The following is a 72,089-nucleotide window of genomic DNA, read 5'->3' on the forward strand; positions in this document are numbered from 1 at the left end:
GGGAAGGCGTTTCGGGGCCTGGGACAATCCAAATCTTTGTTACACATTTAATTTCTCGTCAACCAGCCATGTTCCTTTCGGGGTAAAACAATGTCAAGGTCTGGTCAATCTTTATGCGACAAAAGCTGGTACAAGTTCCAAGTTGGAGGGGAATGTGAATGAGGTTCCCCTTTCAGTGGCTTCTGGGGAACACAGAAGGAATGAGATTTCGTATGCTTATGTGGTAAATATGATGCTGCTGCTTTTGTTCATGGCCTCTTCCAAGTAAACTAAGGTATAGTAATATAGTTTAGAGTTTAGACCAGAAAATTTGATGTTTGGAAGTGAAAGCTTAACTTCTTCAAATGTAAACTAATTATAGTGTAGTTTCTTTTATATGTCTTAATCTCCTAGTTTATCAACCTGTAACTGCCTATGCAATACGTGAGTTTAGCCTTGTACTTTATACGCAACATATAAACTTGCTTCAGAGCTACTTGAATCTGAGATTCAAGAATATATTAGCAATTAAAGTTGCTAAGTTGGGTTAGGTAGACTCGGGCTCAAACTCTGCCAAAAATTTTTTTTGAAAAAAGGATTTCTAATTTTAAATTTTTTTTGAGTGGCCTGAGAAACAATGTTGTCTCCCTACCACTGAATGCGGGGTAGATCAGAAATCTGTCATGATCCCTTGAGCAGAATGAACCAGTAAGATAATATTTGCCCCGGAAATGAATCGTTAAAAAGATGTAAGAAACTATCATTTGAACTACTTTTAGTTACTGAGTTGCTTGAATTGAGTTTGGTTCCAGTTCTGTAATGGTCTGAAATTGAGTATTCTGTGGATACTTTACTCTTGCTTTTAACAAGTTGAAACCTAACAATGACAGTGGCGATATGGATTCGTTACTGGAGTCCGTAGCTTTTGGAGGCCCGAACTAGATTTGAATTGATATTCTCTGTATAGTAAAAAATTTCACCAGTATCTCGTATACACAGTTCTATCTTCTATGATCAAATCATTATTCACGAAGAAACAAAGAAGAAGCCAACTAAATAACCTCCTTTCCCCGAAAGTTCAGCATCTCCAAAGAAAAAAGAGCTGCGCTAAGATATATAACAAAAAAAAAAATTAGCTTAAAAGTCTCATTTAACCCCATAAATAAAAGAAGGATGTTGATATATGCACACTCTAAATTTGTTGATACACATCTGAGATCCTATTTTATATCAAATTATCGTTGTACTATCAACAATCTTTTCCTGGTTGTATCCTTTATTTTTGAATTGATTTATATATGCTATTAATATTAGACTATATTGTAAAGATCGTCCTAAAAAAGGTTTTATTGAATATACTAAAAAAAATTTTACTGATTATCATATACATAGTCCTTGCGGTAGTTTTATCCCCGGTTGTCAATGAGAACCGAGTTTGATTCTAACTCATCCCATAAAACTATAAGAACATATATTAATTTGTCAGATATATAAATTTAAATTATTTAAAGGAATCAAAATCAACAATAAAGTTTTCATCCTCCTTTCTTCAACGGAATTCAATAATAAAACCAGCTAATAAAATACCTCGATAATTTATATTACAATTATATACGTCGGACCAATATATTATATACACAATATTGTTTTTCAAGATTTGAATCATGACTTGAGGGAAAGCAAAATAATCAACTGTCTGAGCGTAAGATCAAACAAATTTTTTCTGTTGTAATCTATACTCCCTCCGTCCCACTCAATTGTTTACATTGAAGGGGGACACGGAGACCAAGACAATGTATGAAAAATGAGTAAAGTTTGATGAAAAATGGGTAAAGTGGCGGGATCTATCAATATTTAATAATAGATTTGAGATAGTGGAGGAAAGTAGTGGGTGTAATAGTAGTTTCTATTGTTAAATACTCCCTCCGTCCCTAAATACTTTTCCTGTTTGTACTTTTCACGTTTGCCAACACACACTTTTGATCGTTAATATCTTTCATTTCGTAGTAGCATTAAATATAAAAATTTCACCGTATTAAAGTACTCGTGAATACGAATCTAACAAGATCACTCATGACTATATTTAGTTTTATAGATTAGATGTAAATTAGCAATTTGTCTCATGTTATGAACAGTACCGACATTACAAATAGGAAAAGAAAAAAGATACGGAGAGAGTATGAGATAGTAGGGGAAGATAATGAGTGTAATGATGGGAAAAACTTACTATTTATGGTAATGTAAAGAAATGAGAGGGACATCTCAAAATAGTAACTGTAAAGAGATGAGAGAGACAGAGGGAGTACTATACTATAATAAGTCAACATATGTATAATTTGTAGTCCAAGGTCTTAGTTATATTTTTTGGTTTGATACTCTCCTTTTGGTACTACAAGTCTACAAATGTGGATTGTATTAGTATTATATTGTTAAACAGTTTCAAATACTAAAAACACTCATAACAATACATTATCATATAATATTTCATTAAAAAAATTATAATGATGTTCTAAATAAAATTATAAATATACAATTTTGAATATCTTTTTTTAACAAGAAACCTCATATAACTCTTTTTAACATAAACACAAACCATTACATAACTCTTTCTAACTTTAATCTTAAAAGTTATTGTTGTCAAAAAAATCAAGATAACAATATTACGTTTGAAATTTGATTGATTAGATTACTGAATCTTTCAAAGGTATTACACGATCGGCTATGTTTCGAAAATATTTGAATTTTCTGATTTTTTTTTTTATTTTTAAATCTACGGGTACTAAATTCTGATTAAATGCATATATATAATTTAATTAAAATTCAATCCATTAATACTAAAATACTAATAAAATGATGTTAAAATTTAAATTATAAATAATAAATTACGAACTATATACCCGCTCATGGTTCGCACGGATTAAAGGGCTAGTTATATTTAAAACAAAGAGATTGTGTTTGCACATGCTTGGTTAAATAATATGCAACCTATTTCGTTTACATGCTAAGCAATCGTAATAAGATTGGATACTCTTGTTACAGGCTGTATTAGAATTACATATTTTATTTAATTTTATACCTGATTATCGTGCTGATTTAGGTCTGTTTGAGAGTGCTGTTAAAAATTGCTGTGCTGTGCAGTTTTTCAGCTAAAAGCTGCTGTTCGAAAAAGCTGCTTTTAAATTTACCAAACAGTTTTTCACGTGCTTTTCAGTAAAAAGCTGTTGTTACTATCTGCAACAGTAATCCCAAACAATACCCTATTGCCAAGATTAGCAATCGGCCGGATCGGACCGTCCATTACTAATCAAGTTACAAGATTGTACAGGCAGCTCCATGGGAAAAAACAAACACCTACAATGCATGTAGACTTTGAATTATATATTCAAAGTCTGGTCATGCCTGTGATTAGATTCAGCGCCACTGATTTGCATTCGGGACCAAAATAATTGATGAAAGTAAAATACAAAAGAATATAATTACGTTTTATTAATTATTTAAGATTAATAAGACTCAAATAAAATAAGCTAATATTTTTTGAGTTAATTATGAATGAAAATCTAAAATTTATTTAACTTCCTCCCGTTCCATCTCCAGCTATTATATATCAATCATAGATGTACGTAAAACTAAAATGAAAATTACATCTATTTTTAAACAAATTCAGATTCGGATACGACTTTTGCCTTTTATATATATCCTTGATGGAATGGTGTTGCATTTAGGGGTGTAAATGAGTCGAGCCGAGCCGAACTCTAGAGTGCTCGTGTATCGTTTGTTACTCCCTCCGTCCCAATTTAAGTGACTTGGTTTGACTTTCACGGAGATTAAGAAAAAGGTAGTAAATGTAGTTGAAAAGTGGGTAAAGTGGTGGGACCCATCAATATTTAATAATAGATTTGAGATAATGGAGGAAGGTAGTGGGTGTAATAGTGTTTATTTAATAAAAAAAGAGTATAAAATAGAGAGGTAGTGGGTGTAATAGTGAAAAGTAGTGTTCAAAAATAGTAAGTATTGTAGGTTCATTCTTTTTGGGACGTCCCAAAAAGGAAATGAGGTCACATAAAATGGGACGGAGGGAGTATAAAATTAGCGAACTCGAGCTCGAGCTTGGATCGAGCCAAAAATATTGTTTGAGTATCGACTCATTAAGGAATAACTCTATTCACGAACGGCTCATTAATTTTGTTCACGAGCTTGTTTAATAAACTTTGCTAACGATCTAGCTTATACTCATAAATTTATTTGCGAGCTTTTTTTATTTAATTTAATTAAAAAAGATAAATTAAAATTCTAACAATATTTTAACTTATGTTCTAAGAAATCATAAACTCATAATAAATTCATAATAACTACGCTCACGAGTAATGTTCACGAGGCACGCTCACGAGTCATGTTCACGAGGCACGCTCACGGGTCGAGTTCATGAACCATGTTCACGAGCTAGTTCACGAACTACACTCCCGAGCCAAGTGCACGTAATCATAATTCCAACTTGTTTGCGAACTATCGAGTCGAACTCTACTGTGCTCAAGTTCAGCTCGTTTATAAAACGAACCTTAAAATTGTGTTCAAAATCAACTCGTTTATGAATCGAACCGAGTTCGAACTGAGTTTTTTTTTAACCGAACACCGAACGGTTATCGAGCGTATCAACTCATTTACGGCCCTAGTTGCATTCTTTGTTGAGTCAACCAATAATTAACAATTTTGTTTATCAAGTTGACCGTGACTCTGCCCAACCAGTATGCCCAGGCACTAATATAGGAACATGATTTCTCAACAAGTAACCACCGCAACACGGGACATGCTCTCCACGCGTCTCCGTTGAACATTTCCGTATTGTGAATTTACAACTTGCCTAGGGACCCTGGTGGTCAGCTAACGAACAATATCAATAACCAATTTATACAAAAATTACGGAATCAGCCTGAACCGTTATTTAAATTAAAGAAATTTCCGAATCCTAATACAATCATTTACTTAAATGTGTATACCTCGTGCTTAGATCAACAGGAATAAAGGTACGATACAGTTAGAATAAGTTTTGTAAAAAAATGTTGTTTAAAAATCAGATAATTGTTTAATAATATTTTGATATTCGTTTATTTTGAATTATAATATAAAAACAGAGATGTTTTTAGTAGGATTTGATAGTATTATTTTGATATTTGTTAATCTTTAGATATAATATAAAGAAATGATGTTTTGGTTAAGGTTTGATAGTTAAATCTGCAACAGTTTTATGCAAAAACTGAAAAGTAACTTTTCGAAAAAATATGAAACGATTTATTTTTTCTAAATGCAGCTTTTCAGTTAAAAATTATTCGAATTTTTTTTTTTAATTTTACTAAACAACCGATTTTCATAAAAAAAACTGTTGTTACCGTCTGCAACAGCATACCAAACATTACCTAAATCAATGAAGAGTTTGTGAAATAAAAATAAGATTTAATAAAATTTGATCATATCACCATATATTGATCGATATATCCTTCCGATACAAATCACAATCTCGCAGGACTGCGATAGTTGTAATTTCCACTGTTAAGCTAAACGTACAAGCAAATATATTTCACAAATTGGCTGTTTATATATTTGACCTTGTGTATTAAAATATTAATACATGGATTGCCGCCACAAATGGTACAGTAACATTCTCATCATTTTCTAATCCGGTGCTTATCTCTTTGACAATTCGAAAATCATATCTCATTTGCGTGAGAATCACTTCTTCTGCCCTTCCTCGACTTTTACTCGCTCCATGCACTTTCCTATTCTTTTCTGCCTCCTCATGCACAAACACTACTAGTCTCCTGCTCTCCTCCATATAAATTCCCCTTCATTCCTTAACTAAAATTTTCACACACAATCTCTCTCTCTCTCTCCCCCTCTCCCTCTCTCTCCCTCTCCTTCTCTCTCTCTCTCTCTCCATGACTAACCCGAAAAGCTACATTTCATGGAAACTCTTGAGTATTTTTTGCATTCTTATTCTTTCAACGAGTCCTTGCACAGCAACCAGACCGGGAAGAATGATGATGACGACGACGAAGGAAGTTCTGCCGGAGATAATCCCGGAGAACATGAAGCATTACCAGCCCAGATACCAAGGATTGGTTTCCAGCAAGTTACCCAAAGGAGACAATCATCCTCGTCCTGGTCCATCTAAGCGCCACCACTGATTAATTACTACTCGATGAGCATAAATTTGTATAGACTAGAGATTGCCGATTACTAGTTGTTAAATATAATCTACACATCTTGTATATGTTCATTCTTCAATCAGGTTGAATAGGTATTATTAATACAAGCTCCATTTAGTTGAGCTTTAGCTTGATGATCAGATCGAATGAGCGTTATTTTCTTGCTTTCGTCTACTCGAAAATTACTGTATACTAGGATTATTTTATTTGTAAGATTGTTTATATAATTAAAGAGTAGTGCTAGGTGCACATAATTGTGTACAGAAAATTTGTACATAATGATGTGGCAGGTGATGTGGTGGGTTTTAATTGGAGTGGTTGGTGTAAATGCAGGGGGGCATCCAATTAGAATCCACCACATGTCATTATGTACATGTTTTTGTACACAATTATGTGCATCAAGCATTTTTCATAATTAAATATACATTTTTGTTCCATTCTTATCCAACAGGTCATTTATATTTGTTCGAATCTTATATAACACTGTTTCTGCATTAATATTCAAGATGTAGATGCAAATATATTTCTTTCTTTCTTATGAATGTTAGAGAAATGCAATATATATTCTATACAAAAATAACTATTAGAAAGTCAAACATAAAATAAAAATCGTTATTGGCGAATTGGTGGTGACTCGTGAGTCAGCGACGCGGTCTCGAGCGATTTTCGCGAGTCGGTGCTTCGTATCTCTTGAAGGAGTCATTAGTCAACATGAAAAACATACGAGTAGTACTTAAAATACTAGCGGGGGGTGGCAGTTGGTTAGGTAAAGACGTGCATCAGAAGGTTTGACATTAGTTCAACCTTTCTGATTTCTCACAGACAAATCCAATAATAACCTAAATATCCAAATTCACATTGGTTCAGTCTTAAATTTTTCAAATAATATCTAAATCTGGGTCTAAATTTAGGCCGGTACTAATCACCGATCTAAATTAACAGAATAAAATTTTAACATTCTATTTTTATATATTTAATTAATTAATTATACTAGCTTATATCACGTGCCATGCACGGTGATTTGTAGCATGTGTAATTTTATTGTCTATATTTTAGTTTTAATTGAAATACAAACTAATCATAGTGACCAAATTTTAAATATTTTGACTTAATTGATAATAAAAAGATTTATTAGAACACATTATATGTTAAGTAGACCCGTAGAATAATATCGAACGGCTGATAAAACTCGATCAACCATTAAAATTATTAATATTTTTTTAATAGAAGAATAATTTTGCTTTAAATAATTCCCTTCTTCTTTTTTTGACGAAATGCAAAGAATTTAATAAATAACCGAAACTCAGCTGAGACAAACCCTCGAACTGTCAATTACAACCTGATTAAGAAACAAAAAACGAGCTAAATATATAGCCGCTTTGTTTTCAGATCGCTTAACAAATAAAATATTTAAATTCTTTGAACCAAAAAGTATTACAATCAAATCTCGAACAATCCAACCTACATCAGTTGTGAACATAGTAGCATCACAATTGACCTTCACATAAGCAGCAGCATCTGTCACAACAAGAAAAAAGCTAATAGACATCAGTTTCTGGCCGATGTCTTTCATTTTTTTGACCGATGTTGATGTCGGTGATGTCTATTCTAGACATCGTCCACAAACTGATGTCTTAACCTTCATTACACATCATTTATAACTGAAATTCAGATGTCTATGTCACCTTTTTTTTATAAAATATATTACTTATAATTAGGTTCATATTAAAATTACTTGCATTTTAAGCCATTAAACATATAATTACACTAAGTAGTTAAAGTCTTAGACATCAACTTTTACACAAAAAAGTGATTTCTATTTTGTTTTAAACAGCACCTAATACTAATGTCTATTTTTCTTTGCACATTAGTTTCATCAAAAACCCTGATGTCTATTTTTTTTTTGCACATCAGTTTCCTAAAAACACCTGATTTATATGTTAGTCTTAGACATCGATTTTTATATGATAAAAGTGATGTAGATTTTAGTTTTAGACATCAGTTTTGCAACAATAAATCGATGTATACCTTAGTTTTAGACATCCATATTTGGTAAAAATAATCCGATGTACTTGTTACAATTAGACATTACTTTCTAAAGTTATATTGAGAAACTAATGTACTTTCATGCAAAAAAAGAATTTAAAAACTAGCATTTGTAATTATCCAGCCATATATTAATATTACACCATTCGTAACATATATCCAACTAATTGTCAATATAATGCGAAGGAATTATCTAAAGTCCGGTTAGAAGGAGTTATTAAGATGTTTATTTGTTAAACCACCGCAGATGTGAAGAGTGAGTTTAGTTATATTATAAAATAGTTTCATTGTAGAAAGACGACAGAGAAACGCAGCAAGTGGGAGTTTTCAGAACCAGGAACTGTAAATATGTGCATTTAACATTCCACGTCACTAGCACAATGTTCATATACAATCTTAAGCCAAATTCTGTAGAGGCATTTGTATAATCACCTGAATCACATCAAAGTAAATGCAGGTAAGACACATTGCAGTTAATATACATCAATAATTCTTCAAATGACCTCAACTACATCTAAATATGTCTGGTTTGCAAAGTACTATCATGACACAATGTCCTCACTGTAGCATAGAAAATGCAAGTTTTGACCTCTGAACCAGCGAGGCACTATAATTATCTACAAATATAAAAACAACCGCAACCTTAATCCACCAAAATCAGCTCAATCGAATTGTATGTATCAGATTTACAAGGTGCACATAAAACAGCACAAAATCAAATAATTGTAACAGCTTAATTCGAATCCAAGCTGATTATGCTTAAAAATTGTCTATCTTAACCTAAACTAGGTTTTCAGACAAAATAAATAAATTCAAAAAATAAATAACAATTAGCTTAAATAAAGCCACAGCCAGAACCCAGTAACAATTAACAAAATAAATAACAAAATTAGGGTTTCAATTTCATAAAACCCCCAATTTTAAGAACTCGGATTTTGATTTACAAAACTATGGTCTCGATTTATAAGCAAAAGAGAAGAGACAAACCTAACTGAAACAGAGAGAGAGCTGAGTGGAGAAAGCAAAGAGAGCGGCGGAGAAAGCTGAGCGGAGCTGTTAGACGAGGAGAGAGCTGAGAGTGGTGGTGGTGAGTAGCGAGAGAGAGCTGAGAGCCGAGGTGGAGAGAGACGGCGGTGTTCGATCTTGAGAGAGTCGAGAGAGTCGAGAGAGAGTGATAGTAGTTTTTAGTTTTGCGGTGTTTAGTTTTTTTGTCTAAATGTATCTCAGATGGAAACAAAAAACATTAAGGAGGGAGTAATATTTTGATACTAAGGAAAGAATATTTGACTAAGGGGGGAAAATAATTGGGGGGCCACGGGCTTAATTTTAATAATGAACTTTAGACATCAGTTTTAAAATCCGCAATGTCTTAAAACTATAAGGACATCGAATAAAAATGAGATAATGTCTATTATGCTTTAGACATCAGTCGCCAAAGTGATCGATGTCTAATGTGTGATGTTTATTAATAGTTTTCTTATAGTGTGTAGCCCAATTTTCAGAATTATCAGTTACATCCACTGATATTGGATCAAAAATGACCCCAAAACATGAACAATATTATGTCGTGAAAGGTGAGCTCTTGCAATATTTACCACCGTGCCATATTTGATACAAGCCATACGGATCACCCAAAATATCATATAACACCTTCTTGAAAACGTCACCGAAATTCATAACAAGACACACGGAAACATTAAAACAACACAAACATCCCAAAAAGATGGGCACAACCTTGATGACAAGGTACTCAACAAGAACTCACCCAAAAGGATTAGATCTTGGTTTTATTGATGAAACTGATAAATATAAAAGAAGATGGAAGAGCGAAGATGATTAATTAGGAGAACAGATGAAGGATGAAGAGCGGAGAAGTGGTGGTTAGAATTTTGAAGGTCGACTCTCAAAATTGCAAACCCTAATTTTGATCGCGTTGTTGGTATATATTGTTGTTTTGGTAGTAGTGATTGGACCAGACATTTGCAATCCAAATAATTCCCATCTTCTTTGTTTTGCAAAGAATGGACATCGAAGGGATATTGTAAATGTGATGTTTAAATAAATATTTTAAGTGTTTGGATTTTAGATAACCGAAAGATGCAAAGTTACATCAACATATACAAATTAACATTTATTAGTGACTTTATAATTTGATGTGCACATAACATAAATGAATCGCATACCGCGATAATTGTATATATTTTAATATTACAATAAAATGATTGTGTTATTAAAATCTAATATTAAAATTTAAATCAACTGACATGTAAACTGAAAAGTAATAAAAAAATATTTAAAAATTTTTTCCTGAAGACTAGAGTTTCACGAGAATGAGGTTATATCCCCTCAAAACGATCATTCACATATTTAATGTGATTCTGCATGATATAAATAGATTATACCTCGTTAGTTGTGTATAATTTAATATTATAATGAAAAAAATATATTATTAAAATCAAATTTAAAATGCAAATGACCAAAGGAAAATTTAAAAAGTTAAAATAAAATCTTTAACGTTTCTTTTTATATTCGAATAAAGTTTATATTAATGAGGATCAGGTTATATCTCAAATAAAGCAATCATTCACATATATATTAAATTAGAAATTCAAGTCAAGTATTTATTAATTTAACATGACTAATATTATTAGTATTTTAATTATTAATTTTTTTGAAATTGAACACACATAAATTCTAAACTTTTTTAGCAGATTTAATATTAATAGTAAACAATCAATATACTTGTATATAAAGGAGAGCGAGTAGCGTGTAGGTAGCGCCTCTCATACAGCTCCGTTCTATTTTTCTAATTTTTCGAAATTTTTGGATGAAAAATATCAAAAATAAAATATACTTTTTTTAGTTTCGGATATATTGGAAGCAAGTTTCAGAGCTATCTTTTTCAAAATATGGAATTTTTGGATGAAAAATATCAGAAATAAAAGCTATCTTTTTCGGTTTCGGATATATTGGAATTAAATTTCAGAACTACCTTTTTCAAAATCTGGACCTTTTTTCAAAATATCAAAAATAAAATCTACCTACATCAAAATTATTGAAAAAAAATCTCAAATTATGATTTTAATTTTAAATATATCAAAAATAAAAATTATCTTTTGTAGTTTCGGATATATTAGAATAAAGTTTCAGAAATACCTTTTTCAAAATATCAAAAATAAAATCTACCTTGGAAGAAAGTCACAAATTATGATTTTAATTTTAAAATATATCAAAAATAAAAACTACCTGCCATAATAAGTATCAAATCATAATTTGAAACTTCTTTTTAATTATTTTTGATATCGAAAAAGACTTATTTTTCTTCCAAGACTATGACCATATTTTTAAAAAAAGTGTATATCAAAAACAGAAAATATTTTTTATAAACTGGTCTTATCTCAAATCAACCCTTATAAATTGAGGTCAGACATCATAAAATTTAACGAAAACAATTTATTGTTTCTTATTTATCTTCTCCATCTAATACAATCATGAGTTACACTATGATACAGTAGATGTTTTGAATGGTGATAAAAGATGATTGGCGTATGAGTTTGTCGGGTGTTGAAGTCGACCAATCCAAACACGGGAGAAGAATATAGTTTTAACATGATATTGATAGATGAAAAGGTCAATAAATTAACTGTCAATGTAGTCTTGTCGATGATTTATTCTTTTATACTATTTGTTTTGTTCGACGGACATATTTGTTGTTATTAATTTTTATATTCTTTATTTTGCATACATGAAAATATTATTCATGCAAATACTTCCGCAATATCTGTTTGTTCGGTTGAAGCACCTTTTAAGTGAAGGCTGTCTATACCATATTAAAACAATAAAGGTTGTTTATAATATAAATTTATTTTTTCCACAAATATTAATTTTGAATCTAATATAATTTTTATAAACCGCCGCAAATTTATTTTATTATACAAATATTAATTTTGAAATTATTAATATAATTTTTATAAGCCGCCGCCCGCTAGTTCTCTAACTAGTTTGATAAGAGCATCTCCAGCAGTGTCCAAAAGAGGTTCCCTAAATATATAATAAACAATTCAAATTCTAAATAATAGGGATCCTATATTGATTGACAACTCCAACAATGATCCATATTTGTCTTCCCTATTATTATTATAATATTAAATTCAAATTTTTTTAACAAAGAGATAACAAAAGATATGTGGGGAAGAGTGTGCAAAAGGTGAGAGTTGAATATTTAATCATTAAAAATGAAATGAGGAATGGATTGGGGATTCCCTACTTATGAAGAATGGAAATTGGATCCTAACATTTAGGAAATGAGTAGAGATTGTGCTGGAGTGAATTTTTATGCATATTTCTTAAAATAATAGCTTAGATCTCATATAGCTAATCTGCTGGAGATACTTTAACTAAGTCAAAACTTTATCCTCTATTCATGGAAGAACGCGCGAGTTGACTAACCCACAAGTATTAGAACAACCGTGAGAATTTTTTAAGGGCAAGGAAAATTATGTTTTTGTTATGTAATTAGTTTATTTAGGTGACCTTTGGCTTGTGGATGACTTTGTCCTTTAACTTACTCCCATTAATAGGAGACTCTTGACCCTCCATTATACTTGTAACCTATATCTCATGGCCTATATAAAGGCATTTTGTATTGCTTGAAATCATATGAAAATCCTCACCATTCTCTTAGTCATTTTGTTCTTCTATTTGCTCTCTTTATAGTATATATTATATAACACGTTATCAGCACGATAGTGTAAATAGGTATTGGAAATCCAAGAAGTAGAAGGATTCTACGAAAATCATGTTATTTCGCTTTGTCCATCAAGTAAGTACACTTCTTGTAGCTTACTTTGCTTTACTTGCAAAGAATGATCTTTATGTGCTTATTATGTGTTTGAGTCTTATAAATTTCGTATTTGGTTCATTGTTCATCGGAATACATTGATCTTATATTCGTTGCAAAGGTCTTTTGATCTTCTTCGCATATTTCTAAAATATGCTCATAAGTATGTCAAAATCTGCATTTTGTGTAATCTGATTGTATGATTCAAGTTGATATGCTGTCACTTCTAAAATTCATATTAAATTGAATATTTTTCCAAATATTATGAGCAATACCATTCTGGAAACCTCTTTTCGATATCTACTTTTTGTCTTTACACTCCATTTCGATATTCTGTGATTTTGATGTTTTAAATATTAAAATACTATCATAATCAGAAGCTGATTTTGCATCTGCAGTCCACAAATATTTGTTTTCTGAATTCATTACTTGTTCGTTTTTAACGAGCCTTACCATTCTGAAAAGATCTTGGAATATTCTACGTTTTTCGTGTTTTATACTTTTCCAGATAAAATCATCTTCATAGTGTAAATTGACATTCTTTGAAACTGATCAGATTTGATTTTATCATAGAATTATGACTTATCATAGAGTAAATTGCTATTCTTTGATTCATGATATTGGATTAATATGTTTTGAGGTTATTTTTGATACTATTCTTAATTTGGGAGATTTAAGATATTTGAGCATGTGATTTTTGAGTATGTGTTTTTGGTATTTAACACAACTAGGATGTTTGGTTAGTATACTATAGACCTATTTGTGATACACATAATAAATTTATTAAAATCTTACTTTGATGTTTGCTCTCTAGATAATTTGTTTTAGTATTTGAAATATCAAATCTTACAAAACTTGAGTTCAATGTACTTGATGTCACCCGAAAAAAAAAATATTACTTGACACGGATTCTGGATGCGGAAATCCATCTAAGTGCCATGAGCCTTGGTGACACAATAAATGAGGAAAATAAGGCCTCTGAGTAAGATAAAGCAAAGGTTATGATTTTTTTTTTTTTTTTGAAAAGATCCACACTCTTTGGAAGGATCTGAAAGAAAAATATGACAACACAAAAAAAACCGGAAGTGATACTTCCCGAGGCTCGCTATGATTGGCATCACTTGCGCTTGCAAGACTATAAAAGTGAGAGCAAGTATAACTTTGCAATGTTTAAAATTACATCCCCACTAAAGTTGTGTGGCGAGAATATCACTGATAAAGATATGTTGGAGAAAACAAACTCCACATTCCCCGTCACATGCTCTTTCATCAACAATATCGTGAACGTGGATTCACAAAATATTCTGAGCTTATTTTAAGTATTGCTCCTTGATGAACAAAACCATGAACCCGATTGGTTCAACACCATTCCCTGAAGTGAATGTTGTGTCTATTCATGAGTGTAAAAAAATAATCAGACCTTTTGACGTGGTCATGGACATGCCCGTGATTGTGGTTTTGGGCATGGTCGAGGTCATGATTACCACAGTTTCTCCATTTTTAATAAAATAAAAATGCTCACCTCTAGAATTGGAGGAAAAATGAGGAGAAACCAAAGAAAAACGTGATGCCTTAAAGGATCACATCAGAATTAGTGATTTCTTTGAAGATGGGAATGTGGAGATGATCGAATTTGATGGTGGCGATAATTAAATCATATATTTAAAAGCCTTGCTTTGCTTACTGAATATAAAAATATTTATGTTCGAACTCTGAAATGATTGCTTGAGTATATATTATGAAATCTCCTTCTGCTTAAATTATTTCAAATATTTTATTTTCTAAAATATTTATATATTTTTCTTTTGAAGAAATATGGCCGGTAGCCTTTCATTATGTGACATGAAAGATGAAGAATCATTTTGTTTGGCGGATAGTGCAACAACACATACAATTTTGAAAAATAAAGCATATTTTTCGCATCTAACATTAGCCAAAGCTAATGTTAATACAATATCGGGTGCATCAGATATAATTGAAGGCTCCGGAAGAGCAAGTATAATGCTACCTAATGGTGCATGTTTATTGATTGAAAATGCAATGTTTTCCCCCCGATCAAAAATAAATCTTTTGAGCTTTAAAGATATACGCCACAATGGCTATCATATTGAGACGACAAATGAACGTGATAATGAATATTTATGTATCACAACTATAGTCTCAGGGAGAAAACATGTGATAGAAAAACTCCTATCATATAATTCTGGATTATATTATACTTTCATAAATCCAGTTGAGTCACATATGACTATTAATAAAAGTTCTGTTGACCCGAGAAATTTTATTATATGGCATGATCGTTTAGGCCATCCGGGTTCAACAATGATGCGAAGAATTATTGAAAATTCAAATGGACATCCGCTCAAAAATAAAATTGTTCCATTGTCCAAAGATTTTTCATGTGTTGCTTGTATTCAAGGACAATTGATAACAAAACCATCTCCTGTGAAAGTTGCCATTGAATGCCCAAAATTTTTGGAGCGAATTCAAGGAGATATATGTGGACCAATTACCCCATCTAGTGGGCCATTTCAGTACTTTATGGTACTCATTGATGCATCAACAAGATGGTCACACGTTAGTTTATTGTCCACTCGTAATGTTGCTTTTGCACGACTCCTTGCTCAAATAATTCGATTACGAGCACAATTTCCTGATTATAATATAAAGAAAATACGATTGGACAATGCAGGAGAATTTACATCCCAATCTTTTAAAGATTATTGTATGTCTATTGGGATTGAAGTGGAGCATTCTGTTGCCCACACACACACACTCAAAATGGTCTTGCCGAGTCTTTCATTAAAAGGCTACAACTAATTGCGAGACCATTACTTATGAGAACAAATTTACCAACTACTGCCTGGGGACATGCAATATTACATGCGGCTTCTTTAGTTCGGTTAAGACCGACTTCTTATCATAAATATTCCCCACTGCAACTGGTAAATGGTCAAGAACCAAATATCTCTCACTCTTGAAAATTTTTGGGTGTGCTGTTTATGTTCCAATATCCCCTCCCCAACGAACAAAAATGGGACCCCAAAGAAGATTAGGGGTATATATTGGATTTGATTCTCCCTCAATTATTAAATATTTGGAGCCCAAGACTGGTGATTTATTCACGGCAAGATTTGCCGATTGTCAATTTGATGAGACAATTTTTCCTGCATTAGGGGGAGATAAGACAAAATTTGAAAAAGAAAAGCAAGAAATTTTGTGGAATGCAGTATCCCTGTCTCATTATGATCCTCATACAAATCAATGTGAACTTGAAGTTCAAAAGATTACCCACCTACAAGAAGTCGCAAATAGATTGCCTGATGCATTTACTGATGTCAAAAATGTGACAAAGTCACATATACCAGCTGTTAATGTTCCTTGTAAGATTAAACTTCCTGAAGAAGATAATAAAATCATGCTAGCAAATGAGTCTAAAGCACGCCTGAAGCGTGGTAGACCTATTGGATCCAAGGATAAAACTCCAAGAAAAACAAGGAGACTTGATAATAAAGCTGGAACATCAAATGACATCGTAGAATTGATCACTGAAGAGACGTCTTCCAAAGATGATCAAACACCTGAAATTGTTGACAATGAAGAGATCTCGATAAATTATGTCATTTCAGGAAAGAGGTGGAATAGAAAAGAAATTGTCATGGATGATATATTTGCATATGCAGCTGCACTTGACATTTCTGAGGAAATCGAGGATCATGAACCTAGATCGATCTATGAATGTAAAAGAAGAAATGATTGGCCAAAATGGAAAGAAGCTATTGAAGCTGAACTGAAATCACTTGAAAAACGCCAAGTTTTTGGACCTATTGTCCAAACACCTGCAGGTATAAAACCCGTCGGATATAGATGGGTATTTGTGCGTAAAAGAAATGAGAAAAATGAAATTGTGAGATACAAGACACGCCTTGTTGCTCAAGGCTTCTCACAAAGACCGGGAATCGATTACGAAGAAACTTATTCCCCGGTAATGGATGCAACAACATTCAGATTTTTAATAAGTTTATCAATTCTAGAAGGGCTCCGAATGAATTTAATGGATGTTGTAACTGCCTACTTGTATGGATCACTTGATAGTGACATTTACATGAAAATCCCTGATGGGTTAAAAATGCCTGAAACATATAGTTCAAGACCCCGAGAGATTTACTCAATTAAATTACAGAGATCATTATACGGATTGAAACAGTCGGGTCGTATGTGGTACAATCGTCTCAGTGAATATCTTTTGAAAGATGGATATACCAATAATGTAATATGTCCATGTGTTTTTATTAAAAGGACAAAATTGGGGTTTACTATCATTGCAGTATATGTTGATGATTTAAACATCATTGGAACCCCAAATGAACTTCATGAGACGATTGGATATTTGAAAAGAGAGTTTGAAATGAAAGACTGTCTTGGTTTTCAAGTTGAACATTTAACTAAAGGAATCTTTGTCCACCAGTCTTCATATATTGAAAAGATTCTTAAACGGTTTATTATGGATAAGGCATATCCTGTTAGTACACCTATGGTTGTACGATCCTTAGAAAAGAATAAGGATCCATTTCGCCCAAGAGAATAGGGAGAAGAACTTCTTGGTCCTGAAGTACCATATCTTAGTGCCATTGGTGCACTAATGTATCTTGCCAATTGTACACGTCCCGATATTGCATTTTCTGTTAACCTTTTGGCAAGATATAGTTCTGCTCCAACTCGAAGACATTGGACTGGCGTGAAACAAATATTTAGATATCTTCGAGGAACAATGGATATGGGTTTGTTTTATTCTAAAGACTCAAAAATTGAATTAGTTGGTTATGCAGATGCTGGATATCGGTCTGATCCCCACAAAGGTAGATCTCAAACAGGTTATGTATTCACATATGGTGATACCGCAATATCTTGGAGGTCTACAAAGCAGACTCTTGCAGCAACTTCTTCGAATCATGCTGAATTATTGGCACTACATGAAACTAGCCGGGAACGCGTGTGGCTAAGGTCTTTGGTCCATCATATTCGAGAATCATGTGGTCTTTCAGTTAATAAAGGAACTCCTACTATTCTTTACGAAGATAATGAAGCATGTATCACTCAGACCAGGGAAGGCTACATTAAAGGAGATCGAACAAAGCACATTGATCCGAAATTCTTCTTCACTCACGAACTTCAGCAGAGGGGAGATATTAATGTTTGTCAAATTCGCTCATGTGAAAATCCAGCAGATTTGTTTACAAAAGCACTTCCAACATCTTCTTTCGAGAAGTTAGTACACAAGATTGGAATGCGCAAACTTCGGGACATCTTGTAGTTATGTTAAAATGAGGGGGAGACATTATTTTAAACTATGTAGAACACATGTACTCTTTTTCTTCACTAGGGTTTTTCCCACCGGGTTTTTCCTAGTAAGGTTTTAATGAGGCATGATGTTAGTACAAGTCATCCAAGGGGGAGTGTTATGTAATTAGTTTATTTAGGTGACCTTTGGCTTGTGGATGACTTTGTCCTTTAACTTACTCCCATTAATAGGAGACTCTTGACCCTCCATTATACTTGTAACCTATATCTCATGGCGTATATAAAGGCATTTTGTATTGCTTGAAATCATATGAAAATCCTCACCATTCTCTTAGTCATTTTGTTCTTCTATTTGCTCTCTTTATAGTATATATTATATAACAGTTTTGTTTTGTTAGTTTCCTTTTATTTTTTATACAGAGAAAAGGCGCGGGATAATGTAGCCAGATACATGTCAGCCCATATTTAGCTCGTAAAATACACCGGCCCAATGGTCTTTGTACTGACAACAGTTGTTCATTCTAATTTCAAAATATACATAAAAAGAAGGGAAAAACCAGCAAAATCAGTAAAACTGAAATGTCTAAAATTAAATTGAATAATCAAACTTAAACATATTCTTTTTGTACATATCATCAGTGTTATAAGAAAAGAATCAATGTGCAGCAGTTCTTAGATATGAAAGAGAGAAGGAAATGGAAATGAGTACATTTATTTGTATAATACAAAAATTATTCATACAAAAATCCAAAAAATTTGTTGCCAGAGAAGTTTCGATTCTTTTGAGAAATCACATTTCATAAATTTTAATCATCAATAGGAAAGGGCTTAACACCACTCTGCACATAATTCTCCAAGGAACCAAAGAGTGGTCTGGGAAGGTTTTCCCAGTCATACCATTCCCAGCCATCACACTTTTCTGGTTCAACATTCTCCGGAACTTGATCAGCATCTGCCAGAGCTGCACGCATGAATATCGAAACTATATGTGCTGGTTTTGCTTCATTAAGGATTATGCTATTCCTCACTTCCAAAAACTCTATTTTCTCTACATCTAATCCTGTCTCTTCCTTCACTTCTCTTGCAGCGCATTCCTCGAAACACTCCCCTGCAATAAGATTATTACAAAAACAAGTTGAGTATGGGGTGTTTAGTTATGATTAAAAAAAGTGCTTCTTGCTTGGAGTAAAGAAGGAGACTAGAAGTGAGAAGTAAATTAAGACTTATAAGCGATTAAATTATTTGGAAAAGAAGTAGAAATCCTCAAACAAAAGCTAGCATTTTCTGTTTATTATAAGCGTTCTAGCTTTTTACACAAACGGTCAAGAAAAATAGAACCAACTTCTTAGAAAAAAAACCAGAAGTCAGGCAACATGCCATGTCATGTTGTAGGCTAAATAAATTAATATAAATAGATAATTATGTCCTGACAATCGATTATTACAACATACGTTATCTTATTTTATTTGGACATTTTAAACCGTAAATTAAGTATAGACTAACCGAATTCGAGATGGCCACCGGGGACAGAGAAAGTATTGTGACCGACAGAGGTAAGGCGACGTCCCATGAGCACCTTCTTTCCCTTCACCACGAACACTCCAATCCCTACAAAAGGAGCAGGCAACGAATTCTGTACATTTTCCATTCTTAATCTCAGTCTAGCTCCGTGATGGTACGAGGCCAAGAGCATGATGTGGGTTTGTCCATGGATGATTCGCTATTTATACTAATCAAGTCGACAGATAGCTGCAGTATGGCCCCATTAAATATTCTTTCTGGATAATTCGTTGCTCAATTATCAAAGACTGTAGGTACAAAGGAATATAGTAGGATGAAAATGCTGACCACGCTGTGCACGGTCTTTACGATTGACATAATATGAGGCGGCTCATTTATCATGAGTTTAGAACAGTGGAAACAGAGTACGTGTGATATTGTCAATTAAATATTAAGAGTAAATTACCCTTTGCAGTAGTTTTTTCTTTTCCCTTAGGTCTATATAATCAGAGGTCATTAGTCGTTGGCAGTATTCCTTTTACGGAAATGAGCAATTTGTTTCTGTAGGTTTCATATTTGTTAGCTCCAATTTTGTGTAAAATTATACCGAGTTCAAGTTTATACCAGAGTCTAGACAGTGACGGAAGAAGGATTATTTAGGTGGCTCAACAGTGTTGCATGGTTCACGGGTCGTTCGGGTACGAGATACGGGATCAGATACATAAAATGCTAGTTCTTGTGAATTGGGTATGATTGGGTATGATGACCAGCGAATCCCGTTTGCAGTTCGGTATCTTGATACTTTTTAGTGATTTTTTATTAAACAATATATAATCTACCTATGATTTTCATGATTAAAATATTTATTTTATCCGAAAATAGAGAAGTAAGTAAATCAGCAAATGAATTTAGGTTATTTAATAAATGTTAAGGACCTGCAATACGTATTTATAAGGTAAATCTATTTTGTAAAAAGACATGTCTCGTGTATATTTTTTTTCATCTGTATCATCCTCCCAACTCATTTTTTTTTTGTTATTTCTTTTATTAAAGTACGTTTCTAAAAACAATTTCTATGAAGACATGAGTGTCAAGTTATCTTCCTTTCTGATATCACTTATGTAATATCCAACATCGGTTAGATAAAAGAGTATCTGGGCCTTTATAAGTACAAGCATATAACTAGTGTATACCAATTTACTAGCACTTTTGCGCCGACCTGTGGTAGGTTGTTGGGTCCGGTACGCATTAAATTATGGGCTTGGAATGTTAGAGGTGGTATCACAGCTATAGCTTCGAGTATCGACGAAAATAGGATTAAGATTTTGGAATAGTATGATTTTAAGTTAGAAAAGAGGTCTAGGGGATATATGGATCTTAGTTGTGAATGTGTGGAATAAATTATGTGTTTAGTACTTACTATAGTTGGAACTTCCAGAGTAAAAGGGACTACAGATCACATTGAGGTCAAGATATGGCTAAGAGAAATAAAGAAGACTTTTGAAATAGTTGATGTAGAATAGGATAAAGAAAACTATATTTAACACTTATATGCTTAATGGAGAGGCTAATTATTGGTAGGAAGCTAAGCAAGTTCTAGAAGAGTCTAGTGTGATATCATGGACTAGGTTTACAAAATTATTACTAAAAAAGTATTTTCCTAAACACATTGAGAATTAAATAGAGCTCAAGCAAGTAGAAGTCTTATGTAATCAGCAGAAATATTTTAAATATGTATTTCACAATAGACTTGTGTTTTTAGAGGTGTGATGTAAGACTTCTTACGTAAGGCAAAATATGTCTTTTAAGTTAGGTTGTAATGTTAAGTTTGAGATTATGAAAATATATTTCGGTGTGTTTAGTAGAATGACATCCCCGGGTCGGGTTACTAAGGTCATCCCTGGCCGGGGGCGTCACAGCTTAAGTTAAAGGCGAATCGCCAAAATCAGCGAACTCGAACGTGATTCATGGTGATCAAGTTCAAAGAGGAATCGTGTTCCAGAACATTTCAGATTGATGCTTTTTATGCAGAGTGCAGGAGCATTTCTTAAGATTATACAAGCTGCTTGAAGACGATATGTTAGGTCCAAAGTATCGTAGAAGGGGGGGTTGAATACGATACTCACTACAATTTAAAATTCTTTCGAATCTTGCGGATAAACAAATTGCAGTTCTGTAATGGGTTTCGTGTTCCGGATATTTATTGGGTCGGTTTCTGAGGATATGAAAATATTAAACCAACACACAATATTTTCCAAGGTATATCTGTATATTGATAAATACCTCGAATGGTGCTATAAATCCAAACCCGAAGGTTGGCTACAATGGCTACTACTACGTACACTCACAAACCCTAGCTTCTAAATATATATATATTACAAAACTAAGCTATGATTTATTTGTGTGTAGTAGTGTGCAAGGCACAAAGCCATTCCACCATAAAGGTGGTGGAGAGTGTTACAAATGAGAACAAAATCCATGGGTATTTATAGGCTTTTCATAAACTAACCATGGTTAACGAGTTCGTCCTGGACGACTTGAGTTCGTCCTGGACGAATTGAGTTCGTCCCAAGTGCTTCCAATGTGTATGTATGTAGAAATCCCATGCCTTAGAATATTTTCAAGCTTTAAGCATCCATAGGGCACCAATGGGGCGCAACTTGGGCGCTAGTGGCGCTAACACCCTCACAGGGCATCACTAGGGCGCACACAAGGCGCAACTTGGGCGCTAACAGGCGCAACCTCAAGGGGCGCAACTTCAAGGCGCAACAAGGGCGCTTCCCAGGCGCTCTAAGGCGCAACTTCCAGGCGCAACTTCAAGGCGCTTCCCAGGCGCTCTAAGGCGCAACTTCCAGGCGCAACTTCAAGGCGCTTCCCAGGCGCTCTAAGGCGCAACTTCCAGGCGCAACTTCAAGCGCAACTCGAGCGCAACTCGAGCACTGTAAGGCGCAACTTCGAGGGCGCAACTTCGAGCGCAACTCGAGCGCTGTAAGGCGCAACTTCGAGGGCGCAATTTCGAGCGCAACTCGAGCGCAACTCGAGCACTGTAAGGCGCAACTTCGAGGGCGCAACTTCGAGCGCAACTCGAGCGCAACTCGAGCACTGTAAGGCGCAACTTCGAGGGCGCAACTTCGAGCGCAACTCGAGCGCAACTCGAGCACTCTAAGGCGCAACTTCAGGCGCATCTACAAGGCGCAACTAAGGCGCTTCCAGGGCACTATAAGGCGCAACTTCCAGCCTTAGTTTCTGAGCAAGGATGTTCATGTACTCAGCAAGGGCGCCACTGGAGATTACTAGGCGCAACTTGGGATTTGCATAGCTAGCTTCCAAGTAGACACGTGACATCATCATTTATGCACATAATATAATATATATATATACACTTAAATATATATATGTTTATGTAAAATATAAATACATATACTATATACATACATATATTTATTTAAATATATATACATATAAATATACATATACATATGTTTAAAAAACATATATACATATATATTATATATATTATATTTAATTAAATATACGTATATACATATATATATAAATATATTTGTACATATACAAATATATAAGTGCACACATATATAAATTAGGCCACTTCCCGATATGACGGTTGAGCAGTAGTTGCATGGAACTATATCAGCTGACTCTGGAGATATTCTGAAGGCTTGACTTGAAATAGATGACTTGATAACTTGATCAATTTCTTCGATTGATAAATACTCTGCATAACTTCATACGTGATGACGCTTAGTGCACTGGTCTGGTTCACAAGCGACTAACACTGAAGTCAAACATTGTACCGTCTTTGTCAGCAAACATTGATCAGTCGGTTCCGGGTTAGTTTATGCTTCAGTTTGTTGATTATAAATAACCAACCAAGATATATAGAAATATCTTGCTTCAGGGGTTGCACTGAAATCTTTCGAGTACTTGGACAACATCTTCATTGCTTCCACAATCTTGAATACTTCAATCTTTATTCTTCACTGAGGCATGAACATATTAATGAACTTCTTCCAGTGAACTTATTCCTTCAAGACTGTAGATGGCTTCTTCAACCTTTGTCTTCGTATCTTCCGATTCCGGTGCAGGCGTAGTGTTATTTACTTGTCCTGTTCTATTGTTGAGTTATCATCCCTATGTAACAGATAGGGTTGTCTTTACATTTAGACTTACAATCTCCCCCTATTTGTTTGTTAATCATAACAAGCAAATCCTCTGGAGGATAACTCAACTAACACTAGAAAAAGTAAAGTCCTGGACTAGTAAATAATGCTACAAAGTTTCTGGATCATATAATACATTTCCAGATTTCATGAATAGAAATAACAGATGTGCATATCACCTTTATTTCTCTGGTTCTTGCTTACCTGCCAGACAATCCTCATAGTCTGTCTTGAAGAGAATTCAAAACATTCCATTATGCAAAGAACAATCAGCAGTTTCATTGAATTCTTCAGTGGTAATGAATAAGTTCCTGTCTACCATTTACTGAAGAATAGATGTATCACCTTATACTTCTCCTCCCGTTACCTTGATCAGGTTCCCTTTAGTTATAAGTAGCTGTCTCCCCTTAGATGAAAGATCAATCCTCCTCCTTAGTTGAAAGAAGAATCTCCCCCTCAGTAGTACACAACTAAAGAGTAGTTTAATCCCCCTTAGTTGTAGACAGCTAAAGAAAGCTAACTTACTTTTTCTTCCCCCTTTCATATATTCTCCCCCTAAATATATTCTCCCCCTTAGTTGTGGAATCCTCCGAGGATATGTGGTATCAAATAGGTCAAGGAACGTGTCCAATACATCCTGTACCAAAAGATAATCTCCCCATAGAGAACTAAACAACACTAAAGCTGGGGTCGAAGAAAGAGTTCAGAAGAAGGGTTTACTTTGATTGGGTTGGTCCCTATGCTGAAAGAATAGGTTCCAAACGGAAAAGTAATGAATAAAACTAACATTCCAGTAACAACATCCACTTTGTCTTTAGGTATAAATTTGGTAATTAGTAGGCGTCTCACTAAAATGTTCTGCAGGTGTATCACTCAACACTCAAATTTCTCTCGGTTTTTGGGTAAGGGTGTCACTCACGAGTTCTGTAAGTATATCCCTCCACACAAATACTGAGCTTCCAAAATGCTGAGTACCTGCAAGAAAATCACCTTAGCCACCCTTAAAGGGGGTCACCGGTGGTGCAATGGGAGTTCGTAATTCCCAGTCCCTGCAGACTCATCAGATAAATCCGAATCATGGTCCACAAGTTGCCAACCACTAAGTGGCTTATCCAAATAAGGATCCAGAGTTGTTTGCTCTGGGAGGTTAGACAAAGGCTTAATTATGGCAAAGGCCTAAGTCCTCCTCAATGTCTGTGAAGACACTTGATTCAAGAGAATCATCAACCATAAGTTCACAACGTGAAATGGAATGAACCGTAGTTGCTTCCGTCAATTCTTTCAACAACTTGTGAGCTTTCAATACCAATTATTATTATATGTACCTCACAAGTGTTTCACTCTTCTCAAAATCCTATGTGTTTGCACTCACTCATGCTCACATATTTCTCATTCTGATATCTCACTGGTCCTTCTCAGAATCTCACCAAGTGTTTAACTCTCAGTGTTTGGCTCACAGTGTTTCTCTCAGCACTCAAAGTATGGTCTTCTGTACCTGCATGAGAAAATCACCATAGCCCCTTCAAGAGAGGTCACTGGCGGTGCAATGGGGTTTCGTAAATCCCCGATCCTCAACTGACTCATCAATAAATTGACTCATAGTCAGAGAGTTGCCGATCTCCTATAAATAGGAAATCCATTCCGATTGGATCCAGATCTGTTCTTATCTGGGGAGGGAGACGAGAATCCTGAAGATTTGGCAATTGAGATCCTCGTTTCCTCCTTACACCTGTAAAGGCATCAACCATCTTATCTACCGTAAAATGGTAAATGAAGAAGTTGCTTCTGGAACAAAACCTTTAACCTTACTGTGCACTCTCTTGTATTGTGTCCATAAGATTTTTTGTTTAGGCTCTTCATCAGAGTGATTACTGATAATGTGCTTGACTCAATACAAGATGCTCTAGCTGACGAGCGAATTTCAATGGACTCATCCTGTTGAGAGAATGATTCCAGAGACTGTTTAATTGCCTTTTCAGCTCTATATTCTTTTGGGAGAATACAGATGAGCAACAGTTACCTCAAGTTTGAAAACACCTTTTCTTCTTGAGAGGTAGAGCTGTGGGTACACTATATCCCTCACATCCTTATTTGCTGTAACGAGTACAGTTTCTCCCTCATTGACCTCTAGTCTAAAAAGTTCCTTATTACTCCAGGGGAAAAGTTGGGATGTGTTCTGAATTTGGTTTTATAGTCTGGGATAAAGATTGTTGGTTTTCAACCTTATGACTATCTAGGAAAGCCAAGAGGCTGATAAAGTTCCGAAGAACAGAATGAGATATAAATGCACTTTAGAAAATCTATGATTTTGAATGAAAGCAATTGCATTTAATCTTTTGAGGAAAAATGAATCAGTTGTGACTGTAAAATTATTTTCATAAAGAATGACAATCACAACCGATGAAAGAATCAAAGTTTTCCATTAAAAACTGGTTTGAGTACGAGAGTCTGAATCTATGCATAAAAGGTTTAAATGAACTTGTATATGCATAAAAGGTTTAAATGAACTTGTATATGCATAAAAGGTTTAAATGAACTTGTCTTTGAAAAAGACACAGACTCCTGTTTCTCACTACAATTTTAAAAAGGGAAAAAGAAAATTTATGCGCTACAGTGTATAAAGCACTCACCACAATAATTAGTGAAAAGGCCTCATACTAGCACATCGTCAAAACAGACGTTGCAAGTGACAGAGATCACCAAGTACACAAATACAAGATAATCAATGTCTCGTCCTATGACGCTACATGTATAGATGCAAAATATGCTAAGAAATATTTATGAAATAGAGTAGTGGATACCAATTGTTGAAATCAATTGATAAGAGAATTTCTTTGAAGAAACTCACCACTCCAGAACATAAATATGAGACAGAATAAAGATTATGTTGTCTCCCTTGTACTCAGAATATTAAACACCTAAAATATATTAGCACCAGTGGTTTTAAGAAATATGCAACAATATTTCACCAGTGCCAATACATCACAATCAATTCACAAATAAAACATCAATAAAGCATCAAAAATAGATACCAACTAAATATTTCAAAAATGAATTAATCATGCTTCTATTATTCTATCAAAGTTAATCATGAAACAAATAGCATATAATTGTGGATCACAATTTAACTAAGATAAAATAATAATTACCTACGCAATATCATATAATTATCAGATCATCATATAACAACAAAAATCCTGACAATCATACAAAGATATTCGCAAGCCCGAGGGAAAGTTGAGGAAAAGTTCACAAGTCCTTACACATGTAAGTATTGAGTACAAGTAAACTCACACAACTCCTCGCAGAAAATATTAACAATTAATATTAGTGATCTACATATAAGCATGCAAAATATCATTAACACTAAAAGTATCACAACTATATGCAGTTAGACATGAAATAAAATATCAATTAATAAATCATCAAATATCTAACACAAATAGCTATGCTTCAAATATATACACTAATATAAATGGATTTAGCCTAGAGAGAATCTAAGTAACTCCACAAATACTAGTATATCATGACTAAATTCTAACTAGATTCAAACTAGATACCAATTACTGATACAAGTCACAAGTCTAGAAACGAATAAGTCATGCTTCAGATTTTATACCTATAAAAATGAATTCAACCTAGAAAATAATCCTAAGGATGTTCACAAATACAGATATATCACAACTTGATTATGACAAAGTTCTCTACTAGATACCAATTGTTAAAGAGGTATAGATCAAGAAAGATAACATAATTAAGTCATGCTTCATGTCATCCCTAATCATTTAAATCATGAACAAATAAGTCACTTAATTGTCATGCAACACAATTTAAATAATTGAGATAACAAACACTCATGCTAAAACATATAATCACCATCTAAGCATGCAAAGCAATAAACATGGCAATCACATATAATAGCAAAAAGCACGAGGTACTGGATTTTAAATAAATTCACAAATCCTATGTATAGACAATTTAATACTCATGAATTCATTCAAGAAATACGATAGACATGCTCATGAAAGAAGTAATACCTTATAGAAAATATAGTATGTGATCTACTTGCAGTTAAGTAAAGTGATAAGTTGAATACCTCTTAGACTTGACATTTCAGTTGATGTACCTCTCTTGTACTGATCAAGTCCAGTGGTTGTTGGCATAAGTCTTGGCAGATCTAGAATCTTCCAAATTGCGCATATTCAAAAGATCCTTGACTTCCTTTTATTGCCATCATTCTTTAGGCTAACTAGTAGACCATAAAAAATTGCAACTTTCCAACAAACTCATCATATCACTAATCTGCATTCACTTAGCAATTATCTTGCACAAGTGACGTTAGTCCACATATAATATAATCATGGTATTACAGCACAGATAGTTGTATTGTGTGTGCCTTGTATCATGAGAGGTAATAATTTGGATACCAAATATGACTCTAGCAAACAGATATTAAGATAATATGCTAGTCAGAAGTCATACCATGTCTGTGACGATCATCAGGTATTGGATAGCAACTCATAGAGAGCTGGTGAAGAAATAGGTATACAAATTCCGTTGGATCTGCAACTGCAAAGTCCTTGAAATATTGTATGAATCTTCATCTTCTAGCTCACTGTAATATCCTGAACCCGAGTCTCGTCAATGGTGCTTTAGTTAAATCATGAAGGTCGTTGAGTCCCCTAAGATGTAGAGTCCTGAACTTGAAGATTCTATTTCCATCATCTTCATAACCTTCTCCTTTGTAATAACTCTAAGCAACCAAATTGGCTTGTCCCTCGTAACAGAGCCAAAAACATCCAGTTGGAATCTAAATACCCGACAAATACTAAGTACTGAATTGTCATTAGGTCAGGGTATCAGACTCCGCATAATCTGCTTTCAAACTGACTGAGATCATCTTGCTGTGCAATCACTCAATCTGGATCCCATTAAGAGCTTTTGAATCTTCCCCAAGTTTCACTTCAGATTGAAACCCAAAGAAATAACATCCTTTCACCATAGCTCTCCTAGTCTTCACTTCACCATTAGGAACATTTAAGAACTAGAACCCGAGAATGATATTGATTTCAAACCCTTTGTCTAAGCAGATACGTTCTTGATATGTCCTGTTCATCTTCAATTTGGTGTTGAGTTTGATTAGTGGATCCACCAAATGCTCCCCCTAAGCTGTTGCTGGGATCTCCTTAATAATCCTTATCCTTGCAAAGAGATTCTGCTTGGATCTGAATCATTATTATACCAATAATATCATCTTTAACAGCTTGGAGCAAAGTGTCGTTCAATGTCCTGTCCAGACTTACAATCACCTTCTGTTGATTAATCACAATCACCCTGTAGACTGTAGACTCCATAGAGTAGCCGAGGAAAGTATTCTTTGATCTTCAAATGCAAGACTTTCGAAGAGGCATTTTCCTCCAAACACATACCAAAAGTTAGTGTTTGCTTCTGATTGGCCACTGGCAAGAATGGTGTCTTTCTGGATTTATCAATGATCAGGGTTCATCTTGATCAACCTTCATTTGTGACGTCTTGTCCTTCGAACACATATGAACAACACGAAAGAATCTAGAGTAGTCAATGATCACCGCAAAAAGATATTTGGCTTTGTTTGCAGACATGACATTAACTGATCCGTAGAAATCCATACGTATCATCTGAAGCGGCTCAGTAATGTTAATCATATCTTTGCTTCTGTGCGATGCTCCTTCGACTTCCCTATTGACATACCTCATAATCTTCATCCATATTGAATTCCAGATGAGGTAGTCCTCTCACCAATTCTCCTCTTACTAATAAAAAGAGCTCCTTGTTTTGACATACAAGTTTGAGAGCTTCAAGTGCCATAGCTAATACTCATCCGATGAAGCTTCACTATCGAAACAGCTCACTCCATCTTCAGTTGAAGTTCCATATTAGCTACGAGAAAAATTCACATCCTTCTTGATTTAAGATAAAACACTATTCCCTGAACTGACATAATGTCCTTTGTCAGAGAACCGTCTGATACTAGGAATTTGTGTGCTTTGACTCTTCCAAGAAAGATATGCTTCCATGATGACATTCCAGGAAAACAGGCATGTCCCGCAAGAGAATCTTTGTTGTCATCTTTCAAAGATTATTGACGGAACTGCTCACATGATCACATTTGCTAACAGGGTACTTTTGGTGAATATATGATTTCAGCTACTCAGCAAACAGAGTGCACCAAAAATCATATGGAACATATGTAACCTTCAATCACAAATGGAAAGAGTTCTATGGTCCCCAATCATAACTGGGTCCGGATGGATTAGAGATTTTTCTTTAACAATGGTAACAACAGAAGCAACCTTAACATGCTAATTCTTATCTAGACATTGCCCTAATGTGATTCTCAAACATGCTTTTCTAAAATCAATGCAATGACAAAGACATGCATTCATGACATGAAAATAAGCAGACATATATGATGTTGAATACACATGGCAAACAATCAAAGATAAGACAAGAGCAAGACAGGCAGTTATGCAATTCAGAAGATTTAATACTCTCTACTTAAACCTATTAACACAAGTGCAACAGGTAGCAAGTAGAATTACATATATTCAATAATCTTCGAAAAGCATAAGGATCATAGACAAATTAATAATCACATTATCAATTCAAACTAAATCCCACTCTGTTGTTATATGGCATTATACTATCTCTATTACCTAAGTCAGTTTTAGATCTAACATGAAGTTCTAAAAGTTCTACTGACACAAGGTAGACATTCCATCATAGAACAAATAAATTCCTTAACAAACAATTCAGATAAATAAGCAAATCTAGTTGTACTAGGGAATCTGAAAGTAAATGTTTTAACAAAGTTATACATGCTAGGATCATAACCCCTAAAACTAAGAGTTGTTTTCCAAAGGAAAGCTTCTAATCTCATCATTGCAAATAATCAAATACTAAATATTCATACACATGTTAAGAATCTGCTAAAGACACATGCACAAGATTATCATCAATCCTAGTTACCAGAACAGTGACCTAGCATACTAGTTCAACATTATCTATTGTGATGCTATCATGCTTGTGCTTGTGTGTTAAACAATTCTACTCAGAGATTTATAACATGCTTTAAATATAAAGAAATAAGTATTGCATAGTTAGAAAGAATTTGTACCTGAGAAGTGCGAGGTGAGTCATCTTCAGAGAATGCTAGGATAGCCAGATAACCATAATCATCCTTCTCATTAGCAATTGATCCATCTCACACCTTTCCTTATGTAGCATAAGAACTTGTTGTGATGCTTCTTTCAAAACATCCACTTGAATTTCAGACAAGCCCTATCATCCTTGTTTGTCGAGGCTTCAATATGTATAGCAACCTTCTTTTGCTAAAGATACCAACCAATATTGTGTGTACAGACCAACTCAGTTTTGAAAACAACCTCCTTGAACTGAACCGTGAAGAGTCACCACTTGAAACCAATGGATTCCATCTGAATCTGACATGACTAAACCTCTCATACAGTGTTATGCTAATCCTTGAAGTTTTGTCCTCACATTCTTCAAAAGTGTTAACTTTCGTCGACTTGAGCTTCCTCAAATTCAGCAGTTACAAACTCTTCTGTTCAATTCTAAGGTTCTGACATAAATGCACGAAACTGATTTGGTGCGGTAGTAACTCGATAATTATATCCTTAAACCTCCACAGTTCTCTGTCTTTGGTTCAGTTGATTCTGGATGGATTTAGCATCGGTACAATTCACTGAGTAATTGTATATCCCTGAATCACTGAGTTAGATTGAAATCCCTTGAAGATTCTTCTGCAAAAACTTCTCTTTTTCCTACTACTAGTGGTGCCATTCAAAGTTGACATTCCGAGCCCTGGAAAGATGCTTCATTGTAGATGTAGCAAATTCCCATCCTGATCTGGTGATCTGATAATCAAGTAGGAGTAATTACTCAGATCAAGGCCTGAAGTACCTTCTTCAAAATTCACTGTCAGTAGTGTCCAATCAGTCTTCAATAGAATCTTCTTCGAATCACAATCAGCTTTGTCGAACATAGAAAACTGCTTCCAATAATCGTTTGAGTAATCAATTGGATTGGGTCATCAATGTACTTCCATTACCGGTTCTGAGAATCTGGTATTAGAAATCCCGGTGTTTGTCTTGTAATCTGTCAGCCTGATCTGTCTCAACTAATGTCAATCTGATTTGTCTTGGAGTAGAATAATTAAAAAGGTTACGGGACACTTGATTATTTAAACTAAGTTTAAATTATAAAGAAAATAAATTTAAAAATAAGTTTTTAAAAAAAAGAAAAATAAAGTATAAAATAAACTTAGTTAAATCTATAAAGTAAATTTAAATATATTTAAAAAATAAATTCAAATAAATTCATAATAAACTGAATAAGTTTAGAATAAATTTATTTCAAATTCATTTAGTAAATATATTAAAATTTATTAGATAAATTTAATTTTGAAAATATTCAAGTGTCTCGTCTCCAATTAAATCATAGCTTCCAAAACAAACTAAATTGAACCCTTGAACTTGAACTTATATCCATAATCAATAAAATCCTCTTAAATTTATATTTTATATTTTAACTTAAATTTAAATCATAAACTATAAAAATTTAAATAATAAATTTATAAAATTTATGATAAACTTAATAAAGTCTAAGAGTAAACTTTACAAGTCTAAAATAAATTTAAACAAATTTATTAAATGAATTTGGTAAAGTTTATAAAGTAAATTTAATTAAGTTTATAAAATAAATTTAATAAATTCATAATAAACTCAATCAATAAGTTTAAAATAAATTAAATCAAATTTATAAAATAAACTTATTAAAATTTAAAACATAAATTTATAAGTCCTGGTCCAAAGTTCAGTGTCTGACAGATAATCCTTGCTTAGGCCTACGGACAAATTCAGCAAGACAAACCGGAAGAACATTTCCCCTAATCAAATATCAAAAGCTAGGTTCTTGATTTTCCGTACGATAAGGATCCTGATTTGTATATCAATCAACCTCGCTCTGATACCAATTGTTAGGTCCAAAGTATCGTAGAAGGGGGGGTTGAATACGATACTCACTACAATTTAAAATTCTTTCGAATCTTGCGGATAAACAAATTGCAGTTCTGTAATGGGTTTCGTGTTCCGGATATTTATTGGGTCGGTTTCTGAGGATATGAAAATATTAAACCAACACACAATATTTTCCAAGGTATATCTGTATATTGATAAATACCTCGAATGGTGCTATAAATCCAAACCCGAAGGTTGGCTACAATGGCTACTACTACGTACACTCACAAACCCTAGCTTCTAAATATATATATATTACAAAACTAAGCTATGATTTATTTGTGTGTAGTAGTGTGCAAGGCACAAAGCCATTCCACCATAAAGGTGGTGGAGAGTGTTACAAATGAGAACAAAATCCATGGGTATTTATAGGCTTTTCATAAACTAACCATGGTTAACGAGTTCGTCCTGGACGACTTGAGTTCGTCCTGGACGAATTGAGTTCGTCCCAAGTGCTTCCAATGTGTATGTATGTAGAAATCCCATGCCTTAGAATATTTTCAAGCTTTAAGCATCCATAGGGCACCAATGGGGCGCAACTTGGGCGCTAGTGGCGCTAACACCCTCACAGGGCATCACTAGGGCGCACACAAGGCGCAACTTGGGCGCTAACAGGCGCAACCTCAAGGGGCGCAACTTCAAGGCGCAACAAGGGCGCTTCCCAGGCGCTCTAAGGCGCAACTTCCAGGCGCAACTTCAAGGCGCTTCCCAGGCGCTCTAAGGCGCAACTTCCAGGCGCAACTTCAAGGCGCTTCCCAGGCGCTCTAAGGCGCAACTTCCAGGCGCAACTTCAAGCGCAACTCGAGCGCAACTCGAGCACTGTAAGGCGCAACTTCGAGGGCGCAACTTCGAGCGCAACTCGAGCGCTGTAAGGCGCAACTTCGAGGGCGCAATTTCGAGCGCAACTCGAGCGCAACTCGAGCACTGTAAGGCGCAACTTCGAGGGCGCAACTTCGAGCGCAACTCGAGCGCAACTCGAGCACTGTAAGGCGCAACTTCGAGGGCGCAACTTCGAGCGCAACTCGAGCGCAACTCGAGCACTCTAAGGCGCAACTTCAGGCGCATCTACAAGGCGCAACTAAGGCGCTTCCAGGGCACTATAAGGCGCAACTTCCAGCCTTAGTTTCTGAGCAAGGATGTTCATGTACTCAGCAAGGGCGCCACTGGAGATTACTAGGCGCAACTTGGGATTTGCATAGCTAGCTTCCAAGTAGACACGTGACATCATCATTTATGCACATAATATAATATATATATATACACTTAAATATATATATGTTTATGTAAAATATAAATACATATACTATATACATACATATATTTATTTAAATATATATACATATAAATATACATATACATATGTTTAAAAAACATATATACATATATATTATATATATTATATTTAATTAAATATACGTATATACATATATATATAAATATATTTGTACATATACAAATATATAAGTGCACACATATATAAATTAGGCCACTTCCCGATATGACGGTTGAGCAGTAGTTGCATGGAACTATATCAGCTGACTCTGGAGATATTCTGAAGGCTTGACTTGAAATAGATGACTTGATAACTTGATCAATTTCTTCGATTGATAAATACTCTGCATAACTTCATACGTGATGACGCTTAGTGCACTGGTCTGGTTCACAAGCGACTAACACTGAAGTCAAACATTGTACCGTCTTTGTCAGCAAACATTGATCAGTCGGTTCCGGGTTAGTTTATGCTTCAGTTTGTTGATTATAAATAACCAACCAAGATATATAGAAATATCTTGCTTCAGGGGTTGCACTGAAATCTTTCGAGTACTTGGACAACATCTTCATTGCTTCCACAATCTTGAATACTTCAATCTTTATTCTTCACTGAGGCATGAACATATTAATGAACTTCTTCCAGTGAACTTATTCCTTCAAGACTGTAGATGGCTTCTTCAACCTTTGTCTTCGTATCTTCCGATTCCGGTGCAGGCGTAGTGTTATTTACTTGTCCTGTTCTATTGTTGAGTTATCATCCCTATGTAACAGATAGGGTTGTCTTTACATTTAGACTTACACGATACATGCACATTTTAATATATCATGAGTAAAGTAATTATGTGCAAATTTTTTGAAAAGAATTAAGTAACTAGCCATCACAATTCACAAAAATAAATATAAAATTTTAAACAGCAATACTATCACATAACACTCAATTGCTTAAAATTCAAACTTTAATTCTTAAAAAATCCAGAACCCCTAATTAACAATCTCTTTATACAAAATCACAGCAGATAAAAAAGATTAAAGAATACTCCCTCCGTCCCATTCAATTGTATACGTTTTGTTTTCACTGCTCGGCATGTATTTTAAGTCTCTTCTGAAATATAGTTCTATAACTTATTTTTAAAATTTTCTTTTTTTTTTGTAAAAAAATATAAATATTATAATTTTATACAAAAAATAATCTTAAAAATAAGTTGTAGAGATATATTTTATTGAAGTATTAAAATTTGTGCCGCGTCCCCATCCCCACGTATACTATTTGCTGGGGAGGAGGGAGTAACAATTTATCCAATAACCAATCAAACTATCATACCTTGAAATTTGGAAAGCAAGCCCCTCTCTATGATATTTATAATTTAAGGGGGCTAAAAAAGATTATATTGACACCAATAATTCAGGTGCTAAACAAATTACCCTGTTTTTTCGAGTTCAGGAGGCTCTTGCATCCCCTAGCCTCCGCTGGTTCCACGGTTGAGTCAAGGGTTCACATTCTTCAAATTTAATAATTATTAAAATTAAAAGATATTAATGATTAATTAATAATGATATTTAAGATTAACTATAAAATATAAATTGTTTGATTTTAATTTGTTCACATTCTTGATACTTTTGTATTATTTCTAAACATCGTAAAATTGAACTAAAAATCTTATTTAAGGATCATAATAATTATGTTTTATGATATAATCAATGTGTAACTAAAATTTCGTCAAAAAATATGATTATGAAAATTTAAAAATATTAATCAAAACATTAAAATATATTAATGATTAATAATTTAATTTTACGATATAATCAAAACATTAATAATTAAAAATTCATCAAAAAATATAATTATTAAAATTAAAAGATATTAATGATTAATAGTACCGATATTTACGATTAACTATAAATGATAAGTTATATAGATAATTTAATGATTAAAAATGTTATTTATTATTCAATCAAAATATTATGACTCCAAGATTCCAATTAAAATGTAGACTCTATCTAATTTTACTTGTCTTACTTGTCCCATTTTTTTTTTCTCTTGCAAAAAAAAAAAAACTTGTTTTCAAAGTATAATATTTTATTTACAGTATAAATATAAAATTATTATAATCACATATTAATATAATTAACATGAAAAATTGAAGTCAAATATTAATGAAGTGGGAGCCGCCGAATCTTCCAATGTATCATTCGTGTTCGCTGAATTTAAGAAACAGCATAATTGACTGGCTCACGTATATTCTATTTTGACGGGTCCGAGATTTTAATATTAATGCTGCTTATCAAAAAAAAAAAAAAAAAGGTGAGGTAATTGGACCAAGATTAAAATCTGAAACCCCGCTTGCTTACGTTCACAAATCACAGTACGTACACGTGATTCATTGTAAATTTTAGCTCGGTCAACCAGATGGACTCCTGTGTCCTAATTTGAGTGATGTTTAACTTTCACAGAGATAAAGGAAATTGTAACAGAAAAAAGTTAATTTCGTTAAAAGAATGGGTAAAATTTTGAAACTTATCAAAATTTAATAATAAATTTGAGTGGAGGAAAATAGTGGATGTAGTATTGTTTTTTAATAAATAGAAAGTATTAATTAAAAATAGATAAGTAGTATGTGTAATGGTGAAAAATAGTATTCAAAAATAATAAATATAATAAGTTCATTTTTTCGAGAACATCTCAAAAACAAAAATAAGGTCATGTAAAATGAGACGGAGGGAAGGAGCAGTAAGCCAAAACAGGTCACTTCCTAGACTTTCCGAGGTAAATCTCACTCTGCTGCGCCGCTCTTCTCCCACTTGCTTTGTATAGTACAGTTCTTTGACTAAACTAACTCCTTAAAGTTTGTTAACAATTAAAACCTGATTCAATAAAGGGTTAATTATATTGGTCACTAAAAATATCATAAATATCAAATAAGTAATTTGAAATAGGAGTTCAAGCAGTAAAAATATTATTTATAGAATTTTACATATTATTCTTAAGGGAAAATAGATTTTTTTGCCACCCAACTTATTATTTGTTTAGAAACCTACCACTGAACTATAATTTTTTTCTTTTTTGCCACTAATGTTAGGTTCGGATTTTTTTTTTTGTCACTAACGTTAGGTTCGGATTTGATTATTAACACTATGTTATTCTTTTTAGATTTAATTGCATTTGACACCCCTTTGATTTCAGTATGTTACACATTGCACCTAATAGTTTTGGAATAAACACTATGCAGCCCTTTACTTTTAACCCGTAGACACTTTGCACCCTTTCCGTTATCTTCTGCCGTTCCCGTTAACTTTTGAAGGGGCATTTTGGGAAATTTTTTATATATTTAATTAAAATTAGACTTTTATTAAATTTTCCGACCATCTAAACGATATTTTTTGGAAATCTATTTTTCAGTAGTCTGCAATATAATAGTGATCTGTGTCTATATCTTTATATGTAGTACTCCATATGTGTCCTGGGTAGTTTATCTTAGAGGACTAGAGTACAGATTTTTTTTACTCAGAAAGGAAATCTCAAAATTAACTTATGGAATTATATTTATAAAAAATGGGAACCTTAAAATACGTGACCAGTAGTGGTAAAGAACTATAAAGTCAACTGATACTATATTTTTGTGGAGTCTTAAAATAATTCATAAAACAAAATTTTTTAGATTCTTGAAATGCCTGTTAAACTCTCGTACTTAAGGTAAACTAGCTAAGGGACATATAGATGACTGTATATAATGTTATAGACACATATCATATCACCATAATATTGCAGACTACCACTATGTTTTTATAATGCTAAAAAAATAACATACTGTTAATAATCATATCAAAACATAACGTTAGTAAAAAAAAAATCCAACGTTTTTTTAAGAAAAAAAACCAACATTAAATTTTATTCAGAAAAAATAAAATAAAATAATTTTTGAAATTTTTTGGAGTCTCAAAATGCGTGTCCAACTCTCGTCCTCCAAGATAAACTACCTAGGACACTACATAAAGATATAAACACATATCAGATCGCCATTATATTGGAGACTAACACTATATTTTAATAATACTAAAAAAATAATATAGTGTTAATAATCAAATCCAAACCTAACGTTAGTGACAAAAAAAAGTATGAACCTAACATTAGTGACAAAAAGGAAAAAAATTATAGTTCAGTGGTAGGTTTCTAAACAAATAATAAGTTGGATGGCAAAAAAATCTATTTTCCCTATTCTTAAATGTTACCATAACCAAGTAAAAGGTTATGATTCTAGTATTTATGATAATATATTTTGATTTTATCAAGTATTTTTAATTAAAACAAAGAAAATTACTATATAATAAAAAGTAATAAATAAATAAAGTTGATAAAATCTAAATATATTATCATAAATACTAGAAGTCATAACCATTTAGTTGGATATGATAACATTTAAAAATGATGCGTAAAACTCTATAAATAATATTTTTATTACTTGAACTCATATTTCAAGGTACTTGTTTGATATTTATGATGACTTTACATATCCGTGTGTTGGCTTTTTTCTGCATTATATTTGTGTTATTATTATTATATTATTATCATCTTTATCAAAATTTCAACAGTTATTCTAAAAAAAGGGGGAAAAGCTCAGTAAAGGTATAAGGGATAAAGTCTTTCCACCTGCTAAAAAAGGGGGGGAAAGCTCAGTAAAAGTATAAGATATCTGTTTAAAGTGTCATAAGGGATAAAGTCTTTCCAACTGCCAAAAATCCCAAAATACAAAAGGTAAGATCGTACGATGAATATATACAAAAGAACTTCTCTCCTTTAATAATGACAGACATCTTCATGAGGTTGTCTGAAGAACAAGTTGATTGGGTAAAAAAGACGGGTTTTGTCGATTTGCTCAATTTCCGAATGGTCTGTTATGCGCACAAGGTAGGATATAATTTAGTGCAATCCTTCATCATCGAAGAGTATGCACTTATTCTCAGGATGCGGTACCATTGTAGTTAATGATAAATTAGTTTATAAAGTAATTGGATTTCCAATGGGGGACATGGTTATTTCATCAACCGGAGACGAGTCAAATATGTTGTTCTGAATCCAATATGTTGTTCTCTAAAATAAATTTAGCTATCTAGGAATAATGTACCTAGCTTACAAAGAAAGATTTATTTTTGCCTTTGATATAATATTTAGACTTCAACCAACCAATTTCCCAACAATCTGGACAATATGAAATTTAATGTCAAAAACATCCCAAACAATAATAACTAAATGCTATGTATCTATCTAAACAATAAAAAAGTAGATCGAGTAAGCACACTGAAAGCATCCACGACAATTTCATTAATTAAAAATTGTTTCTTAAGAAGAGGCTGCTTCTTGCATATTGCAAGAAAATACAATATTATGACCTAGACAAGAAAAAACATCTATACTGATCCATTTCTTGCGAAAGGATTTACCACTCAACGATCTTGTGATAAATATAGTACTAGTGTGAACAATACAAGAAATTAAAACATAACAACCTTCCTTGACCCGCGATATATAACTTTTCCACCCACCCACAGCTAATCCTAAGAACCACAACAGGCTGATTTTGGAGCATCTGTAGAGGTCCCTGGCTCTCTGCTCCCTCTGCTCTAGTTGGTTAATCTTTATGGTATGTGTTATGTCCAAATATCAACTCGGCAGATTATTGCGTAGACCTCGCCTTAATTCACAGAAAGGACCGATCTCCAGGATCGTCCTCGCCCATTACAAGAACCTCGCCATCTATGTGGCCCAGGAAGTGAGGATCAACAACAGATGGACCCGAGTCAGCAGAATGGTCCTCGCCCAGTAAGGGTCCTCGCCCAGTTTGGACCCTCGTCCTGGGCATGTGTCGGACCTCGCGGCCCAATGACTAGCGGCCCAAGTCTTCAAAGAGTCCTCGCCCATTGTTGAAGGACCTCGCCCAATGCTTACCTTCCTCGCCCAATACGGAAAGGGCCAAATACACCTGGTCCTCAGGCCTAGTTATTATTGTTTTATCTTGGGCCCAGGCCCACCATCAGCCTCGCCCTAAGAGAGGGCGGAGGGCTAGCCCATACAGCTGAGTCTGGGGAAGTCCGCGTGGGCTAGTGCTGGTCGGCCCACCTAGTTCCATGCTCCTCGGAGAAGGCTGGGCTCCAGAAGCCCATATCCATCTGATCTAAGGCGGTGGCCCATCGCTGGAACCAAGGAATGAGAAACCTATTCTGATTAGGTTACTTGTTCCCCAAGAACTACGTTTGGCTTGATCCCTCTAAATAGGGTACGTAGGCACATCGTTTGGGGATAAGTCACAACCCTTCGATCTTGTGAGAAAACCCCGATTCCCCGAACGATCTCAGCCAAACCTAAAATCGCCACCCATATTCCGCCGCCCGCCGTCATCGTCCATCGCAAGTTCCAGCAACCCTCCCCGAATCTTGTTATCACCAGATTCCTCCGTTAACAGTATGTAGCTACAGAATTCCAGATGATAATTTAGTAACCAAAAAAAAGTCTCATGGAAGCCAATGAAAAAGGCCAAATAATAATTTCAAATGAAAAGCGCAAATTGTCAGTGCCAAAGCAGAATACCGCAGAATGTGAACAAAGGATACTTGCAAAGCAATAACAGAACAATAGTTAAAAGTTAAAAAAATTATGGACGGCTTGTTGGGTTCTACGAGGAACTCCTTGATCGGAGAACACTTATTATTTTAAAAAATCCATGGTATCTTTTATCCAAAATGCATGTGTTGAGTAGATTTTAAAATAATCACAGAATCACTAGAAAAATTATGCATGATTTTAAGAACACATACACGTATGGAACCAACATACTAGTGTTAATCAATACAAATCATAACATCGTTAATTTATATGTTATGCAAACATTAACTTAATTGTTAGAACATTTTATTCAATTAAAGAAAAAATTGTGAAAAATTATTTACATAACACATTAAAGTAGTGTACAGGAGGTACCTGGTCATCCGCCTCAGAGTCTTCCTCGCCATCCTCCTCAGGGTCGGGAGAATCTGAGCTCTCTTCGTATGAGACACTACACTAGCCATCGGATTCAGAGCTCTCAATATGTGGACTAACATGATACCTACAGAATTCGAGGGGGAAATAAATAATGGTGTGAGATGTTTTAACAAAACATCAAGCAGTATAATACATACAATTAAACAAAACTTATATGAAGAAAATTAAAAACTAAAAAATCATTGACAGAACAACTGAAAAATTCTCCGTCGAACAAAAGTTAAGCTAATGCCTTAACCCGGGATGACAAAACTAAAGGGCAGAATAAAGCATAAGCAAGGGAGATCAAAAGGACAAATGCATAAAATCATAGGAGATCACACTTGCTTATGGTTTGAACTGAAAACTAATGACAAAAGCATATATAACAGAAATGTAAGAATAGGTAAAACCAGGAAGTGAACTCCTTTTGTATGTACCATTGCTGCCTATGAGAATTTTGACAAAAATTGTTCACTTGTTTGTTAATGGGTTTCGAGACATGAATTCTTAAAACCAGTCATATTACAAAAAAACACTCTCCCCAGAATCTTTCTTCTATGTCCTCAGAACATATTCAGCCTTAGAAAGGGATTAAGAAGGATAAACAATGAATAAAACGTGTTCTTCTATGTGTCACTTTATATACTTACTATAAATACTATCGATCAGTAAGCATTACAAAAATATGATTTCAATTAAAGTAAACGATAGAGGAACCTCAATACTAATCTTTAAGCGGAATATTCGATTAACATGAACAAATTGAGAAACCAAACATCTAACATATACTAAACATAAAGAACAGAGGAACCTTGTACAAACCTGACTGTTCTTCGCGAATCACCATTTGTAGAACAATCGGGGATATATAAACTAAGCAGGTAATCATCGCGAAGGAAGTAGGAATAAAAATTACAACCACTACGACGAGGAGAACAAGAAAATGTATTGTGGCTAGACAAAGAGAGAGACAACCGCTGTGCACATTTACCGACATCGTAAACAATCGCCACTCGTAACTAACAGTTACAACAGATATACGGTTTATGACATATACGGAAATTGTTGTACAATACATAATTAAGTTTTAATTATAAAATAGAAAAACCTCAGACGTTGGATTAGATTGTATTGGAAGGCCAAGATTCAGGACTCCAATACTCCATATAAACCTGGTCTTCATAGAACTCTAGCCTAAATATATAATTCTACATATTCGAGTTAAGAATATGTACTAATTAGATCTGTTATACTAGTAGCTCCTTATTGCCTTCACATCCGGCAACCATGAATGAAAATTCATTCTAGTATGATGAGAAAGATAAAGAACTTAGATGATTATTATTTAGATAATGCATATATACTATTTTATTAGGAGTTATATATATATATATATATATATATATGAACAAAGTTCCATGTAGTCCACATATTCACTGTAGTACCGTAGACCACGTATGTTCTCCAACTATAGAACAACATAAAAACATTGCAAAATGTGTTATTTTGCAAATCATGTTCTATAAACATCATTATTTTGTTAAAAATTTTGACAATCCTAAACATTCTACAAGTTAAATAGTGAAAAACACATTATTCTGCAAAATATGTTAAGTTTGCAGAACATATTTACATATTACAGAACATATGTGTTCTACTTGTCGAACATAAATGATTTTCAATATTTTTCATGAAATAGTGATATTTATAGAATGTATTTCATAAAATAACAAGTTTCATACATTCTGCAATGTTTTTATGTCATTCTATAGTTGCAGAACATACGTGGTCCACGGTACTACAGTAAATATGTGGACTACATGGAATTTAACTCATATATATATATATATATATATATATATATATATATATATATATATATATTTATATATAGAGGCCTTCTCCTCACCCTCTAATCAAGTTCATATTTATATATAGAGGCCTTCTCCTCACCCTCTAATCAAGTAACTTAGGAACTGCCTTAAGAGTAGTTAACCTAAAAATTAACACGGCGCAAGAATAGGAGAGATGCTGACATGACGTTCTGTACTTGTTCTGTACTGCTGGAAGACACGTATAATTCTACATTCTATACTTTTCAATTTTACCAATATATTTTGTATTTTATTTTTTTGTACTTGTGACTTTTTATGTTAGTTTGTTTTTAAATTTTGACAAGTTCTCTATTTTTATTTGTCTAATTAACAATTTTTCCTATATTGAATTTTATATTTTTTGCACATGTTGTGTAGTTTATGTGTTATACAGTTTAATTTTTTGCTGTATGTTCCGTTTTTATTTGTCACATTGTTATATTCTTTTTTTTATATATAATTTTTTATTTTGATGTATTTTCTTGTAATATTGAATTTAATTTTTTCTTCATATGTTCTGTAATTTATTAGTTATATAATTTATTTTTTTGTTGTATGTTGTTTTATCATACTATTGTACCTTTTTTTATAACATTTTTTATGTGCTGTATTTTCTTGTCTATATTAAAAATTTATTTTTTCTCCACATGTTCTGTAATTTATTTTTTATGTAATTCAATATTTTGTTAGATTTTCTTTTTTGTCACATTGTTGTACCTTTTTTTTATAAAATTTTTATGTTCTGTATTTCTTGTTTATATTGAATTTATTTTTTCTCTACATGTTCTGTAGTTTATTTATTATATAATTTACTTTCTTGTTATATGTTATTTTTTGTCGCATTGTTGTACCTTTTCCCATTATAACAATTTTTATGTTCTGTACTTTTTTGTCTATATTGAATTTTATTTTTTCTCCACATGTTCTATAGTTTTGGTTATATAATATATTTTTTTATTATATATATTTTTTGGTCACTGTACCCTTTTTTTATAACATGTTTTTTTTCTGTATTTTGTTGTCTAAATTGAATTTTATATTCTCCACATGTTTCGTAGTTTATCTATTATATAATTTATTTATTTTATTATATATTCCTGTATTTTTTGTATTGTACTTTTTCATATATTCAGTATTTTTATATAGGGCCAACCAGGAACTCACTTATCCGAGTAACTTAGTAAGTCTTGATCCTAGCCATACAGCACACCACATGCCCCCGTGTTATTGTAGTATAAGTGCTTAGAAATCTGGTCACACTGTTTAGATACCTAAGTCACGTGTATGTAAATTGCTCACACAACTGCCAACATATGATTTTCTATTTAAAAAACTTACCTTTTCTACTTTATATAATTTTAAGGGCATTATTTAAAAAATAATGTTTACAAAGTAGAGGCAATTGTTCTCTGTTTAAAACACTAACAATCTATTTTATATAACAAAACATAAAAATTGTTATAACTCAAAGAAACACACAACAAAAAGTAAAATATACATATATAAAAAGAAGAAAGTTATATGGAGTCCTTTTATATTTGGAGTCCCAATCTAGGCCATTCATTTTGTTTTAGATCCAATGGCTGATAGGATTTTTGATTTAATTTTTAATTTGTAAGTTTTAATTTTTAAAAAGCCCAGTGCATTTTTTGAGTGGGAGCGTCCATTGCTTATGTTACGCGGCAGTTACAATTGTCAGAGAGTGAGTGTTTCCAGGAGAGTGCCTAGAAGAAGTATCCTGCAGTCATGAAGCTATTTTTTTCCTTCCTTTTATCATTTTCGTTCTTTCATATTGAGACAATATCAATATATATTGGATCATTATGTGCTCTTCTCATTAACAAGCGCATGATGTCTAGTAAGAAGGTCGAATCAAGTAAGTTTCGCAGTTTTTTTAATGCATTTGTTGTTCATTAAAAATCCTACACTGCAAGATCGCCTGTGCCTAAGAATTGTGTGCAGGAAATTACGGAGCATCATTACGGAGTAATGTTTGTTTTCTTGTTCTGCACACGTTCTTGTGTGTTTTTTGTTGTGTTCTGCACATGTGATTATGGGGGACAGTCCTAATTGTGTTCTGCAGTATTTGTTTTTGTTGGTTGCGTGGTTCACCATGTAAATCTTGTTCTGCCCATTTGGTTATTAGTTTTATTAGAATAATGTTTCTTTCCTTTTTTACGTTCTGCACATGTGTGTCTGTGCTTCAGTTGTAAATGTGTACTAAAGTATAGTTTTTGATGTATAGGTGTTCAAGATATCCCCATGTTGAAAGTTCATATTCAATCTTAGCCACATGATCTTTTTAAAATCTAACGGTGAATCTTAGGGACTCCAATTTCTCAATTATATTAGTATCCCACAGAACTCCACTCATACACACACACACACACATATATATATATATATATATACATATATATATAGGGGCTTACTCCACTAGAAACTAAATTAGCCTGAAAATTAGAAACTAGTCTCTAGCTAGTTTTTCATCACCGTTCTTAACTACAAAAATCACTTATTTTAATATTAGAAATCACTGATTTATATATGCAAAATCTGACAAATATAGTTATATAAATACACATATATACAACGTATATCACCATCATGTTCAATCATACTACATTGATGAAACTCTTGGTATCACTATAAAACTCTTTCGCTACTGCCCGCTTCACTTACAACCATGATTTGCCTATCACCGTTTGTGATCATAACTTGCCACTACTAATGACTATTTACCATGACCACACATCTTATCTAGTCATTTGCTACCATCATAGACCTTCTACAACTATATTTGATCATCAATAATCGACCACCAATGTCAATCATAAATAAATTTTCTCAATTATTAAAAATAAAAATACTGCTGAATATACTGTATAAAATAGTGATTATGAACATAAAAACTAGTGATTTCAGTAGTTATAAACAGTAATTCAAGGAGTGGTTTCTAGTTTCTAGAATAATATGTGTTTCTATTTGATCACTTGCCTATATATATATATCTATATGTATATGTATATGTATATATATGTATATGTATATATAAATATATATATATATATAGGCAAGTGATCAAATACAAACCAACTCTTAAATACAAAGTAAAAACCAGTTTCCAAACCACTATTTATAACTACGAGAATCACTAATTTATATTGCAGTAATCACTATTTTATACAGTATATAAACAACGATTTTTATTAATCAAAATTGAGAAAATCTACTTACCTAATCTATTTGTAATCGATTATAGATGATGAATATCAGTCGTAGGAAGGTTGTTGATGGTAAGAAGCCGTAAAAGAAGGTGTACGATGGTGGTAAGTAGTCGGCAGTTTTGGTAAGTTAGGATGGAAAGTGTATGTGACTATTGGTGATGGTAGGTGATGGTGGCAAGTCATAGAAACGGCTGGTAATGATGGTAAGAGGTCTATTATTACCGCTCAGGGTGAAGATGATGGTCATATGCATTGCATATATATGTCTGTATATATATTTATATTTGCGTGATATGTTATATACAAAATAGTGATCCGTGATGTGGAAAAAGGTGATTTCTGCGGTTAAAAATAGTGATTAAGAATTGGGTTTTAGTTTGTAGGCTAATTTGGTTTGTATTGGAGTAGGACCTCCTATATATATATATATATATATATATATATATATGAGCTTGTGTGTATATATGATTCTACTATATACTACCAATTCAAAACTAATTTTAATTTTTTATTAAAATTTACATATTAGTATGCAGGTCATTAAAATTAGTATTCGTACCTCATATTTGATTGGATCAAATTCTTCATTGTTTAGGATAATGGAACCTTATAGTTACCTAAAAAAAAATTTAAGTTTATTATTTTGTTTAACATATTTGATAAGTAACTTTAATGACAATAAAAAAGTTTTAAGTATCAAAACATTGAGCTGAACTACATACGCAGAGTAATAATTATATAATTTTATATTTATAATTGTTGGCTTAATTATATAACTTTAAATTCATAATTGTTGGCTCATTGATAATATCAATATGCTATCTTCACATCATGTCAAAATAATTGCAACGATATATTTAAATTTTCACTAATATCTTATTTAAGCTAAGAGGCAATTGACTGTTTTTATTTATTAAGAATTAAAATTGTATTTTTCTCAAGAAAATGACAAAAAAACATTTCAAAAGGGTTTTTTTTAAAGAAATTTTGTTATTGGAATAAGTACTATTTTTTTTATTAATATGAACATCCATATACATACATACACACACATCGGATAAAACAAACATACATATACATATACATATGCCATACTTATTGGAATCATATATAAACACATGCCATACCTTTCCAAGAACAAATGGATGGGAAAAGAATAAAAAAAAATACACACGCATCTATCAATCTATCAAATAATTCCAATAAGGATCAATGGACCGAGAAAGAATAGCAATAATCTCCACCTTAGAATGTCATATTTTTTATAAAGGTAATAAAACTCAAAACTAATGAGATAATATATAACTTAATTAATTAGTGTTTACAATATCATATCCATCACATATAAAATGAAGTGTTTATATAGATACATAAGAAATTTCTGGAACACACCAGAAGATGGTAGGAGGTGGGTAAATGATGGAAAGCCCAGACAAAGCAACTAGATAATGCACATGTCAAACTAGGCCCCTAAATTTTTAGGTCCATTAAGTATCCTATACTTTTTTTAGTTAGTGTGTGAAAAATAGTATTATTATAAACAAATTATTAGATTTTACTTGTCTTGGAAAATAAATGAATGATAAGTAGTTATTTTTTAAATTATTAATTTGTTCAAATTTATTAATATTTTATACTTGTGCCATATACATGGATGAGTTTATAAATTCACAAGTAATTTATAAAATTCATTAATAAAAAATATTTCTACCGTGTGTGTATACTTCAAACACTTATTTAGTAATTAAATAAAGAAAGTTGAAATCTTAATTTTGCATACATAATATAATGAAATTAATATAAAGTCCTACATAGCTAAGTTGATAATATGGACTAATTAGATCTGTTTACCAGTAGAGCTCTGGCCACCATGGATGAAAACATGTGATCCTCTTGGTTTCATCATCGCTGTCAATGATCTAGAGTCACTTTCAGCACCTTTGTAGATGAAAGTAGAAGTTGGTATACTCATGTGAAATTAGAGCTAGGATTACTTGTTATTTTTAATTTAAAATTTTTAAAATGTATAAAATAAATTGAAAAAATTATATTTATAAAAATGAAAAAAATCGATGGACATTAATATTTTATATTGAAATTAATATACAAATATTTTAAATTTGTTTTAATATAATCTAACAAAAAAAATATAGTTAATTTTACCTCTTCTTACAACAAAGTTAAATTTAGATAATGCATATATACAATTATATTATGAGTTTTTATAAACACAGACACATATGATTCCAATATATACAACCAACTGAAAAATAATTTTTATTTTTTTTATATTTAAATACACAGGTTATTAACATTAGAATATATCGGTTAAGCAAAGCTCAATCCATTGATTTATTCTGGAAAGCAGTCTGGCCACGTTTGTTGGCAAGCGGATGGCACTGATCAGAACAGCCAAAGAAACAAGCTTGTGTTCCAGGTGCAAAGGATACCCTGGTCTTTCTTACTCCTGGTGTTGAGAAGTTTTCAAGAGGATTAGTGAAAGGAAAACATTATTTTGTCCCTGTTATGGATGTCTTGGATAAAGTTGGTTCTGAGCCAGAACTTCTCGAGCTTCACACCGAAAATGATGGAGGACAGTGGAAGAGGAAGATGGGTGGATTGAGGAGATTTCTGACAGCAGTTCCGACCAACTAGTTCAGATTCATGATCCAGATTCCATAAAACCAGTGGAAAAATATCAGATCATCATATACCTGATATTTGATTGAAGCAGATTCTTCATTGTTTAGGAAGATTGTAATGAAACATTATAGTTATCTGGAAAAATATTTGATCATAATTGAAGAGTAGACGGATGGAGAAAGAATAGCAAATAATACACACACATCAATCAGATTGATACATTCCAATAAGGATCAATGGGTGGAGAAATAACTAATAATCCACACCTTACAATGTTTTTTGATTTTGATAGTGGTGTACTGGTGTTACAATGAACACAATAATGATAGAAAAGTTTTATAACAAAATTTAGTGTTTACAATATTATATCTATCATGAAGTGTTTATATAGATACATAAGATGTTTCTCGAACACGCCGGAAGGTACTAGGAGGTGGATATATGATGGACTGGCCAGACAACCCAACTACATAATGCACAAGTCAAATGAGGCCCAAATATTTTAGGTCCATCACATACCCGATAAAGTTTAGGCTCTTTATTTACTTCTTTTAGTTTAGTTAGTGTGTGAAATATAATATTATTATAAACAAATTATTATATTATACTTATCTTGAAAAGTCAATTAATTAAAAGTAGTTAATTTTTAATTTATTTATTTGTTCAAATTTATTCATACTTATGATCTTAATATATATACGAGTGACATATACATGGATGAGTTTATTAAAAAGGAACTTTTACTCATGTGAGAGAAATGATATTACTTGATTTACAAGTATGATTGATGTATTACACTGATTATTAATATTCACATGCAAGTTTTTAATTTTTGACACCTAGTTTAGAAGTCAGATTTAGATTAATTTTTAAAGTAAATAAATATGAAAATATTTTAATTTATTAAAGAAAATTTTTAAACATATTCTTAACAACTTAGTGATTAGTGAATAGTATGCCATTCACTGCCTTGAAATACCTCTAAAAAATTTGAATGTAATTGGCTATAAGGATTAATTGACATTTACAGCTGAAGCACAAACACACATGTGCAGAACATAAAAAAGGAAAGAAACATTATTCTAATAAAACACATAACCAAATGGGCAGAACAAGATTTACATGGTGAACCACGCAACCAACAAAAACAAATACTGTAGAACACAATTAGGACTGTCCTCCATAATCACATGTGCAGAACACAACAAAAACACACAAGAACATTTGCAGAACAAGAAAACAAACATTACTCCGTAATGATGCTCCGTAATTTCCTGCACACAATTCTTAGGCACAGGCGATCTTGCCGTGTAGGATTTTTAATGAACAACAAATGCATTAAAAAAACTGCAAAACTTACTTGATTCGTCCTTCTTACTAGACATCATGCACTTGTTAGTGAGAAGAGCACAGAATGATCCAATATATATTGATATTGTCTCAATATGAAAGAACGAAAATGATAAAAGAAAGAAAAAAAAATAGCTTCACGACTGCAGGACACTTCTTCTAGGCACTCTCCTGGAAACACTCGCTGACAGTTGTAACTGCCGCATAACATAAGCAATGGACGCTCCCACTCAAAAAATGCACGGGATGGGCTTTTTAAAAATTAAAAATTAAATCAAAAATCCTATGAGCCATTGGATCTATTAAAGGAATCCATATAACTTTCTTCAATATGTGTGTATATATATATATATATATATATATATATATATATAGAGTTGAGCTCCTTAGAGACCAAACTATTTAGAGTTATTGGAGACTTATGATCTAACCATTCAATCAGAATCTAATCTTACGGCCGGGAATAGACAACAATTTCTTTTTTAATTTTTAAAAGAGCAAGACATGTGTATATATCCTCTACGCAAATCCCGCTTTCTTATGCATCGGTTACACTTTTGAAAATCACCCTTCTTCTAAAGATTTTTTCCTTTCACGTGAATTTGGGAGGATTGTGGGCCAAGATCAGTGCAAGACAATTGCGATAGAACAATCTTCTAGGTTTCAACATCCTTCTTCTGGGCATTCTGTAGGAATTAGGCATCGTTGTAAATCATGAGCGAAGGTAAAATGTATAGTTTTTCCTCATGTAATTGAATGTACTTTTGTTGTCCACCATTTCGAAAGTGTGTAAATTAGTGGTCGGGTTATTGTTGTAGTATTTTACTTGTATATATGTAAGATTTGCGGAACAAAGATTGGGCTCTTGTTTATTGTGGAATTGAAACTTTAGATTAACATTATACTGTATGTTATTGAGATATCTAGTCAACGATTTGCAAGATATTATCGTGAGTGATCGAGCAAATATTTTATTTGTTTTTTAATAATTTAACTTGTTGCTATTCTATGAATTAAAATATGGGATAATCATGTTCGACTAATTGTAGTAATTATGAATTTAGGAATTTGGTTGCAAGACATTGTTTTGCTAGTTTTTTTTTGGTGATCTGGATGACATTTTGTTGCTTTATAAGTTGCATATTGTTGCTTGATAAGTTGCATATATTAATTTTTAGTTAAGATTCTTTGTTGCAAGACAATATCTTGCTTTTGTTGATCTGCAGGACATTATCTTGCTTTTTAGTTAAGATTCTTTCTTGCAAGACAGTATCTTGCTTTTGTTGATCTGCAGGACAGTATCTTGGTTTAGTTGATATGCAAGACAATATCTTGCTTGATTAGGTGCAATGGCAGCAAAAAAAAATTGTAGATATTAGTGGACAATGTTGCATCCTTTAAGATATGACAATGTCCTGCTATGAGAATCTAATAATTGTATAACTTCTTCTCCTTGTGCAGTTAACCGGAGAAGAAACAATAGACTCATGTGATCTCCTTGATTGAATAGAGGGACAAAAAGACCTCCTCTGTATGTGAATCTCGAATCAGAGGAGACGAACACCATAACTGTTGAAAAACCGAGGCACGTTATAAGCACTGAGCTAGGGAGAAGAAGAATTGATTACGGTCCGGAGGATGTTAAATGGGGGAGCGGATTAGGTAGTCAAGGGAGCTGGAAAGACATGATTCGGTTGCCGGACATTTTGTCGAAATTGTCAGGATAATGTGTCACTAAATAGGATTGTGTTCCAATATAATCTTATATCATGTATGCCTGAATTGCAAGACTATGTTTTCTCTAGTATTTGGCAGGGACCATTTACACTATAAAATCTATTGTAAAGACTTTCGTTGTATTGCAGTTTTTGGGAGAATTAAATTTTTGGTGGAATGGATACATGAAACTATATTATACTTGATTGGTCTTTCTTTATCTTGCAAGCATGTAGTCCGAGTCTTTCCAATATTTGATGATCACCAAACACATTTTTTTCCCAAAAAAATATGTGCTTGGGTTTGAGTTACTTGGTCAGTGTCTATTTACATATTTTATCACATATGTTGCAAGTCTGCGTCTTCTGTGATTTCATGAAAATTTTCTTGTTCTTTATGCGAGTTCCGCATTCTTTGTTTTTACTTGGAGTACGATAAGAATCACTAATTTTCCCTGTGAGATAGGTCCAACAAACATATCGTCGTGATGAGCCTGATCAATAAGCTCTTTGTTGCATTTGTTGTTCAGAGTTTTAGAGCTGATGTCCTGCAAGGCTGCCATTATTTTGTCAACTTTTTCTTTGTCATCACTTGCATAGAGTGTTCATCCTGATTGTCCTTCCCAGAAAAACTCTCAATGTAAGGAGATACATTGTCACCTTAGAGAAAAAATGAAATTCAGTTCTAGTCCATTGTCCTGCATTCAATCCAACACTATTTTTCCACTAACTAATCATCCACAAGTAGTACATATTTAAAATCATTTTTAAAACGTAATATGAAGTTAAGAATTATAAGAAAAAACGTCAAATTCGAAACAAGTAAACAAAAATTCTGATCATCTGTATAAAATGAATTTAATACATCGTAAGAAAGGAAAGAACAAAGATGATAAGGCAGTTACATCCTTTCCTAAAAATTCGTTTGATGTTTATGTATTTGATGGCCAGGATTTGGTCTCTCCATCCTCCAATTTATATGGTCTCCAAGGAACTTTTCTCTCTCTCTCTCTCTCTCTCTCTATATATATATATATATATATATATATATATATATATATATATATGCAAGTGATCAAATACAAACCAACTCTTAAATACAAAGGAAAAACCAGTTTCCAAACCACTATTTATAACTACGAGAATCACTAATTTATATTGCAGTAATCACTGTTTTATATAGTATATGAACAACGATTTTTATTAATCAAAATTGAGAAAATCTACTTACCTAAACTATTTGTAATCGATTATAGATGATGAATTTCAGTCGTAGGAAGGTTCTTCACGGTAAGAAGCCGTAAAAGAAGGTGTATGATGGTGGTAAGTAGTCGGTAGTTTTGGTAAGTTATGATGGAAAGTGTATGTGACTATTGCTGATGGTAGGTGATGGTGGAAAGTCATATAAACGGCTGGTAATGGTGGTAAGAGGTCTATTATTACCGCTCAGGTGAAGATGATGGTCATATGCGTTGCATATATATGTATGTATATATATTTATATTTGCGTGATATGTTATATACAAAATAGTGATCCGTGATGTGGAAAAAGGTGATTTCTGCGCTTAAAAATAGTGATTAAGAATTGGGTTTTTAGTTTGTAGGCTAATTTGGTTTGTATTGGAGTAGGACCCTCTATATATACATATACATATATATATATATGAGCTTGTGTGTATATATGATTCTACTATATACTACCAATGCAAAACTAATTTTAATTTTTTATTAAAATATACATATTAGTATGCAGGTCATTAAAATTAGTATTCGTACCTCATACTTGATTGGATCAAATTCTTCATTATTTAGGATGATTGTAATGGAAGCTTATAGTTACCTAAAAAAAAAATATAAGTTTATTATTTTGTTTAACATATTTGATAAGTAACTTTAATGACAATAAAAAAGTTTTAAGTATCAAAACATTGAGCTGAACTACATACGCAGAGTAATAATTATATAATTTTATATTTATAATTTTTGGCTTAATTATATAATTTTATATTCATAATTGTTGGCTCATTGATAATATCAATATGCTATCTTCACATCATGTCAAAATAATTGCAACGATATATTTAAATTTTCACTAATATCTTATTTAAGCTAAGAGGCAATTGACCGTTTTTATTTATTAAGAATTAAAATTGTATTTTTCTCAAGAAAATGACCAAAAAACATTTCAAAAGGGTTTTTTTTAAAGAAATTTTGTTATTAGAATAAGTACTATTTTTTTTATTAATATGAACATCCATATACATACATACACACACATCGGATAAAACAAACATACATATACATATACATATGCCATACTTATTGGAATCATATATAACCACATGCCATACCTTTCCAAGAACAAATGGATGGGAAAAGAATAAAAACAATTCACACGCATCTATCAAGCTATCAAATTATTCCAATAAGGATCAATGGAGTGGGAAAGAATAGCAATAATCTCCACCTTAGAATGTCATATTTTTGATAGTGGTAATAAAACTGAAAACTAATGAGAGAATATATAACTTAATTAATTAGTGTTTATAATATCATATCCATCACATATAAAATGAAGTGTTTATATAGATACATAAGAAATTTCTCGAACACACCAGAAGATGGTAGGAGGTGGGTAAATGATGGAAAGCCCAGACAAAGAAACTAGATAATGCATATGTCAAACTAGGCCCCTAAATTTTTAGGTCCATTACATATCCTATACTTTTTTTAGTTACTGTGTGAAAAATAGTATTATTATAAAAAAATTATTAGCTTTTACTTGTCTTGGAAAATAAATGAATGATAAGTAGTTATTTTTTAAATTATTAATTTGTTCAAATTTATTAATATTTTATACTTGTGCCATATACATGGATGGGTTTATAAATTCACAAGTAATTTATAAAATTCATTAATAAAAAATATTTCTACCGTGTGTGTATACTTCAAACACTTATTTAGTAATTCAATAAAGAAAGTTGAAATCTTAATTTTGCATACATAATATAATGAAATTAATATAAAGTCCTACATAGCTAAGTTGAGAATATGGACTAATTAGATCTATTTACCAGTAGAGCTCCGGCCACCATGGATGAAAACATGTGATCCTCTTGGTTTCATCATCACATTCAATGATCTAGAGTCACTTTCAGCACATTTGTAGATGAAAGTAGAAGTTGGTATACTCATGTGAAATTAGAGTTAGGATTACTTGTTATTTTTAATTTAAAATTTTTAAAGTGTATAAAATAAATTGAAAAAATTATATTTATAAAAATGAAAAAAATCGATGGACATTAATATTTTATATTGAAATTAATATACAAATATTTTAAATTTGTTTTAATATAATCTAACAAAAAAAATATAGTTAATTTTACCTCTTCTTACAACAAAGTTAAATTTAGATAATGCATATATACAATTATATTATGAGTTTTTATAAACACAGACACATATGATTCCAATATATACAACCAATTGAAAAATAATTTTTATTTTTTTTATTGAATTTTATATTTAAATACACAGGTTATTAACATTAGAATATATTGGTTAAGCAAAGCTCAATCCATTGATTTATTCTGGAAAGCAGTCTGGCCACGTTTGTTGGCAAGCGGATGGCACTGATCAGAACAGCCAAAGAAACAAGCTTGTGTTCCAGGTGCAAAGGATACCCTGGTCTTTCTTACTCCTGGTGTTGAGAAGTTTTCAAGAGGATTAGTGAAAGGAAAACATTATTTTGTCCCTGTTATGGATGTCTTGGATAAAGTTGGTTCTGAGCCAGAACTTCTCGAGCTTCACGCCGAAAATGATGGAGGACAGTGGAAGAGGAAGATGGGTGGATTGAGGAGATTTCTGACAGCAGTTCCGACCAACTAGTTCAGATTCATGATCCAGATTCCATAAAACCAGTGGAAAAATATCAGATCATCATATACCTGATATTTGATTGAAGCAGATTCTTCATTGTTTAGGAAGATTGTAATGAAACATTATAGTTATCTGGAAAAATATTTGATCATAATTGAAGAGTAGACGGATGGAGAAAGAATAGCAAATAATACACAGGCATCAATCAGATTGATACATTCCAATAAGGATCAATGGGTGGAGAAATAACTAATAATCCACACCTTACAATGTTTTTTGATTTTGATAGTGGTGTACTGGTGTTACAATGAACACAATAATGATAGAAAAGTTTTATAACAAAATTTAGTGTTTACAATATTATATCTATCATGAAGTGTTTATATAGATACATAAGATGTTTCTCGAACACGCCGGAAGGTACTAGGAGGTGGATATATGATGGACCGGCTAGACAACCCAACTACATAATGCACAAGTCAAATGAGGCCCAAATATTTTAGGTCCATTACATACCCGATAAAGTTTAGGCTCTTTATTTACTTCTTTTAGTTTAGTTACGGTGTGAAATATAATATTATTATAAACAAATTATTATATTATACTTATCTTGAAAAGTCAATTAATTAAAAGTAGATAATTTTTAAATTATTTATTTGTTCAAATTTATTCATACTTATAATCTTAATATATATACGAGTGACATATACATGAATGAGTTTATTAAAAAGGAACTTTTACTCATGTGAGAGAAATGATATTACTTGATTTACAAGTATGATTGATGTATTACACTGATTATTAATATTCACATGAAAGTTTTTAATTTTTGGCACCTAGTTTAGAAGTCAGATTTAGATTAATTTTTAAAGTAAATAAATATGAAAATATTTTAATTTATTAAAGAAAATTTTTAAACATATCCTTAACAACTTAGTGATTAGTGAATAGTATGCCATTCACGGCCTTGAAATACCTCTAAAAAATTTGAATGTAATTGGTTATAAGGATTAATTGACATTTACAACTGAAGCATAGACACACATGTGCAGAACATAAAAAAGGAAAGAAACATTATTCTAATAAAACACATAACCAAATGGGCAGAACAAGATTTACATGGTGAATGTAGAACACAATTAGGACTGTTATCCATAATCACATGTGCAGAACACAACAAAAAACACACAAGAACATGTGCAGAACAAGAAAACAAACATTACTCCGTAATGATGCTCCGTAATTTCCTGCACACAATTCTTAGGCACAGGCGATCTTGCAGTGTAGGATTTTTAATGAACAACAAATGCATTAAAAAAATTGCAAACCTTACTTGATTCGACCTTCTTACTAGACATCATGCACTTGTTAGTGAGAAGAGCACAGAATGATCCAATATATATTGATATTGTGTCAATATGAAAGAACGAAAATGATAAAAGGAAGAAAAAAAATAGCTTCACGACTGCAGGAAACTTCTTCTAAGCACTCTCCTGGAAACACTCACTGACAGTTGTAACTGCCGCATAACATAAGCAATGGACGCTCCCACTCAAAAAATGCACGGGATGGGCTTTTTAAAAATCAAAACTTACAAATTAAAAATTAAATCAAAAATCCTATCAGCCATTGGATCTAAAACAAAATGAATGGCCTAGATTGGGACTCCGAGGACTCCAAATATTAAAGGACTCCATATAACTTTCTTCTATATGTATATATATATATATATATATATATATATATATATATATATATATAGGCAAGTGATCAAATACAAACCAACTCTTAAATACAAAGTAAAAACCAGTTTCCAAACCACTATTTATAACTACGAGAATCACTAATTTATATTGCAGTAATCACTGTTTTATATAGTATATGAACAATGATTTTTATTAATCAAAATTGAGAAAATCTACTTATCTAAACTATTTGTAATCGATTATAGATGATGAATTTCCATCGTAGGAAGGTTCTTCACGGTAAGAAGCCGTAAAAGAAGGTGTATGATGATGGTAAGTAGTCGGTAGTTTTGGTAAGTTATGATGGAAAGTATATGTGACTATTGCTGATGGTAGGTGATGGTGGCAAGTCATAGAAACGGCTGATAATGGTGGTAAGAGGTCTATTCTTGCCGCTCAGGTGAAGATGATGGTCATATGCGTTGCATATATATGTATGTATATATATTTATATTTGCGTGATATGTTATATACAAAATAGTGATCCGTGATGTGGAAAAAGGTGATTTCTGCGGTTAAAAATAGTGATTAAGAATTGGGTTTTTAGTTCGTAGGCTAATTTGGTTTGTATTGGAGTAGGACCCTCTCTCTCTCTCTCTCTATATATATATATATATATATATATATATATATAATATATATACTTCTTTTAGTTTAGTTAATGTGTGAAATATAATATTTTTATAAACAAATTATTATATTATACTTATCTTGAAAAGTCAATTAATTAAAAGTAGTTAATTTTTAAATTATTTATTTGTTCAAATTTATTCATACTTATAATCTTAATATATATACGAGTGACATATACATGGATGAGTTTATTAAAAAGGAACTTTTACTCATGTGAGATAAATGATATTACTTGATTTACAAGTATGATTGATGTATTACACTGATTATTAATATTCACATGCAAGTTTTTAATTTTTGGCACCTAGTTTAGAAGTCAGATTTAGATTAATTTTTAAAGAAAATAAATATGAAAATATTTAAAATTTATTAAAGAAAATTTTTAAACATATCCTTAACAACTTAGTGATTAGTGAATAGTATGCCATTCACTGCCTTGAAATACCTCTAAAAAATTTGAACGACAACTATGACGCTAATTTTAAGACTGTATTGTTTTCCTGACAAAAATATTTTATAGTTTTTTTATGCATATGATTTGTTTATGGAGTCCAAACATTTTCATTGGGTTTCTCATTTCCTACCTTCACTCATTTTACAACATAGTATTAAAATACTTTATTAACTTAACTAAAACTAATAAATTGACTTCTATGATACTCCCTTCGCTCCTAAATATTAGTCGCCTTGACTTTTTGCACGTATATTGAGGTGCAACAAAACGTATTTTTACACATTTTTTTTGAATTTTTTTATAAATAAAAATATAGATGTTAAACTTTTATTAAAAGAAAAGAAAATTTGAAAAATAATACGTGGAAGTATGTTTTTTGTACAACTTAAATTTGGTGCACAAAATCAAAACGACTAACATTTGGGAACGGAAAGAATATTTATCAGTTGAATAACATATTAACAATGAATACTCCAAAGTTATGCATTTCACGTGTGCCAAATGATGAGATCTGAAATAAGTTACCAACATATAAGAGCCAACCATTTTGACATAAGATGAATTATTTAGTTAGCAAAATTTGACTTTCAAGACTTAACCATTATTCATATATATAATATATAATTTCTTAACTGAATTATTATTGAGGAGACGCAAGAAAAACACGCATGGATCAGTCAAAGCTAATAATACAATCTGACTAGGTTAGGGATTTAAATTAGAGTATAGTACTTGTGTCTCAAATATTTTTTAATAGGAGTAGCTGGTTTTCAAATTAGTGCAAAACCATCCCATAAAAAGTTAAAGAATAATTTCTTTAATTATTCAATAAAGAATATTTCTTTAAAAATACTCCATTAAAGAATATTCCCAATAAAAGTTACTGATGGTATGTTGGACAAAGCTGTCCAGTTGCAGAAGTACTACCTTCTGATGGTGATTACCATTATTTGTTAATTTATTCGTCTTATTTTAAGCTTTTCTTCGCCAGATCCCAATGTTAGTCTGGTTTACTATAGTTCCCGGAAACAACCAAATGTACAGTATTCTATACCTAGATCCTATCCTCACAAAGAAATCATAAACCAGGATAATGTTAGTCTTGTTTATTTCTGCAGTCGTTGTTTCTTCACCGGAAATCGCAGACGCAGAGGATATTATGAAAATTTATGATATAAACTTTGCAGTCGTTGTCTTAAGATTCTGCAAATTTATGTTGTTGAAGCCTTTCGCGGCGTTTAGCAGCTGGTACCCAAGTGCTCTTCACGTGATTCTGGCAGTGGAAGCGTCGACTCTTGCAACAAGTCCTGCATCTCATGTATATGCAGTCTTTCTTTGCTTGGTTCCCGCTGCTGCTGCTTGCGCCCCTTCTCAGCATGAAAAAATCAGCCCGTCTTGAGTGATCCGAGACTAGCTAGGTTGACGCCTGATGGATATACTACAAGAAAAACAAGCTCATACAATTGTTTTTGACCATTGTCTGGTATCAGAATTTTCTGTTGACTATCAAGGAGCCGTGTGATTGAGATCAGACAACAGTTGCCAGAACCTTTACTAGAAAGAAGTTTACACTGCTTGTTGGAAAGTAAAAGAAACAATAGTTTTAATATATCATACTGTTGTTGGAAACAACTACATGCAATGGTTTGGCCAAATAGACAACTGTTAATAAATGTCAAGCAAGAGTGCCAAAGTTTATTTAATAAATACTTCAAACAACGGTTATTTTAGTACCATTTTATTAGAAAACCTAACCACAACTGGTTTTAAGAAAAAAATATTATCTTAGACTATGTTAGACAAGCAGTTGGACCCCAAGTATTGTAACTAATCCAAAACACTTTGTCAAAACAATTGTAATTAACCGTTGTCTCAAGGTCTTTAAACCATATTTTAATTTTAACTTACATTGTAGTTTAGGTTTTCAAACAACACTTTCATATTCTCAAAGTGGCCCTGTTTAGTAAATAAAAACGGTAGTCTCAAAGCATAGCCACAATAGTTTAGGTCTAAAACAAAGTTATTTCTATGACACAATGGTATATATAACAAGGCCTGTAAATGGATCGCATATCCGATCCGATCCATGGTTAAATAAATGGATATGAATCCTACTTAAAAAAATCCGATCTGCTAATAATCCCATCTGATAATAATCCGGTCCGATAAAGAATGAATATGGTCAAATCCGATTTGTTAACCATCCGATCCGATCCATGCTTAACTATATTATATATTATATATTGTATTAATATTTAATATTATATTACTATAGTACATAGAAAATAATTTTTTTTGAAAATACAAGATAGATACCTAAATCATATTTTCGAATAACTGATCAGCCGCTCCTAAGTCTTGACGCCGACTCTCACCCTTATTATCTGGTTAATCTAATAATCACTCTTTATTTTTTGTGTACAGTGAGTATAAACACAGGGGAGCTAAAATCTTTCACTTAACACCTCCTCAATCACCCGGTTCTGTATTTAGGGCATATTTATTGTTTTTAATCCTTATTAATAAAGGAGTAGACCATAATTAGCTTCCTCCAAAGGTACAAAGCAACTTAGTTATTATTATTCTATGTACTTTTGATATATTCTATGTTTAAGGTTTTATAGCAAGAACCAACAAAGTTTTTCAGTTGCATTTTTATTAATAACATGAAGATGCAGACTTTACCCTACTCCTTTATTAGCTTTTTTTGTGCTTAGTACGTTAAAATTCATGAATTAATATAGTTAGAAAATATCGTTTTTTTCCTATATGGAAGGTTAAAACATTGTCCCACGACGAAAAAATATATTTCATAATTTTTAGTGGATCGGATCTTCAATCCGATTATCCACGATATCCGAATGGACCGGATATGGATTGACTTGTAAAATATCCGACTCTCGATCCGATCCGATCCGAATCCGATAAAATTAAATGGATTAAGATATGGATCTAGGTAGATCCGATCCAAATCCGATCCGTTTACAGGCCTAATAATATAACCGAGCACAATTGTTAAAAGTTTTGGAACAACAATGTAGTTCATCCAGAATAGTTACAAAAACAAAATATTTAAAAAATTCTAAATTCAAAAAGCCTAGATACAAAACTAATTTGATCATGTCAAGCTAATTTAGACGATTTCAAAAATCTGTAATATCCCTATATCACTTGCAATTTTTTACTTGGATTGATATCACCGTCGCGAACAACTTCTTTATCATACAGTGTCACAAGCATCTTCGGACTTTGAGTTTTCCACTTGACCTTGTTCTTCAAGTTTAGATGGTATGACCTAGTGCATACAAGCAATTCATATTAAAAGAAGCAATTGTATGAACAGATGCCTAGAAACGACAACAATTAAACTAGCTTATATGTGATCTTTTGGTTTACAAAGTCAGTCAAAAAACTTGCTATTGAAAATTAAGGAGAGACATTGTACCATAAACATAAACAAGAAAAAACATTCTAAACACTATGTGCCTAGTAAAGACAACAATTAAACTAGCTTATATGTGATCTTTGGGTTTACAAAGTCAGTCAAAAAACTTGCTTGCTATTGAAAAGTAAGGAGAGACATTGTACCATAAACATAAACAAGAAAAAACATTTTAAACACTATGTTAAGCAGATGGCTTGACTAGAGGTTAGAGACTAACAAAAATAAGTAACTCGGCAAACAATTTGAATGTACCAAAGGCGCAGGCAGAAGTAATATTATGTAACTGGCTGGAGCAACATAAATTTATTATCTAAGATTATACGGTAGAGATGTATGCACACAAAACTAGATTCCCTTACCTATAAATCCACATATGTTCTGTGCTTGGCATTGTCAAAAGCTACCAATTTGACATAACCATCTACAAGATGATTGTCTCATTAGAGTGAATATAGGAGACAAGCAAAAAGCTAAACATAAACACGAGCCCAAACTTACTTTAATATATTTCCCAGTATTTCCTCATAGTTTACGGTCAAGCAACTCCCTTTCATGTAAACACTGATAGTTATAGGGATTATATCGAAATAGTTACAATTATATAATGCAATAGATATCTCTGTTTTAAACTAACATATATCTATATTTAAGCCATAATTCAATTCAATCAAAATTCTAATAATCTTACACTACAAGAAAAACGGGTAAATTTGACCGAAAAAATCGGTCAAATTTAGTTAAATTTGACCGCCCGCGGTCAAATTTAGCTAAATTTGACCGATTCATGTCGGTCAGTCATAACGTCGTCGAATTTAGCAAAATCGGTCAAAATTAGCTAAATTTGACCGAATATTTTTGACCGACTAAATTTGACCGCTTAAATTTGACCGAAATTTTGAAAATTTTAAAATTTGAATTTTTTTCAATTTCCCGCTTGAAAATTTGAAATTTGAATTTTTTTCAATTTGCCGCCTACAATTTATTAAATTTGACCGCATTCGGTCAAATTTATAAATTTTTAATTATTTTTTTACATGACAAAAATAAATGTATCTTAACATCCCTATGGTTGGATCGTTGAAAGAATCATATAATTTTTCTTTTATTAATCAGGAATAAATCTCATTTTAAGGGGTATTACTTCATACTAGATTTTTCTTATAAAGTCATCCAATTCAAATTTCAAATCTTTTAATTATTTTTTCCCATGACTGAAATCAATATATCTCAATATTTGTACGGTTGGATCGTTCAAAAAATCATTTTAATAATTTATTTTGTTAATCCGGAATCAATCTCATTTTAAGGAGTATGACTTCAAAAAATTATTTCAAAAATAATTTTAATAAAATTATTTGTTAATATCCGTACGGTTGGATCGTTGATTAAATTATTTCAAAAAATTATTATATTAATTAGGAGTGAATCGCATTTTAAGGAGTAGTACTTCTTATTGAATATTTCTTTCAAAGTCATGCAAATTAAATTTTAAATTTTTTAAATTATTTCACACGCCTAAAATAAATATATTTTTATTCATATTTAAAAATGTACAAATATTTAAAATTTAAACTAATTAAATTATAACATGTAATGAAAGTAATTAGATCTGGGAAGGATAAATTTGACCGCCAGCGGTCAAATTTATAAATTTGACCGAAACTAGTCAATTATTATTCAAAAAATTTCCACCACTTCAAGCGGGAAATTTTGCCGCCCAAAGTTAAATTTGACCGACTTCATTTTTGACCGAAAGCGGTCAAAATTAATGACGTCAGCCCTAATTTTTTTTGGAGGGAATTTTCCCTCCTATTTTTTTGGGGACCCGCATCCTAAATTTGACCGGATAAATTTGACCGGTGCTAAATTTGACCGGTTTTGGTCAAATATGAAAGCGGTCAAAAATAGTCGGTCAATTTTAACCTTGACTTGATATCATATGAAGTTGACTTTAAATTTGACTGCTAGCGGTCAAAAATAAGCCGGTCAAAAATAATCGGTCAAAAATACCCGGTTTTTCTTGTAGTGTTACCTAATGGAAATTTCTAAAGCAGAAACTAAATTTACCATCATAATATTATCTATTGTAGTTGTTAGTTTGACAAGGTAATCAGACTGCAATCAACTAAAAGAACACGCATCAACTTAAGAACACTGAAAAAGAACATAACAAAAAGTTGAGCTCGGTCTGGTTACCTAAAGTATCTTGACTCTACCAGCAACATCAGGTCTGTCCACTGTAACATGTCTATCGAACCTTCCAGGCCTTAGCAATGCTGAATCAAGAACATCAGGCCTGTTGGTAGCGGCCAAGACAATAACCCCAGAATTACCGGAGAACCCATCCACTTCTTTCAACAACTGGTTATTAATAGTCTGCTCTCGATCTCTCATAATTTCCACCTCCCATTCCTTCTCCTCTCTGCCTCCCCACACCATCAAGCTCATTAATAAACCGCAATATTGTACAGAGTATTAGCAAAAACACAAGAGTACAAGTCATCATGAAAGAAATATGAATGGTCAGCTAAGCCAAGAAACATGGTTATATAAATTATATAATAAACACTATATAAGACTTCACTAATTAAGTCCTACAAGGGGCAAGTTTAAAGGTCTGAGAATCCCACAATTCAGATATTAGGAAACTAGATATACATAACTCTAAACTGTTCACATATAAGAAGAAAAATTGACTGTCTCAAATTTAAAGGGCAATGATTAGAAAACAAGAACAGGAGAATCAAAATTATTAAATCAAAGCACTAATTTACTAGACAAGCTAGTGCATATGTCTATTATATAGGGTGTATGTATTCAACTAAATCCACTTTGTAATGTTTTTGTTTTCTCTAGTTTCTCGTATCACATTCATTTGACGGGTAACTAAAGGTATGGAGCCAGCACAGAGCAAGTCCAAAATGTTTATTTCGGAGTTGGAAGTGTCCTACAAAGTCTTATACTGCAGATAGTAAACGGTATTGCGGTTCTGTTAATTGGCAATTTCAGTTTTCCAATAAGGATGGGAGTCTATTGGCTGTGACGGCAAAGAATTATAGAATTAAAATCTTAGCAGCCAGAGATGGTATGCACGAGTTGGGGTAGATTGAAGTGTTGGAGAGTAAGTTGACCATCTCGATTAGTTTTTTAATTCCATTTTGGAGATGTAAAGTCTTCGTGGATTTTTACATTGTTTAGTCTTGCATGTCCTGTAAACTTTATAATAAATCATGCTATTGTACAAGCTATATTTATTTATTATCTCCCTCCCCCAATTTTTGTAGACAAAAATTTTTCGTAATGGTGAAGAAGAGAGTTCTCCTATTGAAGATGGCGCTTCTACGACAAACAACAGTGGAGAAGCAAGAAGACACAAAAAGGACCAGCCCATCGACCAAACTCGCTTCTTCGCAATTAGGAAATCAAGGAGAACCAAGTAGAAGTTGGTTGTGTATTTTGACTTGTGATATTTGTTTGGTATATTAGTTTGAACTTTAAAGGAGATCTTGGTGGGATGTTTTGACTTGTGCTTTAGTATTTTAATTTTAAATGGTTGATTTTGTGGAAATAGGTGGTATTATACCATACAAATAAAATGCTGCAAAAAAAACTTAAAAAATATGTTACAATAGACTTTAAAATGTTACAAATATGTTGCAATTCATTAATATAAAAATATTAGAATGGGCATAAACCGTTGTGTCAAGGTATCAATCTTTTTCAAATCTGACGGCTGATATCGAATCTCTTTTCAATCTACGCCTCTCATTGCACCAGCTCAGCAATACAAGTGAAAGCTTTTTTACCAATCACGTGATGCAACCTCATCATGTGGTGTCTATTGAACACTGCACAGACAACACTTTCAAATAACAGTTTTAACCGTTATTATAAAGAACAACAGACAATAGTTTTTCATGTCAAGAAAATTCATCATTGTCTATTTTTTTTTTGCACAACAGTTTTTTTTACCGTTGTGTTATAGGTGTTGTCTGATTATGAATTTCTTGTAGTAATATAGTTCTTGCAAGTGATGACGGGGATGATGAGGGGCTAATACTCGGTAATTATGTGGCATCCAGGTCTCAAAGCCCTTGTTGTATCAAAATCAATGCAAGAATACACCTACGGCTTTAAGCACTTTGTTGGCAACCTTCTGGGCTCCTTTTCTACTGGCACACCTTGGTGGTCCGAATCCCATCACTTCTTTCGCGCCCTCGAGAATAATGAGTTATGACTTAGTCACCTATTAGCCTTGTTTACACAATGTGTTGTTGTGGCTTATGTTTTCTACCGGTCTATCCGACCGGCCTGAAAACCCGTGGATTTCATCACTACTTATGTTTCTGTGTGGAATCATAAAGTGTGCCGAGTGCACCTATGCTGGATATTATGCCAGTGCAACACCTTCCATGACTCAACGCTAAAGGACCCTGATCAGAAGCCTAATTAATTAGCAGAACTCATGGGGCAAAATGTTTCCGGAGCTAGATAGAGTGATTAAGGTAATAAACAAAATGAAGACAACTAAACTAGCATTACTAAAATGGTGCAGTATGCTTTTCGCTACTTCACTGGCTTCAAAAGATTGATAGTGGACCTCATTTCCAGCTTCCCTATGACTACATACGGTTTCCTTTATTTTCTTCTCTTAAAAAATTATAGTATATCATCATATATGACTACTGCTATAGGTTGGTTTATCATCCCTTTGCTTTCCCACACTTTCTTAACACCTATTTGAGTAAACATATATAGTCATTAGACTATAATTTTAATTTTCATGCTAGTTTTGCCCGTCCGTGATTCTTGTTTGTGACGTTAAAGATCGCATCATTAACCTTTACACAAAAGACTGCCTATAGTACATATATATAAAATATTAACGTTTAGGTGGCGAAAGATTCGATTGGAATACTTTCTTCAAAACATATAGTTTACATCATAGCTTTGTATCAGTGAGATTAACATATTGTCACAGTGGTAATATCTATCAGAGGACTTTGTATCAGCGCTCTGCAGAGTGTTTGGAAGGCAAGGGACCTTGTGCAATATGTAATTAAGTTTCACCTATTTATATGGTTCCTACCGCTTCCTGAAGAAAGCCTAGCAACTATAGGGGCATCTGATGACTAAAACCAGAGCACCTTGCTCTGAACAAACCAGCTCAGAATATTGGGAAGAATGGCTATGACTCAAAAGGACCCATGTAACTCATATTCCCATAAATACAAGTGTGATTGTACGAGTGGAATAAAATCATCAGCTCAAGACTACAGCTTGGGTACAATGGCCTACGTCTTGGGCACAAGGAAAATGATGGATCCTGAATATGATAGCCCAACATAAATTTATATAAGGCCCAACATTTTAAAGACTCTGGCCCAACGGTGAACTGACTACATAAATTAAATATTATAAATCATATTACTTGTTGTTGTAATTGTTACATGATATAGTTTACTAACCGATTCTTAGGCTGCTTGATATAGGTTAGCTAGTTTTTAGTGGCAGCTGAAATACTTCTTCAATTATATGTAATTCGTAGTTCGTTTCCGGTTCTACGTTGATGCTCTAAATTTGCACGCCATATGATTGTTTCTTGTTATAGTTTACTAAAAAATTCATTCGGCATGCGTGCTTATATACAGTAAGACATGGATAAAATAATACCAGATGTAATAACCTGGATTAAGTTATTCTTTTCCTCGTCCCCAACATAATAGATGTGTGCTATAAAATACTCTCATCTTATCACATGATTATTGTTTTCTAAACAATGCTACATTCACAAAATTGTATATAAAATTTAGTACAAAATCATATGACAATTGAGGTGGATGTTTTAATTGGTACTATTGATACATATAAGAGTTTTGTCCCAATTAAAACTTAAAACACATACTAATTTTGTAAATGATTTTGTGCTCAACTTTGCATACTTAAACATTTTCCTTAATTTATAGAGTTTGACTATATAATAATAATTTTGTTTGATATTTTTAAGTCGATCAATAGCAAGTTAAAAGATATTGTTTATCTAACAAATAAATTGACTTTTATATCATGAATACTTAAACACCTCCATCCACCTGAAATAAATCTTGAGTGCACATAAAAGTAATAGAAAATATAAAGGGGTTTTGTTTTATTATAAAATTTATATTTATGATATCATCATGTTGTTTATTTTGGAGATAACAAATCTTTAAATAAAAAAAATCAAACATTTATACAAAAATATGTGGTCATGCAATTTCAGGTGTGTTCAGACATCAAATCTACAGTATTGTTATTGAAATATTTTAATATTTTGGTATTTTTAATAAAACTATATAATACTTATGAAAATTGTAAAGATAGTTTTTAAGTTAACACTCATTCACAATAAGAAAACATAGTTAATATTTTCATTAATAATGGGTATGACCTAGTGTCTTAATAATATATCCTAAATATTGTGTTTAGTGCACTCACTACAAGAAAAACGGCTATTTTCGACCGGGTAATTTCGACCGGCAGCTATTTTCGACCGTAACCGGTCGAAATTATTTATTTCGACCGAATTTGGTCGAAAATATTTTCGGTCGAATTTAGTTGGTCGAAAATATTGCCGGTCGAATTTAGTTGGTCGAAAATAGACATAAATTCGACCGTTTTTTAGTTGGTCGAAAATATTTTGGGGAAAATAAAGGGGGGAAAGTTCCCGCCCAATAAAATTCAAACTAATTTCAACCATTTTTGGTCGAAATTATTAATTTCGACCATTTACGGTCGAATTTAATAATTTCGACCACGTCTGGTCGAATTTATTTTGGCCACAAAATGAAGGGGGAAAGTTCCCGCCCAAAAATTTAGAGCGGGAAAATTACCGCCTAATTCTGTTCAAAAAATTTTGAACTGATTTCGACCGTTTCTGGTCGAATTTATTATTTTCGACCAGAATTGGTCGAATTTATTATTTTCGACCAGTTCGGGTCGAAGTTAACAACTTCGACCATTTCTGGTCGAATTTATTATTTTCGACCAGAAATAGTCGAACTTATTAAATCAACCAAATATAGTTTAATTTAATAATTTTGAATTTTTAGAAATATGATTAAATTTAATCAATCTTAACATCTACAAGGTTCGATCATCGATAATTATTTTTAAGAAATTCAAACTACCAAACCACGAGTATACACGATTTAAATGTAATAGTCAAATAATCAGTTGACTGTTAAAATCTCGTATAATATAAATTTAATATTTGTTGAAATTTTAAGAATATGATTAAAATATATTGATCTTAACATCTATAAGGTTGGATCATTGATAATTATATTTTTTAAAATCAATCTAACAAACCAGGAGTATACAATATTTAGATGTACTTGTCAAATTATCAGTTGATTGTCCAAATTTCAAATCATATAAATTTAATATGTATTGAAATTTGAGGAATATGACTAAAATATGTAAATCATTACATCCATAAGGTAGGATCATCGATAATTATTTTTAATTAAATTGAAACTGCTAAACCAGGATTATACACCATTTAGATGTAATAGTCAAATTATCAGTTGACTGTTAAAATCTCGAATCATATAAATTTAATATTTATTGAAATTTTAGAAATATGACTAAAATATATAAAACTTAACATCTTTAAGATTGGAGCATCGATTATTATTTTAAAAAACATTCAAACTACCAAACTAGGAGTATACACAATTTAAATGTAATGGTCAAATTATTAGTTGACCGTTAAAATATCAAATCAAATAAATTTATTAATTATTGAAAATTTAGAAATATGAATGAAATATATACATCTTAACATCTATAAGGTTGAATCATCGATAATTATTTTTAAAAAATTCAAACTGTTAAACCAGGAGTATACACCATTTAGATGTATCAGTCAAATTATAAGTTGGCTGTTAAAATCTGAAATCATATAAATTTAATACTTATTGAAATTTTAGGAATAGTACTAAAATATGTGATATTAATATCTATAAAGTTGAATCATCGATAATTATTTTTAAAAAAGTTCAAAATACTAAACCAGTGTACTAGTCAAATTATAAGTTGACTATTAAAATTTCAAATCGTATAAATTTAATATTTATTGAAATTTTAGGAATATGACTAAAATATATTGATCTTAACACTTATGAGATTGGATTATCGATAATTATTTTTATAAAATTCCAAATACCAATCTGAAAATAAACACTAATTAGGAGTATGAGACAATTACTAATTGATTATCAAAAAATCACATCAATTAAATTTAATATTTTTTTAAATTTAGGATATGACAAAGGATAATATACTTCTTAAATAAAATTAATTCAAATTTAATATCATGAATATTATAGAAATTTATATAATTTACACTAAATTAAAACACAAATTCATGAATATGATCGCATTCAACTGAGTATATTGAATTGCCATATTTCCACCGCCATGTGTCACACTTGTATTGGCCAAGAACAAGCACATGGATTGTCCTTCTACTTGTATGAATCCTAACCATCCATTACTCCCCCTATAACTCCCACAGACCACAGTTCCCTTATTACTCTCCCAGAGTCCCAGTCCCTTCTCAGCATCTCTAACCCCCACCTCCTTTCATCTGTTCATCTCCATACCGGCTGCAACCTTGGAGACATCGCACTCACTGCAACAGCGGCAAGTCGCCGCTCCAACACCTCGCAGTCACTGCTACAGCTCCACCTTCATTCCTCCGACCAGCCACAACGTCGCGGGTTTCAAAATCACACCAACCTCACTCCCTATGCGGCGACGCTGCGTGTCTCTACCAATTCAAACTGATCTGGTTGGAATGTCGACAGATTGAACTCCCCATCTGCATCATCTGCAAGTTTCGGCCCCAGACTTGAAGAGGCGGATGGAATATTCATGTGAAAGTTTTTGCGCATTTCTCGCTTTCTGCAGTTTGGTGTTTCAGTAGATTTTAGAATCATTGACCGGATTGAACAGCAATAACAGACCACCTAATAAAGTACCAAACAATCATCGCATCAGCAAGGCACATGAATTCGATTTTTTTTTAAATTCGGTCTGTTAAATTCGACCCATTTCAGTCGAATAAATATTTTTAGGCGCCAAATTTAACTTTTTCAAAAGTTTTTGAAATTTTCAAATTTTGGTCAAATTTATAATTTCGACCAAATTTGGTCGAAATTAATTTCGACCGTTAACGGTCGAAATTACTTATTTTCGACCGGAGCATTAATTTCGACTAGCTTATATTCGACCATCTCTGTTCCGGTCGAAAATAGCTATATTCGACCGTTAACGGTCGAAAATAGTTATTTTCGACCAGAATCTGACGGTCGAAAATAGCCGCTTTTCTTGTAGTGACTTACACTACGAGTATATCGAGTATATCATTACCTTTTATATTTTTGTTAACTTTCTCACCTACAATTTGAAATTTTCATTAATAATTCGATATCGATTGATTTGTATTGTTGTAAATTTTGATCTATCTCATTGAGTTTGTCTGTTAAGAAATAAATAGGTCAAAAGGCATTATAAAATATATTAAGAAACATATAATAGCTTAAAAATTGATTGTCAAACTTATTTTAAACGTAATTAATCAACTAATTTTAGATGGCATCCGAAATTGTAATTAATTTCAAACTGGAAAATTTGAATTATAATTTCTAATCCTCAAATTTGTATTA

The 72,089-nt window shown here is 32.4% G+C and overlaps 3 protein-coding genes and 2 long non-coding RNA genes across 6 annotated transcripts in view; 3 read left to right on the forward strand and 2 right to left on the reverse strand.

The window, feature by feature from the left end:
• Positions 1 to 377, forward strand: part of LOC108195295 (piriformospora indica-insensitive protein 2) — a 2,425-nt gene extending 2,048 nt beyond the window's left edge. The window contains exon 2 of the mRNA XM_017362251.2: positions 1 to 377. This exon is cut by the window's left edge and continues 950 nt beyond it. Within this exon, the coding sequence (XP_017217740.1) occupies positions 1 to 268 (268 nt within the window). The 3' untranslated portion in view covers positions 269 to 377.
• A 17,330-nt stretch (positions 378 to 17,707) lies between these two features.
• LOC135147803 (secreted RxLR effector protein 161-like) lies at positions 17,708 to 18,379 on the forward strand. The gene has a single exon (XM_064081397.1). It carries the CDS (start codon positions 17,708 to 17,710, stop codon positions 18,377 to 18,379), a length of 672 nt encoding a protein of 223 aa, XP_063937467.1.
• Positions 18,380 to 19,058: 679 nt separating this feature from the next.
• LOC108195502 (geranyl diphosphate phosphohydrolase) lies at positions 19,059 to 20,079 on the reverse strand. The gene is made up of 2 exons (XM_017362466.2): positions 19,870 to 20,079; positions 19,059 to 19,474 (listed from the first exon to the last, which is right to left on the reverse strand). Exons 1-2 carry the CDS (start codon positions 20,057 to 20,059, stop codon positions 19,173 to 19,175), a joined length of 492 nt encoding a protein of 163 aa, XP_017217955.1. The 5' UTR covers positions 20,060 to 20,079; the 3' UTR covers positions 19,059 to 19,172.
• A 41,851-nt stretch (positions 20,080 to 61,930) lies between these two features.
• Positions 61,931 to 65,179, reverse strand: LOC135147668 (uncharacterized). Of its 2 annotated transcripts, XR_010285385.1 has the most exons (3): positions 64,573 to 65,045; positions 62,736 to 62,797; positions 61,931 to 62,226 (listed from the first exon to the last, which is right to left on the reverse strand). It is a non-coding gene; the product is annotated as an uncharacterized LOC135147668 (long non-coding RNA). The 2 variants fall into 2 exon arrangements; XR_010285386.1 differs by lacking the exon at positions 62,736 to 62,797 and having other exon boundaries at positions 64,573 to 65,179.
• A 20-nt stretch (positions 65,180 to 65,199) lies between these two features.
• On the forward strand, positions 65,200 to 65,944 carry LOC135147667 (uncharacterized). Its single transcript, XR_010285384.1, has 2 exons — positions 65,200 to 65,497; positions 65,661 to 65,944. It is a non-coding gene; the product is annotated as an uncharacterized LOC135147667 (long non-coding RNA).
• The last annotated feature ends 6,145 nt before the right edge of the window (positions 65,945 to 72,089 follow it).

Source organism: Daucus carota, chromosome 7 (assembly GCF_001625215.2).
Source record: "Daucus carota subsp. sativus chromosome 7, DH1 v3.0, whole genome shotgun sequence".
Lineage (NCBI taxonomy): Eukaryota > Viridiplantae > Streptophyta > Magnoliopsida > Apiales > Apiaceae > Daucus > Daucus carota.

Excerpts from the sequence above, each read along its gene's own strand:
- LOC135147803 (XM_064081397.1), top strand. The coding sequence starts at position 17,708 with ATGTATCTTGCCAATTGTACACGTCCCGATATTGCATTTTCTGTTAAC.
- LOC108195502 (XM_017362466.2), bottom strand. The coding sequence starts at position 20,059 with ATGCTCTTGGCCTCGTACCATCACGGAGCTAGACTGAGATTAAGAATG. Across the intron at positions 19,475-19,869 it reads CGGTGGCCATCTCGAATTCG|GGGAGTGTTTCGAGGAATGC; the intron begins GTTAGTCTATAC and ends ATCTTATTGCAG.